This window comes from Helianthus annuus, chromosome 13 (genome assembly GCF_002127325.2).
Source record: "Helianthus annuus cultivar XRQ/B chromosome 13, HanXRQr2.0-SUNRISE, whole genome shotgun sequence".
Classification (NCBI taxonomy): domain Eukaryota; kingdom Viridiplantae; phylum Streptophyta; class Magnoliopsida; order Asterales; family Asteraceae; genus Helianthus; species Helianthus annuus.
The window spans coordinates 25,444,082-25,516,170 of NC_035445.2; the positions used below are offsets into that span (position 1 = coordinate 25,444,082).

General features: G+C 37.8%; 1 protein-coding gene and 1 non-coding gene across 2 annotated transcripts; one reads left to right on the plus strand and one right to left on the minus strand.

The window, feature by feature from the left end:
- Nucleotides 1-21,475: 21,475 nt before the first annotated feature.
- On the minus strand, nucleotides 21,476-31,963 carry LOC110897600 (DNA polymerase delta small subunit). Its single transcript, XM_022144365.2, has 15 exons — nucleotides 31,817-31,963; nucleotides 30,508-30,622; nucleotides 30,287-30,416; nucleotides 30,101-30,207; nucleotides 29,879-30,005; nucleotides 29,127-29,234; nucleotides 27,753-27,868; nucleotides 27,593-27,676; nucleotides 27,419-27,487; nucleotides 26,591-26,662; nucleotides 26,412-26,503; nucleotides 23,130-23,257; nucleotides 22,501-22,602; nucleotides 22,339-22,406; nucleotides 21,476-21,790 (listed from the first exon to the last, which is right to left on the minus strand). Exons 2-15 carry the CDS (start codon nucleotides 30,568-30,570, stop codon nucleotides 21,731-21,733), a joined length of 1,326 nt encoding a protein of 441 aa, XP_022000057.1. The 5' UTR covers nucleotides 30,571-30,622; nucleotides 31,817-31,963; the 3' UTR covers nucleotides 21,476-21,730.
- A 47-nt stretch (nucleotides 31,964-32,010) lies between these two features.
- TRNAA-UGC lies at nucleotides 32,011-32,083 on the plus strand. Its single transcript has one exon. It is a non-coding gene; the product is annotated as a tRNA-Ala (tRNA).
- The last annotated feature ends 40,006 nt before the right edge of the window (nucleotides 32,084-72,089 follow it).

Here is a 72,089-nt window from a genome sequence, read left to right on the forward strand (position 1 = left end):
GATCAGGAGATGTGTTTCAGGGAAGGAGGCGACCGATATTCTGCGCCATTGTCACGAGGGACCTACCGAAGGCCACCATGGAGCCAACTTTACCGCCAAGAAGGTGTTGGATTTCGGGTTTTATTGGCCGACTATATTTCGTGATGCGCAGAGTTCGGTTAGAGCGTGCGATGCCTGCCAGAGGGCGACAAATATATCGGCACGTGATGAAATGCCTCAGAACTGGATTCAGGTTTGTGAAGTCTTTGATATCTGGGGGATAGACTTCATGGGACCATTTCCCCCCTCACGAGGTAATAAGTACATCCTGGTCGCAGTTGACTATGTATCCAAGTGGGCGGAGGCACAGGCCTTACCCACCAATGATGCCAGGGTGGTCGTGAGAATTTTGAAAAGCTTATTTGCCCGGTTTGGCACTCCGAAAGCGCTTATCAGTGACAGAGGAACGCATTTTTGCAATACCCAGCTCGAGAGAGCTTTGTCCCGTTACGGTGTGCATCACCGTTTATCCACGCCCTATCATCCACAGACAAGCGGCCAGGTGGAAGTCACGAACCGGGGGCTAAAGAGAATCCTTGAGCGGTCAGTAGGTGCAAACCGCAAGGATTGGTCGGATAAGCTTGATGAAGCGTTGTGGGCCTTCCGTACGACTTACAAGACACCTATTGGGACTACTCCCTTTAGGCTTGTTTACGGAAAGGCATGCGATTTACCGGCTGAGTTGGAGCATAAAGCGATGTGGGCTCTAAAAACCGCAAATCTGGACCTAAAAGCCGGAGGTGAAGCCCGGTTTCTCCAGATTCATGAATTGGAAGAGTTGCGATAACACGCTTATGAAAGCTCCGTGTTGTACAAAGAGCGCACGAAGAGATTGCACGATAAACGCTTGAAGGACCATAAAGAATTCCAAGCGGGCGATCTTGTTCTTCTTTACAACTCGCGGTTGCGCTTATTTCCCGGGAAGCTTCATTCACGTTGGACAGGACCATACACAGTTAAAGAGGTATTTCCGTATGGGACTGTTGCAATAGAGAACGCGGACGGCGTTATTTTCAAGGTAAATGGGCATCGCTTGAAGTTGTACATTGTCGGGCTGATAGAGTCGGCGGTGGAGGTCATCGAGCTCCAAACCCCGCACACATCATAAGCATGGGGAGGAGAGAGTCTACGCTACTAACTCGCGGATCAAAAATGTAGCAAGAGCGTCAAAAGCGCTTTAGGGGTAAAATCGTCCTTTTTTGTGTTTTTCTAGTTTTAGCGTAATTTAGGAGTGTTTGGTAGTTTCCGTTAGTTTGTACAGTTTTTATACGTGCTGAGTGAAGGGTGCTGAAACTGGCGAAAAACGGCGAAAAAGGGTGCTGAAACTGTTTTCTGCAGAAAAATCTGATCTGCAGATATGGCACGGCCGTGCCACCTATCGCACGCCCGTGCGTTTGCGGGCTGGCCGGAATGGTGAGTCGCACCCCCGGTGTATCTCCGAGAACAGCGTGCAAGGTCAGCCAAATGTCGGCGATGCACGACAGTGCGGTACGTCGAACGACCGTGCGAATGGCTAAGGGCATTTTGGTCATTTGTCCAATATAAATACCCTCATCTGCAGCCCCCATTCACAATTCGCGAACCCTAACTGCTACCGACCGTTACAGAGCGTTTCTGCCTTAAATCGCACGGTTTCACCCATCTCTTCGCACGGTATGTTCCTTCTTGTAGATTTTCCGTTTCTTCGCTTAGGTTAGATTCATCCGATTCTTCAAGGATTCTCTAGGGTTCTTTTCATAAACAAATCGAAACCCTAGCCCTTGCTAGAATCATGTATATCGTGAACACCCGGTTGAGATTCCGACCCTTGTTGGCCCAAAACTTGTTGAAATTTGCAAAAATCAGGCTGTTATTAGATCAGGGGTTCAAAAAACTGCAGAATCGGAGTTGCACGGTCGTTCCTTGGTGGAACGGTCGTGCCTTGCCGGCTGTTCACTGATTCCGATATTGGCTCGGTATTGCACGGTGGTGCTGTTGGTCGCACGCCGTGCGGTTACGACATTTGCCGGCCACATCTGCTCGATCTCGGTGACGCACGACCGTGCGTCTCGACGCACGCCCGTGCCATTCGCCCAGATTAGTTTGACAGACCCTTCATAATTGTGTGTTCTGTTGTTTTCGAATGAAATTTTTCCTGTTCCATGATTTGTAACTATATTCCTCATGCAGATGGATCATCCCTTCCTTCAGTTTAACCCCAATGATGAACGGGAAGCCCTTTGTATCCCAAGACGGGACGCCTTATGGAGAAGGCGAGGGCAGTTTGGCGTCCCCAGGAGGTTGGATTGGGACGTTATGAGGGATCTCAATCAGTTTGATAGACTTGAAAACATGATCAGTATCCCACTTGCGCGCTTAGTAGCTATCGACCGACCCATCTATCTTGAGCTAACGATAGAGTTTTTCTCCACATATGCCTATGAAAAACCAATTGCTGCTAGAAGGCCAAAATTCCACTACAAGGAGCGGATAACTTTTAGGTTGGGCGGACGCTGGAACAGTTGGTCGGTAGGTCGATTGGGTAGGAGGCTGTGTATCTACACAACTGCAGACATGGATTCCGAGTTTTTCACTGAGCAGTTTAACTCTCCGTCTGAGGAAGCACGAGCTGCATTCTGGGCTGCAAATGCTATTGGTGACCCTTACGACCCGAGGATGTCTAAGGCTTCACGGTTGAAAGACCCTTTGGTTCGAGTGATGCATCATGTGTTTAGCCACACCATTTGCGGTCGCATGGACAGTTTAGGGAACTGTCCAACACCAGATTTGATTTTTCTGTACGCGCTGGTTGAGGGAGTACACATCAACCTAGCCGTAAGGATGGCTGAATACTTTGTGAAGTGCTCAGGTAGGACACCCAACAGTCAGATTCATGGCGGTCAATATGTGACCGAAATTGCTTACAACCTAGGGTTGATGACTGATGAGGTGCTTGAGGGTCTTACGATGGTGACTGAGGGCGTATCTGTTGACATCCGTTCATTGAAGGCGATGGGGGTAATTGTTGAGACTGATCATGGGGATAGGTTGAGGGGGCTCAACAACGAGGCCTGGGACCCGTTGCCCCCACTTCCAGCAGATGATGAGGATGAGGAAATGGAGGAATAGCATGTAGTTCAGCAGCATGAGCCACACACACCAGCCACAGACACCGCCACATGAGCCGCAGCACCATGATTACCACCATCATCAGGATTGGCCAGAGTTTTACCAGCAGTTCCAGCAGATGCGAGTTACGCAGAAGCAGCTTGGGACTTATATCGACCAGATTAGGACTAGCCAGGACTAGATCAGGGCTAGTCAGGATCAGCTCAGGGCCACTCAGGATCAGCTTAGGCATAGCCAGGAGAGCTTATACCAGGGGGTGAGTGCCGGATTTTCATACTTGTTCGGGGAGATGCATCATGCATATCCCGACTACTTTCAGCACCCTCCACAGTTCCCACCGTGGAACCCACCTGGTTATGGTGATGCGGGCCCATCCTTCACGAGAGACGATGATGGTGATGACGAGTAGGAGATGATGGTGATGTTCGTTGGTGGTTTTTATTACTATTTCAGTACTTGTTATTTCGGGTGTTCTTTTTGCTTAGTATTTCAAACACCCTCGGATTGTATTTTATTTTCAAAACACTTTACTTTCTGTTATGTATTTGTTTGGATTGGTAGTATTTATGTACATTATGGTTTTTATGTTATTCTGTTACTGTTCTGTTTTGGTATACATGTGACATACTTGCAGATCCAACATATCCTGGACCGGAGCATATGACAGACACAGCTTTGGAAGTCTCGTTTCATCAGATATCATCTTGAGGGGAGTAGTACTATCCTTTTTCTCTATATTTTGGTTTCGCATTGGGGACAATGCGAAGTTCAAGTGTGGGGAGGGGGTTAACTTTGTTAACTTTTTTTGTCCTCTAAAAAAAATTCAGAAAATTCATTCAAAAATATCTGTTTTCTGAATATATTTTAGTAAATAAACCGGTTGGTTGTGTTTTAGAAAGCTTCGGACTTGATAAAAACTCGACAAGTAAAATATTTTTGAAAAAGAAAACCGGAAAGCGTGACAAACAAAGAAAGACTTGCATGATAGTCTCACACTTTTACCCATTCCTTCCGTTACGTGAGCATATTTGAGCCTTGATATTGTTATATATTTGTTCATTTCGGATATAGGAGTGAGCCGGATGTTATGTGTAATTTAGAACTTGTCACTAGTATACTTGTTAAGACCATGAACTTGCGGATTTGTGTAAAAGTGATAGAGGCACCTAGATAACCCCTTTGTTGTAAACCTTGTTCTTTGTGTTGTGTTTCCCGTAAACCCTATGTTACCCTTTAGGATTAACCATGTCGAGCCTTCCCGTTTACCTTTGTCTACCCAATATTATCGCCCACTTAGCCATATTTAGCATTTTTATATTTTTAAACCATTTAGTGTTGAAACTCGGCTAAAATAATCGTTTAACTAGCACTTGTTATAGTTTGCTTTCTATTGTATAAACCCGTTATTTTATATGTTAAAAAAACACAGAAAATAAAAAACCCTAAAATAGGGTAAAGTTGACAAAAATCGAGCAATTTTGAATTCTTAAATGTTAAAATTTCGTTAATAAGCTCGATTGTGCAATAATCGCCTTTTTAAGGCATTTGTATGTATAGTTGTATTGTTTATCGCTAGTTAAACGCTAAAACCGAGTTTTAACCGTTTCGCCACTTTAAATATCCATTTCCATACCCTTCGCCCAAGCCTAACGTTACAACCCGTAAAGACCTCTTGATTTACACTTTTTCGCATGTTAGTTGGTGGAGACGAGATCTTATAACAAGCTTATGATATTACACATTTCATTGACGAGGCATTGAGTGTTTGCACGTACACATTTTATGTATGTTTCATAAATAAAACCGAGTGTGTGTGAACATTGTGAGTTGTATGAAGATTAACATGTTGAGTCAATTAAATGTGAAGTCACGGCTTTTTGGTTGTCGCTATATAATTGCATATGCTTGTTGGGTTTGAGTCTTTTGATGTTGTCTTTCGAAAAACCGGCTAACCGTTTATATTTGTTTTCAATAAAATAGTGTGTAAATTATCGTTCTTGTTTGATTCTATCTTTTATTGCATTTTAGTTTAGCTTGCTTGAGGACAAGCAAGGTTCAAGTGTGGGGAGATTTGATATTCGCTAATTTACACATATTTTAGTCCCCCATTTTATCCCCATTTTATGCATTTTCGGCCGTAAAACCGTCGTTCGGATACTTAATTATTTATACTTTTGTTTACAGGCCTAAAACAGCATACCAGACAAGATTGTAGTGAAAACGAGGACATTCCGGACAAAACGACAATGCTGCGGACATTCTGTTAGAAAACTGACCTGGGCGAGTGGAACGGTCGTGCCATCTGAGGAACGACCGTGCATCTCCGACAAATCAGGATCAGCCGGTGATGAACGACCAGTGCAACAAGGCGTTCAAGATAATCTCGGTGACGCACGGTCGTGCCATTCCTTGCACCCCGTGTGGATCCGATGATCAGCTATATCCCGGTGATGAACGACCAGTTCTGCAGTCCGTGCAACAAGATCCCGGAATGGCACGGTCGTGCCATATGAAGAACGGCCGTGCGAGACTGAAGACCAGTCAACTCTACTGATGTCATGAATAGTAACTCCAATAATGCATAAAGTGAACGGTCGTGCGATCGGTGCACGACCGTGCGACATCGAAAAAATATAAAAAGCGAACAGAAGCATTCTGTTCGTAACTCTGGAATTTTGGAGAGCTTCACAGGCGATTTTCAGGCTCCGGAAGCATCAGCTTTAGCCCAGATTCAAGCCACATTGCCCGGTTTAGCTCGGTTACTATCCAGATTCTCATTCTTATGCTTGTTTATGGTTTGGTTTCTCAAATCTTTCCATAATTTTGTTATGTTTCAAGCATTTAGATTGATCATTATGTATTAATGTAAGCCTTTGGGCAAAAACACAACAATCCCTTGCTTGATTATAACCATTAGTATGTTAATCTTTGTTTGTAATGACATTTGGAAGTATTTTCTATGATTATCTTTGATGATTAGTTTTCAACCTTGTTATTGATATTGATTTCTTGATTATAAGTAATTGTGTTGGATGATTGGTGCTTGGTTAGTTAAGATAGTTGAAAAATGAAGCTTAATTAATCATGTATTAGTAAACTTTTAATTCGGTTAACTAGTTTAACTTGGTTAAAATGTGGGCACCATGATACTAGAAATGGTTAGTGGTTTAATAAAATGTAATTATTGTTAATCAAGAAAGCTTGCCCTCACGGAAGGACCCTAACGGGTTAGATGGTGTTGTTATGAATTCTTGCCTTGATTTGTTAGCTTAGTTAGTAATTTCGGCCAAAATTGCTATCTTGGTGAATTTATGTGCAAGATTTGTAAAATGAACTCGGTTGTGATTTAATCTAGTTTATGCTTGTCTCGGTGGTTGCATTGTGTTTATCGGTGTTGCTTTCCTTGATTAAGTGAGGTTAGAAAATTCCTAACGGATGACTATCTTATTTTTAGGAGATTTTCATAGACATTTATCAATTGCACGTTAAAGAACAATTTTAGGTGGTTAAAGTGTGTTTATCGTTTTAACTTTTCAAATGATTGTCATGTTAGGATTCCCGAAAGGGATACTAATTGTCTCAAAATGGAAAATAGACCGAATGCTTCTAGTGCCAAAACAAACTTAGTTGACATGCTTTGGTTGTGTATTAAGCAAGGCTATTTATATATAATCTACTATGTTTTTATAAATATTTGTTTATGCTTACTTTAGTTTAATTAAAATCAAAACAACTTATGTTCTTACCGATAGTTTAGTGACAAAGGTTTAGCATTATTTCTCCGCCCATTTCCGTGGATCGATACTTGGTTCTTACCGATACTTTACTACATATATGACGGGGTACACTTGCCTCTTTCGTGTGTGTTTTGATGTAAAAGTAATAATCACTTTTATAAATTTAAAACCAAATCGTGTGTAATTTCATTGTAAAAATATGTGTAGTCGCGCACACGTCAGCTTCCCCATGTGAACCACTAGACCGTAACATATCGACTACTAACGAAAATAAGTTGTGCCCTACATCAGTGTCTATCATCACTGACAGTTTGCCATAGTCCATTAGTACACGCCCGTCCAACTGGCACGGTGTGAGGTTTGTTAAACCTAATAGTGCTATTAACTAATGACCCGCTCGCCATTGGCCTTGACGATTAAGTCGATATATAATGAGGGACTTAATGATAGAGTTTTGTCTAGTACGTTTTAAGGTTGTTGTCCTACCCAAGGAGGACGAACGTACGTATTCTACCCAAGGAGAATACGCAGGATTAATAATGGCATCCTACCCAAGGAGGATGGCCGTACATATCCTACCCAAGGAGGATATGTAGGTTTCGTTTTAAATTCTTTAACTCATTCCCAACCACCGGGAATCCCATACCTTGTAGAAAGTGTGAACTCACCTCGGTTTGCTCGGTTAGATTAATTACTCAAATAATCAGGAAATCAAGCACGTCCTAATAAGTACCGATAACAATCAGTTTCTCATGCATAACACGTATCCTACGTACGGTTTATCTACTCATTACTTCTATCACGTACGACACAATTCTAATGTCAAGGTACTTTGTTAAGTTGTATTATTTTACCCTAAAATAATATAACTATCTCACAAAATAAGCAAGTATCCACACAAGTGTTCTAATATAGGATATATATTCTAAATATATATTTACCCATTTTTATTTACAAAAAACCAACCTCCGACACTTTGTATTTTGTTACCAAAAATTATGGCGAAGCTTATATTCGAAACACAAGTTATAAAATATACTTGTAACGCTTGTTTAGAGAAATATTTTCTAAGTCTAGAGATTTTTAGAAAATTTCGCCAGAGTTTCCCCTAAAAACGGAGGTGTCCATGCTATTAAGTATATCATTTTCTTTTCAAAATCAATCAACAACAATCCTTGAACCATTTTTACATTACCAAGAGAAAAATATATGCGTTTCACACTAATCATGAACTTGATATTTTTTTGAAAACGCATAGTAACTTGGTAATGCTTTTAGGGGACTTAGTTACCTTTCGAAACGTATTTATTTCTTTAAAAATCATTCTCACAAAATGGTTTAATGTTTACAACTTGTAAATAATCTTTACAAAAATTTAAACTCTTGAACTCTTCTTGTAAATAAAACATTTTCATACGTGTCGTATCTCTAAAAATAGCGTAAGTGTTTGTAATCGTCATGGTTTTCCAAAAACCGCTTTTCTAACTTGGTTTCTTCCAAAAATCCTTTGTAAACTCTTGGATTTACCAATTCATCAACTTACTAGTTAATTTATATTTGGTGAAAAATCATTTTTATCAAGTTCATGTCTAACTAGGAGGTGGTTATTTTTCGTAACACATAACCACTTCCTATTCTTGTTAGATCATACTTCTATACATCATTTAACAAGATTCACATGGTGATCAATACCACATAGCCAAGAATCAATAATAAACCAACAACATGCTTACTACAACATTTTACTAGTAACTTTTCACTTTCATGTAAACTTTTATGTTCATGATTCTTGTTTTAACCCTTTTAGTGTTCTAGTTCTTTTAGTGTTCTAAATATAACCATCATACTACAATTTTTAGCTAAGAAACAAGATGAACAAGGGTGCACAAGGAACTTACTACTAGCACAAGGCTAGGGTAAAATCTAGTGAAGAAGATGATGAGAAAATGATGATGAACAAGCAAGAACAAAGCCCTTTTGAAGCTCCACAAGTTTGCACTTCCTTGAATCACCTTAGTTGCTTGAATGGAACTTGAATAATGGAGGATGATGGTGGTTTAGTGGTGGTGATGGGGGCGGTTGTGGGGAGCCGAGAAAGAGAGAGAAGAGAGTGAAGGTGAGGGTGTGAAATGATGAAGTATGGTTGTGATCTTGGAAGCCTTACTTATATAAGATTGTTCACATATTTTAGTCACCCTTACAAGTAAACTATAAAATAAAATAATGAGATGAAATCTTGGGCAAGATTGAGGTATGGTGATGATGGTCCTTGTGACCGAATCGGTTAAGGGGGGGTTGGTTGTAACATTTCCAACTAATGTGTAATGGTTAGTTAGTTTCCAAGTATTATGATGATATATGTTAGTTAGTTGCTTTTTAGTGGGTGTTATGGTGTTCGGGGATCACGACTAGTCAAAAATAATGAAACAATGTATTTGACAAATGTTCCGGGTAATGTCCGGTTGTTTGGTTAGATACCGTTCCGTTAAAGTGTTTAATTATTCCGTTTAGTGTCTTTTCGGTATCTTTTTGCAACACTTTTAATTCCTAATACTTAGGAAAACATTCAGGACCATTTAGTCAGTTTTCTGCACAAGACTAGTATGTTAACAAACACATGTAAGTATGACGCAGTAATCAGAAAATAGTTATGTAATTCAACACAGTCATCAAGCACTTTAATTAACATTAATACATCGTACGAATACATGTAATTATGAGGGTTGTCACATCCTCCCCCTGTTAAGAAAATTTCGTCCCAAAATTTATCACGTGGTTACTGAGGAAGCTAGTTAAGTTGTGTGGTTTCCTGGTTTTTCCTAGGGTGTCACATCATCCCCCCGTTGGTTCGGAATTTCATCCCGAAATTTTGCAGTAGCTTCAGTCTCAGTAATGGTTGCACTTTTCTTAAACAACTGGGGATACTTGAGTTTCATTTGGTCTTCTCGTTCCCAAGTATACTCTGGTCCACGACGGGAATCCCAACGAACTCGAACAAGAGGTATCCTGGTACGCTTGAGAACCTTAACATCTCGATCAGTAATCTCTACTGGTTCCTCGACCAATCGCAGCTGGTCGTCGATAGTGAGCTCCTTGAGAGGAACTATGAGGGTCTTATCTGACAGACACTTTTTCAGATTCGACACGTGGAATACGTTGTGAACTCCGCTGAGTTCTGCCGGTAGATTCAACTTGTAAGCGACCTTGCCCAAATTTCTCAATGATTTTGAATGGTCCGACGTAACGCGGTTTGAGTTTGCCTCGTTTGCCAAAACGGACTACACCTTTCCAAGGTGAGACTTTGAGTAGCACCCGGTCCCCAACCTGGAACTCGAGTGGCTTTCTTCGCTTATCAGCATAGCTTTTCTGACGGTCACGGGGTGCCGCCATTCGTTGCCGTATCTGAGCAATTCTCTCGGTTGTATCTACTACAAGTTCTAGGCCAGTGATTTGGCTGTCACCAACTTCTGCCCAACAGAGAGGTGATCGGCACTTCCGTCCATACAATGCCTCGAACGGAGCAGCCTGGATACTGGTGTGGTAACTGTTGTTATATGAAAACTCCACTAACAGGAGGTGTTTTTCCCAGCCATTGCCAAAGTCGAATACACATGCCCGAAGCATGTCTTCGAGGGTTTGGATGGTGCGTTCAGATTGTCCATCCGTCTGTGGATGATACGTTGTGCTCATGTCTAATCGAGAACCAAAGGACTTGTGCATAGCTTGCCATAGTTCAGATGTAAAACGTGAGTCACGATCAGAAATGATGGAGGTTGGCACTCCGTGCCTTGATACTACTTCCTTCAGGTATAAGTCTGCTAGAGTAGAAAACTTATCCGTTTCCTTGATGGCCAGAAATGTGCAGACTTGGTCAGTCGATCCACGATCACCCAAATGGTATCATTTCCACGTTGAGATCTAGGCAGGCCAGTAACGAAATCCATGGAAATTTGCTCCCATTTCCATTTAGGTATCTATGGTTGTTGAAGTAGGCCTGATGGTTTCTGATATTCAATCTTGACTCTCCCACAAGTCAAACATTTACTAACATAGGTTGCTATGTGGGCTTTCATACCAGGCCACCAATACGTAGTCTTGAGGTCGTGGTACATCTTATCCGAACGAGGATGTACTGAGTAACGAGACTTATGTGCTTCATCCATCACAAGCTCGCGTAAGTTTCCATAAAGTGGAACCCAGATGCGCCCTGTTACATAGTAAGGGCCGTCTTCCTTTTGTTCTAGCCGCTGCCTCGATCCTCGTAAGGACTCAGCCCTGATGTTCTCTGCTTTCAACGCTTCAACCTGAGCATTTCGTATCTGAGTAGGAAGACTAGATTGGATGGTAAGTTGTAACGCTCGCACACGTTTAGGTATAGTATCCTTTTGACTGAGGGCGTCGGCCACAACATTAGCTTTGCCCGGATGATACTTGATCGCACATTCGTAATCATTCAAAAGCTCGACCCATCGACGTTGTCACATGTTTAACTCCTTTAGCTTGAAGATATGCTCGAGACTCCTGTGATCGGTGTAAATGGTGCACTTGGTACCGTACAGGTAATGTCTCCATATCTTAAGTGTGAAAACAACTGCTCCCAATTCCAAGTCGTGCGTAGTGTAGTTCCTTTCGTGAACCTTAAGTTGGCGTGATGCGTAGGCAATGACCGTGTCACGTTGCATCAACACGTAACCAAGTCCTTGGATGGAAGCATCACAGTAAACCACAAAATCATTTGTGCCTTCAGGCAATGAGAGGATAGGCGCGCTACAAAGTCTATCTTTTAAGTGCTGAAATGCGGACTCCTGTGCGTCACCCCAACGATAGGTGACACCCTTCTGAGTCAGTGAAGTGAGAGGTTGCGCAATCCTTGAGAAATCCTTGATAAACCTTCTGTAATATCCTGCCAAACCCAAGAATTGGCGGATTTCTGTCGGTGTACGGGGTGCAGGACAGTTCTTGATCGAGTCAACCTTGGATGGATCAACATGAATCCCATCCTTGTTTACCACATGGCCTAGAAAGTGGACTTCGCGAAGCCAGAAGTCACATTTCGAAAACTTGGCATACAACTGCTCTTTTCGAAGAAGTTCCAGAACAAGCCTCAGGTGTTGCTCGTGTTCCTCCTGACTCTTAGAATAGATCAAGATGTCGTCGATGAAGACTATGACAAATTTATCCAGGTAAGGTTTGCACACTCGGTTCATGAGATCCATGAAGACCGCAGGTGCATTTGTCAGCCCGAAAGGCATGACCAAAAACTCATAGTGCCCATAACGAGTCCTAAATGCCGTTTTAGGGACATCCTCGTCTCGGACTCTCAATTGATGGTAGCCTGATCTTAAGTCAATCTTGGAATAGAAACTCGACCCTTGCAACTAGTCGAATAAGTCATCAATGTGTGGGAGAGGATAACGATTCTTCACGGTCACCTTGTTGAGTTCACGGTAGTCAATACACATTCTGAAGGTACCGTCTTTCTTCTTCACAAATAATACTGGAGCTCCCCAAGGCGAAGAGCTAGGACGTATGAAACCCTTTTCCAAGAGTTCTTGTAGTTGCGTGGACAGTTCTTCAAGTTCTGATGGAGCTAGACGACAAGGTGCTCGAGCTATGGGTGCTGCTCCAGGAGCTAGCTCGATTTGAAATTCAACTTGACGATGAGGCGGAAGACCAGGTAATTCCTCAGGAAACACCTCAGGAAAATCACGTACAATAGGTATGTCTTCTATCTTCCTTTCTTCCGAGGATGTATCAGAAACGAGGGCTAGAATAGCAGTGTGGCCCTTTCGCAAACACTTCTGGGCCTTAAGGAAAGAGATGATGCCCACAACAGCACCACTCTTGTCGCCACGAATTTCAAGGGGTTCTTCACCAGAATGAGGGATGCGGACAATCTTCTTGTTGCAAAGAATTTCCGCTTGCTGATGAGATAACCAATCCATCCCAATAACAACGTCGAAACTACCCAAAACGATAGGAATAAGATCGATAGAGAAGGTCTAACTAGCTAGGATGAGGTTACAGCCCTTAACTATGTGAGTGGCTTCAAGACTTTTACCGTTTGCTAGTTCTACTGTGTGTTTGGTGTTCAGAAGTGTTGGAGTGCGCTTAAGCATTTGGCTAACTTTTAAGGACACATAACTAGTATTGACACCCGAATCAAATAAAATAGTAACAAAGAAGTCGTCCAGAAGAAACTTACCCATCACAACGTTGGGATCGTTCCTTGCATCACCCTGACCAATCACGAAGGCACGACCTCGGGCTCCATTGCCATTATTGTTACCCCCGTTGTTGCCTCCATTGTTGTTCCCGTTTCCTTGGTTGTTGTTGTTCTGATTCTGGTTCAACTGAGGACAGTTCCTCTTAAAGTGGCCGCGCCACACTGAAAGCATCCTTTATTGCCCTGCTGTTGCTGCTGCTGGTGGTTCTGTGGAGCTTGTTGATGCTGTTGACGATTCTGATTCGTAGGACGTGGGCTCCTGCAATCCTTGGCTTCATGACCCAGCTTGTTACATCTCAGACAGTGACCCTTGTGGCACTGCCCGCTATGATGCTTGTTGCACCGGTTGCACTTGGGGTGGTTCCCTTGGTATCCACCCTGTCCTTGACTACCAGAAGATTGCTGACCAGGACTCTGGTGGTCATCAGTCTTTCGCTGCTGAGACTGAACTGAGGTAGAACCCTTGCCCGAAGTTCCATCCCACTTGCGCTTCTTATCACTGGGAGCATCAGAAATAGTAGCGCTAATACGCTTAGGCAGCTTGTTCTGCTCAACTGCCTGATCAGTGAGGCGATGAGCCAACCGAATGACTTGCTGAATGGTGCCAAGATTAGCTGAGGTCACGTGGCTTTGAATTTCTGGCACCAATCCCTTAAGGTACAGCTCGATACGCTTGATAGGAGGATCCGCCATAGTGGGGCACAAGATAGCTAATTCGTTCGATCTCTTTGTGTATGCCTCGATTTCAGACCCCGTCATCTTCAGATTGAAAAATTCCCCTTCTAGCTTGTGGATGTCGTCATGACTACAGTACTCTTCTTTGATCAGTTCTTTGAAGTCGTTCCATGGGGTGGCATTAGCAACCGCCAGCCCAAGCAGTTGAACCTGTGCTTTCCCACCAGGTTAACGCAGCACCTTCGAGTGTTCCAGGAGCAAATTTCACCCTACGATCTTCAGGGCATTAACACACCTCAAAAATAGACACAAGCTTCTCAAACCAGTGGAGAAGACCTACAGCTCCTTATGTGCCGCTGAAAGTACTAGGTCGGCAATCCATGAATGTTTTGAACGTGCACAGAGGAGGTTGAGCATGTTGACCTCCTGCTGGGACAGCCGCAAGTGCCTCAGCAACTCGTTCATTGATCAAAGCCGTCAACTGGGCTTGAGTGAGGTTGATACGTCCTCCCCGTCCGTTCATGATCTTCACAACATAGCAACGTAAGTGAGAAAGTGTCGCGAAAGTGCGTAGGTGTGGGACGACAGTAGAGAGTAAGCACACAAGGTTCAATTCGCAATTATCACGTTAATTAATGCACTCTGTGAACTATCTAACCGACAATATAACATCAATCATACCACCTATTGTGTCGAGTCTTGCACGTGGAGCGAAGCGTCATTGTGGATCGTTTGAACACTGTACAGGTTATAGTCTGGTTTTATCAAAAGCCTTTTCCCCTTTTTAAAACAAAGTTCACTATAACCAATGGCTCTGATACCAATCTGTCACACCCCCAAAATCCACCATGCGGAGTATCACCGCTTGGAGGCGTGACATGACCAGGATCGAGCCACCAATCATATTGAACAACGAAATTAAGCAAACAAAACCAACCACAATACGATTGGTGACCAAAAGAGAGTAACCGACTTTAAGTTAACGGCGGAAGCATAAAACGTAAGTCCAAAACATAAGTTCGTAGTTCATAAGTTTAATGACCAAAACATAAGTTCCATAAATTCATAAAGTTTATTTATTAAGCACGAGACATAATAGTCCACATCTCACAACGACTTCCTCCTCGTGCAAGCTCCATAAGCATCTAGCGACCTGTAAGGCATGTAACAATGAGTCAACAACAAAGTTGAGTGAGTTCACGGTTGGTTGATTAGTTTTCTGAAAAACGTGGTTTGACTTTCGTTGGCTTATTTTCCGTGGGGGTTACCCCATTGTTGAAAGTATGTTTAACCAGTTCCTTTTATTACCCAAACCATATCTTTAATCAGTGGGGGCTTCCCCATGTGAACCACTAGACCGTAACATATCGACTAGTAACGAAAATAAGTTGTGCCCTACATCAGTGTCTATCATCACTGACAGTTTGCCATAGTCCATTAGTACACGCCCGTCCGACTGGCACGGTGTGAGGTTTGTTAAACCTAATAGCGCTATTAACTAATGACCCGATCGCCATTGGCCTCGGCGATTAAGTCGATATATAATAAGGGACTTAGTTTTGTCTAGTACGTTTTAAGGTTGTTGTCCTACCCAAGGAGGACGAACGTACGTATTCTACCTAAGGAGAATACGTAGGATTAATAATGGCATCCTACCCAAAGAGGATGGCCGTACATATCCTACCCAAGGAGGATATGTAGGTTTCGTTTTAAATTCTTTAACCCATTCCCAACCACCGGGAATCCCATGCCTTGTAGAAAGTGTGAACTCACCTCGGTTTGCTCGGTTAGATTAATTACTCAAATAATCAGGAAATCAAGCACGTCCTAATAAGGTACAGATAACAATCAGTTTCTCATGCATAACACGTATCCTAGGTACGGTTTATCTACTCATTACTTCTATCACGTACGACACAATTCTAATGTCAAGGTACTTTGTTAAGTTGTATTATTTTACCCTAAAATAATATAACTAACTCACAAAATAAGCAAGTATCCACACAAGTGTTCTAATATAGGATATATATTCTATTATATATTTACCCATTTTTATTTACAAAAACCAACCTCCGACACTTTGTATTTTGTTACCAAAAACTATGGCGAAGTTTATATTCGAAACACAAGTTAAAAAATATACTTGTAACGCTTGTTTAAAAAAAATATTTTCTAAGTCTTGAGATTTTTAGAAAATTTCGCCAGAGTTTCCCCTAAAAACGGAGGTGTCCATGCTATTAAGCATATCATTTTCTTTTCAAAATCAATCAACAACAATCCTTGAACCATTTTTACATTACCAAGAGCAAAATATATGTGTTTCACACTAATCATGAACTTGATATTTTTCGAAAACGCGTAGTAACTTGGTAATGCTTTTAGTGGACTTAGTTACCTTTCGAAACGTATTTATTTCTTTAAAAATCATTATCACAAATCTAATATAGGATATATATTCTATTATATATTTACCCATTTTTATTTACAAAAACCAACCTCCGACACTTTGTATTTTGTTACCAAAAACTATGGCGAAGTTTATATTCGAAACACAAGTTAAAAAATATACTTGTAACGCTTGTTTAAAAAAATATTTTCTAAGTCTTGAGATTTTTAGAAAATTTCGTCAGAGTTTCCCCTAAAAACGGAGGTGTCCATGCTATTAAGCATATCATTTTCTTTTCAAAATCAATCAACAACAATCCTTGAACCATTTTTACATTACCAAGAGCAAAATATATGTGTTTCACACTAATCATGAACTTGATATTTTTCGAAAACGCGTAGTAACTTGGTAATGCTTTTAGTGGACTTAGTTACCTTTCGAAACGTATTTATTTCTTTAAAAATCATTATCACAGAATGGTTCAATGTTTACAACTTGTAAATAATTTTTACAAAAATTTAAACTCTTGAACTCTTCTTGTAAATAAAACATTTTCATACTTGTCGTATCTCTAAAAATAGCGTAAGTGTTTGTAATCGTCATGGTTTTCCAAAAACCGCTTTTCTAACTTGGTTTCTTACAAAAATCCTTTATAAACTTTTGGATTTACCAACTCATCAACTTACTAGTTAATTTATATTTGGTGAAAAATCATTTTTATCAAGTTCATGTCTAACTAGGAGGTGGTTATTTTTCGTAACACTAACCACTTCCTATTCTTGTTAGATCATACTTCTATATATCATTTAACAAGATTCACATGGTGATCAATACTACATAACCAAGAATCAATAATAAACCAACAACATGCTTACTACAACATTTTACTAGTAACTTTTCACTTTCATGTAAACTTTTATGTTCATGATTCTTGTTTTAACCCTTTTAGTGTTCTAGTTCTTTTAGTGTTCTAAATGTAACCATCATACTACAATTTTTAGCTAAGAAACAAGATGAACAAGGGTGCACAAGGAACTTACTACTAGCACAAGGCTAGGGTAAAATCTAGTGAAGAAGATGATGAGAAAATGATGATGAACAAGCAAGAACAAAACCCTTTTGAAGCTCCACAAGTTTGCACTTCCTTGAATCACCTTAGTTGCTTGAATGGAACTTGAATAATGGAGGATGATGGTGGTTTAGTGGTGGTGATGGGGGCGGTTGTGGGGAGCCGAGAAAGAGAGAGAAGAGAGTGAAGGTGAGGGTGTGAAATGATGAAGTATGGTTGTGATCTTGGAAGCCTTACTTATATAAGATTGTTCACATATTTTAGTCACCCTTACAAGTAAACTATAAAATAAAATAATGAGATGAAATCTTGGGCAAGATTGAGGTATGGTGATGATGGTCCTTGTGACCGAATCGGTTAAGGGGGGGTTGGTTGTAACATTTCCAACTAATGTGTAATGGTTAGTTAGTTTCCAAGTATTATGATGATATATGTTAGTTAGTTGCTTTTTAGTGGGTGTTATGGTGTTCGGGGATCACGACTAGTCAAAAATAATGAAACAATGTATTTGACAAATGTTCCGGGTAATGTCCGGTTGTTTGGTTAGATACCGTTCCGTTAAAGTGTTTAATTATTCCGTTTAGTGTCTTTTCGGTATCTTTTTGCAACACTTTTAATTCCTAATACTTAGGAAAACATTCAGGACCATTTAGTCAGTTTTCTACACAAGACTAGTATGTTAACAAACACATGTAAGTATGACGCAGTAATCAGAAAATAGTTATGTAATTCAACACAGTCATCAAGCACTTTAATTAACATTAATACATCGTACGAATACATGTAATTATGAGGGTTGTCACATCCTCCCCCTGTTAAAAAAATTTCGTTCCGAAATTTAGCACGCGGTTATTGAGGAAGCTAGTTAAGTTGCGTGGTTTTCTGGTTTTTCCTGGGGTGTCACATGTAACACCATATAATACCATATAACACTATATATCATTATATAACAAATATAACACTATAGGTTGTCTGATAGCATGTGTATGATAGATGTATAGTGTTATATTTGTTATATAATGTTTTATAGTGTTATATGGTATTATATGGTGTTACATATTGTTATACGGTGTTTATATGGTGTTATATAGTATTATATATAGTGTTATAATACACTTCTCACACTTTAGGCCCTTTTTTACGCTATCCTTACCCTATATATATATATATATATATAGTGGAGAGTTCAAATGAGAAGAAATTAAGAATTAAGAACAAAAAGAATAAAGGATACAAAGGTAATTTGAACAAATCATTTAATTTAATGAATCTATTATTTATTTTTTCTATTCAAATTAATGAACTCTAATCATTTAATGAGTCTATCTTATATAATAAGTTGTGCACCTTACATAATAAAAACAAACATGCACATGATCTTACATTTTCAACGTTTCCTACATCATTAAAACAATATTTTGGTGTAGGATTCAAAATGTGTAGCACTTAAAGACTTTTAAATAATTTTGCGACTCATAATAAAATATTTGTAGGACAGAAAATTTTTAAATAATTTTGTCACTTCTAATAAAATTTGTGTGGAAGCCAATACATTAATGATGGTGAAGGAGGAATTTATGGTTGCGTTAAGAAGACTTGAGTAACTCTTCAAAATATTTATTAATATTCTATATCAAAATGTCTATACTACCCTTAGTAATTAAAGCATTAATTAAAAGTGGACAAAAAGGATATCTTGATTCACAACCATTGATCAAAAAAATATATGGTCTAGATTAATTCATTTTTTCTTCTTTTAAGAAGATTCTTCTCAAATGAACCTCCCCCTATATATATATATATATAACCTTTCAAACGTAAATAAATAAATTCATCATAATTCCATCAATGAATTATTTTTAAAATAATTAATGTAATATTGTTTATAAATATTTAGTTGTTCCATATACCTTAAAATCGAACTCATATTTTTTTATTGTATCGGTTTTGATAATTATTATAAAACTTCATATGCGATAATAAAACTGATATCTATACTGATACCATGATGAACCGAACCAATATCGTCCAAACTTTAATTCAAATTCAAAGTGTTCATGAATAGTAAATATATTTTTTAAACAAAATTTTTAAACTTTTTAATTATATTTTATTTACCATGTGATTTGATTATTTTAGTAATTGCATTCTATGGTTATTTTTTCTTCAATTTCGCGATATAAATTTTTATTAATAACGTATATTGTGTCGTATCGTACCAGACCGAACCGAACCGAAACTGTTTTTTTTTTCAACATTGTGATATAAATTTCATTGAAGACGGCTATCGTGCCACACCGGTCGGTGATCGACCGAACAATATATGCATTAGTACCTTATTTATATATGTTGTTTTTGTTTTCGAAAAACAAACACCATGTCACTACCGTACCCTAACGAACAACATCGATACCGGTATCTGTATTCATTTTTATTGTTTCCCGTTTCGATAATTTTCATTTATACAACTCTATATGCGACCATAAACGAATATTAGTACGAGTACCTGATAATCTTAACTGATCGATACCATTTGAACAACATCGGTGTCAGTACCGATGTTCGTTTTTATCGTTTTCGGTTGATGTAAAACACGTATTGATTTTTATACCTAGTGCATGTATCGTGCCAGTAGTGTAACGAACCAAACCGACATTGACGAATGCCCGCGATAAAGTACCGCCGCAACGTGCGGGCATATAACCTAGTGAAAATAATTAAGTAGTTTTACGATAGCCGTAGTTAAGGGTTTTTTTTATTAGATTATAATTACTCGGATTGGCTAAACTAATTTGGAAATTCATAGTGAAGTCGGAGTTGTTTTTTGTTTGTTAGTTCACTTTCACCATTTTTTTGGTTCATTTTCAACGTTTGTAAGTTTATTAAGGTTGTTTTAATTTTTTTTTAAATGTTACAAATATTAAGAATGACCTTTTTTCTTTTCAACAAAGGCATCTAGTTTAATAACTTTTTTTCTTTATTTTTCTAACAACTTGATTCGTACTTTTGATTTCAATTTGACATATAAAAATTAGCAAAAAAAAGTAAAATAATGAACTAATAAGTGGAAATCAAATCTTAAATAAGAAGAAATCAAACAGAAATCTAAGCTTAGCTTAACAGTAAAATGAGATCAAGTCTCAGGTAAAACTCAACAGTAAACCAACATAACTTTAGCATAATCAATCAAGCATGCATAGGATCAATTTGTAAATTCGAATCAACTCATCGATTTTAGACGCATAAGCAACATACCATTTTTAGCAGTAAAATAGGATCAACTTGTCGATTTTATTTTCTATAATAGTAAAACAACATAAACTAGCATAACTTTATAGAGTTTAGAAGAAACCAAACATAACTTAAACATAAATTAAGCATACCAAAGAAAGAAAGAAATGAGTAAGAATAAGACAGTAATACCCTTGGCCTTTAACGATGAAGTGAGAGAATTCTAGGTGAAACTCTTGAATTGTGAATCAAGGTTTAGAACTCTTCAAATCTTGAACTACAAGATGAAAGTTAAACCATTGAATGGTGATACCCGGGTCAGAATTCAAAGTGTGAAAGATGGAAATCAGTCATGAGTTGTGAATTTGTGAGGTACGACAAATCAAGGTCCGGTTGTTTACTTATCGAGATTCAGACAGTCGATCTAATCAATATTCCATGACCATCCTCCTCATTTAGTTGTATACTTGGAAGCTTCTTCTTCGATCTTGAATATATAAAATATGATTTTGAAATTTAAATTTAAATTTAACCTTTGTTGCAACAGAATGGAGCCAAGCTAATGATGTTTTTTCTTTTCATACTACTGATTTGTCTTTTAGAGAAAAAATAAATAAAAAATCTGCCAGCCTTGGATTGTAAATTAAAAAAAAAAACGACAAAATTTATATAAAATGGCGTTGGTAGCATGATGGTGGTGCGTGGTAGCAATGGCGGCGAATGGTGATGACTTATAGCAGTTGATGGGTATAACTGCTAGGAGTACTTTGTTTAGTCATAATGGTTTGAAGTTCTAACATAACACAAAATTCACAGATTAGGATTTAAGCCTAAACAGATTCAGGCTGGTTTCAAACTGAACCAACAAAAATGTTTTAAGTAAACGGGTTGAGGTCAATAATTGAAGTTAAACCAACACATTTAGGAATCAAAAAGTCTATTATTAGCATTATACAGCTTTTGTTTCACCAAAGTGATTGGTTGTATAAAACAAACATAATATATTTCAAAGCAAATTCACATCATTAAGACAAAATGAAAGACTAAACAGTCAACAATTTCACACAGGATATCCGAAAATCCAACATAATTTGATCAAACATACTCATACAAGTGATTATACGGCAAACACAGTTACAGAACACTTAAACCAACAGCTAAACTTCTAACTTGTCACGTGCATTAGTAAACCAACGGCTAACCCTATATGTATGGCACATCATTAAAGCTCTAAACATGCAAAAACCTGATATTTGAAATTATGAGCTGATTTGAACCGCAAAATTGAGAGTGCTGCACTCGAGGTTTTTCAAGTTCACCTGAATGCCAAAATCATAGAAATTAAGATCTTGTAGATAATGCCTGATAAGCAAATGAGTACATTCGGATATGTTTTATCTCTATTTAGGTCAAACAGATAAAACAGACTAAAACGAATTAGTCTACCAGAGTGTACTCTTAATTATGCATAAAACTACATGATGTTATTAAAATAAGGAAATGAGTCCATCTAATTGTATTCAAGTTTCATAATTGTTGCATTTAGTCCATTCGATTTAAACTATTATAAAAATTTTCACAACAATGGTTAGAAAAAAAAAAGTGACTTTAAAGATTTTATCCCTTAAAATGTGGACTTTGTAATCATATTTAGACACCAACTGTTGATAAAACATTGAATAACTTTAAACAAAAAGTGTTCTTGGTCAACTTGGTCCGTACCGAATTACCCGATTAAAATATACCCAACCCGCCATTTTTGTCAAGTCTCTAGTTTACAAGCAAATAAAATTGTGTAATTTGTTTTCCATTTCCAACACTCCCTTGTACACTTTTTATACAAGGATCACAAAGTAGCAGGGCTTACCATAACAGCAATGCCCGTCTCGCTAAACTTCGGAACAGAAATGAGTCTCACCACCTGACCCTCTGATCCTGCACAAACATTTTACCAATATTTCAAAAGGTTATCATTAATACGAGTTTTTGAAAAAAATGAATAAGCAGCCCAGAATTTTATGACGAAAACCTTTTATTATTCGAGTCGCGTATTTATCCTGATTACCAACAAAGTAAACATGTGGACAGCTCTCAATGAAGAAAGGGTCCCTGTCAGTGAAGGGATAACATCCTATACACCAAAATTTCAATGTCACAAGACAGAATCTTTTAAAACTAAGAGTAACATGCCATTTTCGTCCCTGAGGTTTGGTTTGGTCTGTTTTGTGACTTTCGTCCAAGGGTTTGTTTTTCCGCTTCTGAATCCAAAAGGTTTGAAATCTTGCCATTTCATCCGGCTTGTTAACTCCATCCATTTTTCTCTGTTAAGTCAGGGGTATTTCCGTCTTTTTTGTCAACTTAAAGGGCAATTCGGTTTTTTTCACATTATGCTAAACGCCTGTACATAAAGTGATGAAAAAGACCAAATTGCCCTTTAAGTTAACAAAAAGAACGATAACACCCCTGACTTAACAGAGAAAAATGGATGGAGTTAACGAGCCGGATGAAAAGGCAAGATTTCAAACCTTTTGGATCCAAACGTGGAAAAACAAACCTTTGGATGAAAGTCGCAAAACTGACCAAACCTTAGGGACGAAAATGGCATTTTACACTAAAAAGTAATATAGAAAACACATAAATTTTTAAAAGACATGTTACCAAGTGTGTTTGGTGCAGTTGGGGCTAGGTGCCTCCACCTCAATGTCCTTTCCATGAATTCTAATGTATCTTTTGCTTCTGAATACTTATTAAGATCGTCAATATTTTGACCAGATGTTCCAAGAAATCTGAAACTCATTAGAATTATAAACAAGTATTAAGCACTGATAAAAATAAATATAGATGGAAACATGGGCGGGTTGTATAATGGGTCAAATGTCAAAAGACTCAAAACAAGTAATCTTGTACCCGTCAAAATAAACTAGCTTGACTTGAAACACTTGTTTGTTCAAAAAATAAGTTCAAATGATAAATAGCGTGTGAGTTAAATATATTTGCAAGAAGAATATAAAATACTAGTACAATAATAATCTAATTTTTTTGTTAAGGACAATTGCATATTTCCCCTTGAAAAGCTTCTTAATTGCATATTTACCCAACTTAAATTTTAAATTGCATATATCCCCTTTCTTGACTAATAAAATTGCAAATTTACCCATTCTGATTTATTTTATTAACAATTAATTATATCATGACTATTTTACCCTTATTTTTACTAAAACATTAAAAAATTGCATATTTATCCATTTTTTTTACTAATTTTTGTAGCTTTTCCATAATTTTTGTTGTTTTTTTATCTTTTTATGTTCGCTAATTAGTTTTTTTGTATATAATGACATGATTTATTTTTCTTCTTTCAGTTTGGGTGTTATTATTCAATGTTCCCATCTTAAATAAAGATATATTGCAAAACTGGTGTATAAATATTAATGAAAATGGGCAATTGTGTAATTTTATAACACCCATTTCAAAAATTGGTCTGATCATTTTCGGGTGTTTGAGTACGAGTATATATTAATATAGATCTAGAGGTCTATGTGATTTTGGGCTGATTTATAAATATATACATTAACATACATTTAATGATCAAAAACGAAAAACGCAAAACAAATAACTTGGTAAAAATGGCAAAAAAAAAAACTAACTAGCGAAACAAAAAATAAAAACAACAAATTATGAAAAAGCCACAAAAACTAGTAAAAATGGATAAATATGTAATTTTTTAAAGTTTTAGTAAAAATAAGGGTAAAATAGTCATTATATAATTTATTTTTATTAAAAATAAATCAATAATTTATTTTTAATAAAATAAATCAAAATGGGTAAATTTGCAATTTTATTAGTCAAGGAAGGGGATATATGCAATTTTAGTTTTAGAGTTAATTACACAAATGGGTCCTGTGGTTTATACATAATTTCGCCTTTGGGTACTAACTTTTTATTTTAACAGATTTAGGTTCTATGGTTTCAATTTTGTAACACCTTTGGGTACTAACACCAAAATTAGTTAATTAATGACTAAAATACCCTTGCATTTTTTTAAGTTTATCAATGTAACACATTTGGGTACTAACACCTAATTTTATTTAAGTTTAAATCAATTTTACAAAATCTATTTATTTTTTATTTTCATTATTTTATTATATCTCTTAATTAACATAAACTCTATTTATTTATTTATTTTTTTATATTTTTATTAAATTTCTTATTTAACATAAAATCTACTTGTTACACCATTATTTTTTTAAATAAAATCTACTAGCTATATAGTTTTATGTAAATTAAATTTTCGTTTTCAATTTTGGATTGAAATGATTGATCATAATAAATATCTTTCATGTAAAAAAATTTAAGCCTTTTTTTAACTCGTTTTTTTGTTCATTTACATTTTACTATTTTAGAAAGATATTTAATTTATATAAAACTATATAGCTAGGTATTTTAGATAAAACTATATAGCTAGGTATTTTAGATAAAACTAAAAAAAAATTAAACCTTTTTTTAACTCGTTTTTTTTTTGTAAAATAGATTTTTAATTTACATAAAACTATATAGCTAGTAGATTTTACTGGTGCAACTAGTAGATTTTATGTGAATTAAATATCTTTCTAAAATAGTAAAATGTAAATGAACAAAAAACGAGTTAAAAATGGCTTAATTTTTTTTACATGAAAGATATTTATTATTATTATTATTATTATTATTATTATTATTATTATTATTATTATTATTATTATTATTATTATCAATCATATATATCCAAAATTCAAAACGAGTAAGGTTTACATTATTTAAAACTAGTAAGAAATTTAATTTACATAAAACTATATAGCTACTAGATTTTATTTAAAAAATCTATTTAAAAAAAATACTGGTGTAACAAGTAGATTTTATGTTAAATAAGAAATTTAATAAAAATATAAAAATAAAAAAAATAAATAGACTTTATGTTAATTAAGAGATATAATAAAAAGATGAAAATAAAAAAAAATAGATTTTGTAAAATTGATTTAAACTTAAATAAAATTAGGTGTTAGTACCCAAATGTGTTGCATTGATAAACTTAAAAAAATGCAAGGGTATTTTAGTCATTAATTAACTAATTTTGGTGTTAGTACCCAAAGGTGTTACAAAATTGAAACCATAGAAACTAAATCTGTTAAAATAAAAAGTTAGTACCCAAAGCCGAAATTAGGTATAAACCACAGGACCCATTTGTGTAATTAACTCTTAGTTTTAAGTTGGGTAAATATGCAATTAAGAAGTTTTTCAAGGGGAAATATGTAATTGTTATTAAGTGATGTAGATCAAACACTTCAGAAGACATACAACCTGTTTCATTTTGGAACTATATTTTTTTTATTCGACCCATATAGATCAAACCTAACCCGGATTGACCCATTCATAAGTACACGAGTCAAAAGTACCATATGTAATGATGACATGATAAGTTAAAGTGATAAATCACTTGTGAGTTAAATATATTTGCAAGAAGAATATACAATACTACAATAATAATCCAACTTTTTACAACTTTTTACAACCCGTTTCTTTTTGGACTATATATATTTTTTTATTTGACCCATTATAGATCAAACATAAACCGGATTGACCAATTCATAAGTAAACGGGTCAAAAGTACCATATGTAGTGATGATGTTATAAGTTAAAATGATAAATAACTTGTGCATTTAATATATTTACAAGAAAAAAATATAATATACTACAATAATAATCTAACTTTTTTAATAAAGTGATGTAGATCAAACACTTCGAATACATACACCCCGTTTCTTTTTGGACTATATATATTTTCTTTTATTTGACCAATTATAGATCAAACATAACCCAGATGGACCCATTCATAAGTAAACAGGTCAAAAGTACCATCTCTAACAAAGACATGATTTTTAATTTTGTATTATGGATTTCATGTCTTACCTCACATTATCCACATCAAAGAGATGAGGATTAGTGCAGGACCTAAATGTGTTATAGGCTGATGATCCAGGAAAAAGGCATCTGTTCAAAGGCTGCAAAGAAAAACATGTAATAAATAAAATAAAATGCTGCACGAGGAATATTAGATATGCTTTATTTAAATGTTTAACTATAAGAACCTGTTGTGGCAGAGCAAAGTTTGCAGGGTCATTATATCCAGCCATAATATCTATAGGAATACCTGCAGCAATCTGCACAAAACTAAAGATGATTAAGATCTGGCTAACATTTATATATTGTTTTAAATTTTAAATAACTAGAATTTTTGACCCGTGCCACACGCTGCGTCGGCAAAGTTGCGTTTGTGACTTTGTTGCACAAGTTACGTTTGTGACATTAACATAGATTAAAAAAAAGATTATGTCTCGGACGTTGCCGTCTAAAGTCGTAAAAGTAATTTAGACAGTGGTGTAAAGTCATAAAAGGAATTTAAACAAAAAAGTATTACTAATGTGGTCAGGCATAGATAAACAAAAATGTATAATAATGCATCGCACGATGTGGCGTAAAGTTGTAAAAGTAATTTAAACAAAAGGAGGGATCAAATAATTCAAATTATTAAGTAGAAAAGGTTGGAGAGTCAAAGTTGTAAATTACCAAAAGTTAGAAGTGAAGAGGGTCGTTAAAGTAATTTAAACAAAAGGAGATGTCAAGTTATTAAGTAGAAAAGGTTGGAGGGTCAAAGTTGTCAAATACGAAAAGTTAGAAGTGAATGTGTAACTTACTTAAAGATGAGGGTTAATAGTTTTTCATGTCAAAAGTTTGAGGGTTAATAGTGAACGTTGTCAAAAGTTTGAAGGTTAATGAATGTTGTCAAAAGTTGAGGGTTGGTATGTGAATGCTGTCAAAAGTTGGTTAATATGTGAATGTGTCAAAAGTTGAGGGTTAAAAGAGAAAAGTCTACCGACCTTTCTCTTTAAGATATAGTAAAAAACTTGTGCAAGTACCTGAGTCAAAAAGATATCCAGCTCTTTGATTGGTTCAGATAATTTAGATTGGTCCTTGGAGGCCAGATTCTGCAACCAACAAAATATTCGTGTTGTCATCACTAATAGCGCGCCTTGTTATGAACTTCGAGTGACAGTATTTGTGAAGTTGATCACATCATCTAGCTTAATTACCTGGCCGTTAAGAAGCCCGTGTTGAATTTGGATGGAATTACCAGCAACAACGACTTGAACTATTTGTGCTGCAGAGTGTTGTTCCTGTTTAAATATAGAAAAAATGAGATATAATTACTTAAAACGTACGTAGATGGGGACAACGTGAAAAAGGTTGGACCTTTTTATCTCCTAGATGTCCAGTAATGTGATCAACAAGAAGCTGAAGCTGAAGCGGGTTAGAAGAGATGCTGCCAACATTTAATCCAGATACTAAGACAACGTATTTGTCTTCTCCTGTTAAATGAACATAAATCTTTAATGAGAAAAGAATCGTAGACTAATTAGTTATTACAAGCGACTGTCTTTCACAAAATGAGAAAAGGTGTTCCAGTTTATTTGATAAAAATTATGATATAACCGGTTGCACATATTAAAAGACAGTAACTAGGACATTTATCTTTCCAAACATTTCAGTTAAAATTAAAGTCGCTAAGAAAAAATATAAAAATGTTTTAGTATGATTCCATGGCCGTTTTAGGTAAGAGTCTTAAGACCGTTTTTAAGCAAATGAGACATTTATCTTTTCCAAACATTTCATTCAAAGTTTAAAGAACTATGAAAAAAGGGTAAATTACTTTTTGAGTCCATGTGTTTTAGTGGTTTTAACTAGTTGAGTCCAAAAGCAAAAAGTTTAACGATCTGAGTCCCTATAAGCATTTTCATTAACCATTTGAGTCCTTTTGGGTCCAAATTTTAACCTGTTGAGTCCAATTTTTTGGACTCAAATCGTTATAAAATGAACAAAATTGGACTCAAAATGTTATAAAATAAATGGCTAGGGACTCAGGGCATTAAACTTTTTGATTTTGGACTCAAGTGGTTAAAACCACTAAAACACAGGGACTCAAAAAGTAATTTACTCAAAAAAAAATTAAAAAAACACTGGTTAGTGCATAATGTATTTGCAGCCGTTTCGGCAGTGTTTAGATCTTTGTATAGGTCGTGTTTATGTTTTGTGTTAAGTTAGGACAGAGTTTGACTATAATGTAAGTCAAACGAATGAGTCATTCGTTTGACAAGGTCAGTCGTATGAGAAATTGAGAATCAGTCGAATAGGTCTTTCGTTTAATGTTGACCAGTAAGAGCCAGTCGTGTGAGGGTCCAGTCGATTGAGTCAATCGACTGGATATGCCTATAAATACATGTGTCCATACGACTGGATCATACTTCTGTTGTCCAATTTGAATAGATCAATCAGCAACGTTTATTTACACTCTGTGCACATTATCAAACACTCCGTACGTCGTATATGTACAAACGTCGAATCTAAAGTGATTAGCGTGTAAAACCGTAAGATCAAGATCCATTCAGGAAATTTCAACATTTTTGGTATCATGCCACGACGAATTTTAGAGAAAAACATCATGTTACTTTTAAAGTCAAATTTGCTTAGGAAACCATTAACGTTTTTGCCGATACGGGAATGACTGATTAACTCAATATATTTGCTAGGTAGCAATTAGTATTTCATACAGCTTTGTATGGATGATACCTGATTTATTTGGTAGATCCAGCTGTGGTGGTAAACCAGCTTCAAGAAGATCTTCAACAAAAAAATCACCTCCGCCAGTTTCCTTTCCATGTAAAGCAACAACATTGCCTTTAAACACCAACACAGAATATATCAGCATAAAAATATTTTTGGGATTATAGTTTCAAGAGTAAAATGCCATTTTCGCCCATGAGGTTTGGCCAATTTTGCAACTTTCGTCCAAAGGTTTGTTTTTCCGCATATGGATCCAAAAGGTTTGAAATCTTGCCATTTTCATTCGGCTCCTTACCTCCATCCATTTTACTCCGTTAAGGAAGAGTTATTTTTGTCTTTTTTGTAAACTTAAGGGTATTTTTGTCTTTTTTGAAATACTTGTACAGTTGTACATTATGCTAAATGCTTGTACATAAAGTGAAAAAGACCGAATTGCCCTTTAAGCTAATAAAAAAGACGGCACGGAGAAAAATAGATGGAGTTAACGAGCCTGATGAAAATGGCAAGATTTCAAGCCTTTGGATCCAGATGCGGAAAAACAAACCTTTGGACGAAATTCGCAAAAATGGCCAAACCTCATGGACGAAAACTCGAAAATGGCATTTTACTCTAGTTTTAATAACTTGAAGTTTAAACACAAATCATGTGCTTCTTCATTAGTAATACATTATAGCAAGGCCACTTCTAATTTAGGTGACACACAGAATGTAACATATACCCAAAATCTTAGAAAACTTAAAGTTTGACTTGATACAGACCTGTTACATATACAGAAGGTGATAGTACATTGCCTTTGAGGTTTACTCTTCCACTCTCATCTTCTAAAACCAAAGAATCATCTGGGTGCACAAAATTATCAGGGCTTACAAGTGGGGTTGCAGACCTCTGTATAAATAAAAGACAATAAATAACATGCGTTATAAGCTTATGAACATGATAAGTAACAACAGAAAAGCAGTGAGGTTTATCATAATCTACACCTCCTTTGAATACTCGCTAAGAATTGTAGGTTTGAGCTTCATATGCTTATAGAGTGTTCCAACAATAATGCACTCTTTCCCTTCCTCTAGCCCCAAAACAGTACAGACTACATAATAAAACATGTTTTAACGAGGCTGATATAGTGATATGAAAAACTGAAGATTGTAACAAAGAAAGCAATGCACCTGGCAAGTGAGGTTTCCAGTTGGGAAGGAGAGAGTAAATGAGAGTTCGGATCAAATGTAACCTTATATAGTAAATCTGGCTATACTGTTGACCCTTGTACATCTCTTTTTGAATCTCAAAAATCTCATCCTGTTAATAGATAAATATAGTACAAAGTGGAAATTAACCTAGATCACCAAGTGAAATTCATAAATTGATAATATAAGAAAGTAAAAGCTACCATGGATTTATATAGGGATTGTTTTCTTTGAAGCGCCCCGGTGTCAACATCCATGGCTGTCATATCTATTGCAGGTTAATTTTAACTACGAACAGGAAATTGCAGATGGTATAATCTGCAACATGATAGAAATAACAGATACCAAAAGGTGTTAGATTAACTTTTAACTACAACCATACCCAGTAAATCCCACAAATAGCAAAGCTACTTATAGGGTCTGAGGAGGGTGGGATGTAGACAGACCTTGCCTCTATCCCTAGGGATAGAGAGGCTGCTTCCAGAGAGACCCTCGGCTCCAAAACAAACAACATGCCAACACAACAAGTCAAACAATATAGAAATAGCATACAACATCATTTGGACATAATATAATGTAAATAGGAAGCCACCAATACCAAGAAAGTGATCAGAGTGACACAATATAATGTAAATCATGTATAATAGCATAAAACATCATTTGGACATAAACACCAGAGGGCAATCATGTATAATAGCATAAAACATCATTTGGACATAGCATACAACATCATTTAGATTAACTTTTAACTGAAAACAGAAAATTGCAGATGGTATAATCTGCAACATGATAGAAATCACAGAATTCAAAAGGTCTCAAGTTAATTTTTACTGCATACAGGAAATTGCAAGCAGTAAATCACTGAAGTTAAAGGGATTAGGCTAATTTTCAACTGCAAACAGAAAACTACAGGTGTTATAACCAGCAACATGACAAAAATCACATAATTCAAAAGGCATTAGGTTCAATCCAAAAGCTTCAATTTCAAATCTTCCTACAGTTTTATGCCATCACATACAATCAACAAACAAGCAAAATCTGAACTCGTTTGCACGCCAAAGTCTTCTAACTAACTAAACCTAGAAAAACACACATTCGCAAGCTCGTCTAAATCACCGTACGGTACAAATTAGTAACTCATAAAACAGTTATGTGCCATCACATACAATCAACAACCAAAATCTACACACCAATATCATCCTCTAACTAACTAAACCTAGAAGAAGACATCTGTAAACAGCGTCTAAAGTCTAAACTGAAACCATTATCCTGCAAATCGCCTTACAAAATAGTAATTCATCAAATAGTTAAAACTCTCCAATATCCTCTAACTAAACCTAGAAGAACGCATGTTCGTAACGACGGCGTTTGAATCAAAACCGTTACACTGAAAATCGCCTAACATATTGAATATAAACTCATTAAATCTAAGCATATTGAAAGCTAAACCGCGAATAACTTAGCGAATCGCTTCGACGAACATAAATTAGCAGCGGAGAAAAGGAGATTTACCTGTGAAGTAGTACCGCAACGCTGCAATAGAACGACGGTGCCGGCGAGCGGAGAGAAAAGTGTGAGGGTTTGGTTGACGAGAGAGAGGCGGGAATGGGGGGAAATGGGGGGAAGAACAGAAGATAAATGCTGAATAAAGTGTGTGCTGCAGATATCTATTTTATATAAAGGTCTTAGTGTACATTAACCTAATTGGGGATGTAGCTCACATGGTAGAGCGCTCGCTTTGCATGCGAGAGGTACGGGGTTCGATACCCCGCATCTCCATTTTATTTTACTTATTGGGTTTTTTTTCCACTATCTACTTAATTACTTATATATAAAAGGAGAAGTAATGCTGATATAAATGTGTCAATTAATATGCCATGTAAATTTTGCTGATGTAATAAATCACATTAAAAATCTAATATATATTGTATTAACCTTTTAATTAAATTAATATATATATATATATATATTGACTTTAGATTCAAAATTTAAAATTCAAAATTTGGCTCTATATTCAAAATTCAAACAATATCCTATTAACCCTTCTTTTTAATTTCTCTTTATCAACTCTCAACTTTTAGCTCTCTCTCTCAAAGCCCTAAACGCCGAATCGCCTCTTCCGGATCTCAATCAACCTGTGCGACAACCTTCAGTCCATCTTAAACCCTGTCTCCGGCGATTACAATCATCTCAATCAATATCTTTCAAAATTCAATCCATCACTTATGTCTCTCTCTCTCTCATCCAGATCTTTCAGCGATGAAGATGGACCGATAATCCTTGGTATCTACAATTCCGTATCTTCAAGGTGAGTTTTAGGGTTCGAATTATGTATTTCATATGATTTAGGGTTCGATGGATCGCCATTCTATATCCTTCTTAATCGTTGTTTTGCTTATCAGTTTCCGGTGTTGGTTTTGTTTGTCTGCCCTCAGTCAACGACGCAGTCACCGATTGATGAAGTGAGTGGTAAGTCACACTTGATGTACACTATTAAATATTGTGAACCACTCTACCTGTATACATCATTGTTCTTATTGGACAATCTAATTTATGTTTTAAGAGGATTGAATCGTAGCTTGTATATGTTTATGATGTTTTACTAATCAAGGTTCTGTTTTTAATAATTTTGTCATCATATCTTCATGTCTGCAACAGGGCATGATACGTGGTGGAACTTTTATCAATTCATGCATACCAAGTGTTTTATGAAATACTTTAATGAGAAAAATAAAATTTATCACTTTTAACGATTTGATCTGTTCTTCAATGATTGATCACCATTGATTAGAATTTAGGATTTGATTGGATGTTGAATTTCTGTTATCAAGTTTTAGTTATTACTATATTTCCGAGAATTTTCAATTTCTATACATATATATCAACAAATTTGCATCATAACTAAATGGGTGATTCATTACCGGACAATTGCATCAGAGGTTATACTTTTTTTTGGGTTCTAATTGTTAAAGAGGTGTTTGGATGTGCGATCTAGAATAATATTTAATAATCACATAGTAAAATGATAAATCTGATTATTTAATGAATCAATGGATAAAATGTTGAATAAGAGAATATTATAAGGAAAAAGGAGTTTTGTGTTAACTATGGGTATATAGTTAAGGTTATTGTAGCCGTAGGTATTCATTTTTGTTGCAATCAGTATGAAATGGATTATTCGAAGTTGATTACGTGACCCTAAAATAATAAGATTACCGTAAGCCAACTTTGTTTATCCACTAATCAGATAATCAGTTATACATCCTTTAAGTTACAAGGAACATAATTTGATTATTGACTACTGTTTCCATTACATATCTTATATTTACATCTTAGTGTAAAGATTTATGAGGAACATAATTTGATTATTGACTACTGTTCATATCTAAACTAAATGTAGGAACTGAAATAATTTGATTATTGACAATGTTTTTCACTTAATGTATTCACTTTATTTGTTTAAAAAAACACAGTTGCAGATTCATTACAACTGGACCATGATGCACGTGAAAATCTTGATTCCATCATTGTTCCATGTTGTGGAGAATTAAGGGAACTAAAGGGTGGACACTAACATAAGATCATTGAGATCACAGAAAATGCTGGAAAAACAATCTTAAATGACTACACGGTTAGTTTTCTCATTTTACCTCAATATGGTTTCATAAAATTACTTTCTTGCCCGTTATACGTCATATTCCAATCTCAGGGCTATAAAATTATTTTCGTGTTCACCTTTGTTTGTTATCAAAATATGTTATTAAATAAACGAACATATATTAAAAGATATAAACTTGAGTCTATAAGACTACCGTATTGAGTGCTACTGTCACTAATGGACCTTTCGACTTTAGCCCTAGAATATATACAACTACCAAACAATCTTGACATAATCCAAATTGAGAAAAAAGTTACCCGGGTTTGTTGAAACTGTTTGGCTTCGAAAATTGTTAAAGGAGAAAAATAAATAAAGATTAAACATTGTTAAATCTAAAAGTCGAAAATGTTAAATCAAACACAAACTACAATGTTAAATCAAACATAAATCAACAAATCTTCATGGATTATCTGTATACCTGAATTAGAGCAGTTAAGCCAGCAAAGATTTGGATGAAACACAGGAAAATGTTAATGGATTTGTATAATTAGGGCATTAAAAAGTAATATCTATAGAGAAAATGGTACCAAACAACAACCTGGAAAAAAAAATTCAGATGAAACATTCTCTAATTATCGAGAATGGAACAGTCTGTTTATCTTCAAACTCATAAAAAGAAGTAAAAATAAACTGTGATAAGAAAAATTAATATGATCATCCATATAAAGTATTAAAAAAGTAACAATTACATATAAAAAAGAAAACTAATCAGACACTTAAACTCTAATAGCAAGAATCAAGAAACTTTAACTTCAACTCCATGGAGCACTGAACTTCTCGATGTATGTCATTGATCTTTCTCATGAACTCCAGGTCTCTATCTCCACACTCTATATTACTCGCAATACACAGGTCACGAACGGAAGTAGTCGGCATCGCCCTTAGGTCTCTTGAAACCTGGTCTCTTGTCAGCAGACCAAGTTGTAGTCCATTAAAAAACCTCTTCAATTATTTTAGAGTAGACCTATCAGCCAAAACTTGTTATTCGATTTGTTTAATAAACCGTTGCTTGAAATCGTCAGAATATGACTCCATTTTAATATATTTATAAGAACTAAAGCAAACAATAACAGTTGATGTTCGTCTTTCAGTGAATGAATCTGGGTATGATGAAACAATATTTGAATTGGCAATGGTATTATATAGAATCTATAACAGCCCAAAGGTCAGATTTAAATGCAACCATTAAATAAAAATTTATATTTAAAAACCATGTACATTTAATGATTTAATGGGAAAACATGTATAAATTTATATTTAAAAACCATCTACATTTAATGATTTAATGGGAAAGCAAGTAAAATTAAATATCTAGAAAACCAAAGAACAAAATTTAAACTTTCAAAAAAGGTTATCATAATTAGTACATGTCTGTTCATTTACCCTATCAAACATTTTACACACTATAAAGGATCATGATTAGTTTACTTGAAAACATCAACACTTCATTTTTAAAAAACCCTTCACCCTAAAACAAACTGTCCAAAAAACACTAACACTCTTTCTAAATGGCAAGCAAAAGCTTCTACCACTGGTCTGAAACAGCTGATCTTAAAATTGAATTTTCAAGATGGTCACTCGAAGAACATAGAAAAGATGAAGAACTCAACAAAAACAGTTGCTATGGTGAGTGATAAATATTATAAGCAAACATGGAGTAGCATTGCACTGCTGGATGAAGTTGTCTGTTCTCCTCCATCATAGTTTAAAGAAAAAGCAGAAGAGTTTATCACGCATTTGCTAAAACAGGATCAGAAGACCTGTGATATGCTTGTTGATCTGCAAATTAAAACAAATAATGAAATTGCATGGAAGAAGGCGAGATAACGAGATATCCTATTAAGTGTTAATTGTAATGTATAATTTTTAATTTTTAATATTTTTCAAAAACAGAATTTTGTAATACTATTTAATATTGAATGAAGAAAATTCAAAGCTTCAAAATTAGAATTTTGCAATTTCAATTTTACCAGTTTCAATAATAACAAAACAATTTCCAAATACAAAAGAATCTAAACAGATATCACTGAAAACCACAAGAATCCAAACAGATATCACTTATGTATGTATGTGGTCAAGTATGTGTTTAAAAAATTATTATGAAAAATAATTTAATTATAATATATACAGTAATAATTATTAAATAATAATTAGATTGATGAGTTATACATTAACTGTCAATTTTTTTCTAAAACAATTACTCATATGTACATTATTTGTTTATTGGAGAGGTTCAATGTGGGTGTCGTGTCTCAATCACATTCAAAACACTAAATGTAGAGATCTGGTAACTAATTTTTATTCAATTATTCAATTTCTCCTGCATATTTTTAGGTTTCCACCTTTAGATCATCTATTATTTGGCTTGCTATAAAATTTGTAGTAGCAGAATTGTTTAATTGCTTGTCTAAAATTTATGATCATGATGAAAATTCTGGATTTCTTCAATCGCTTATGAGCACTGGCTCCTTGAGTTCTTGGTTCTTGATGTTTTTTTGTGTTTCTTGATTTCAGAGATAAAGATTGAAGACAGGTGTGTTATTACTCATGTTCAAGATAACATCCTTTGTGTCTTCAATCACAGTCCGACAAAGTATTGAATGCACACTTGTATTATACATACAATACAGAGACAAAACGTAATACCAAGGAAAATAGAAGGATAACCAACTTCGTAGACTTGACGGAACTTACAGACTCGATAACAAAAGACCGTAACATACAATACAGACGAAAAAACGTCATACCAAAGAAAGAAATTGTGGATGTTTACTGACTGGTGCACTTCGGAATGTAGCTGATAACCCCCTTTAGTGTAGCTCTTCGATTTTCCATGAAATTACAGAGCTCGCTAATTACATATCTGCCACTGGGGTTATATTCATTCAGTAGCAATTGATCGTTCTGATCAATTACTTCCTTATGTGCACCGCACCATCTTCTAGGAGGTTGTCAAGTGTTCTCGCCTTCGTAGTTGGTGTTTTGCGTATCTTTACATCCATAGCCATTCTGTATAATAAAAACATCCATAGTAAGAAACTCAGATTTCAACAAAACCCACAAGAATCAAACAAAACCTCTGTTTTGAAACCCGAGACAAAAACCCACAAGAATCAAACAATATTTTCACAAAAACATCACAAACAAACCTTCTGTTTTGATACTACTACGATAGCATAGAACAAAAACAAAACAAGCAAACATGTTATGCATAGTAGGCAATAAAAACTTTCCAAGAACAAACAATATTTTCATAAAAACTTCACAAACAAACCTTCTGTTTTGATACTATTATGATAGCATAGAACAAAAACAAAACAAGCAAACATTAAACAAAGTAGGTAATAGAAACCTTCGAAGAACAAACAATATTTTCACAAAAACTTCACAAACAAACCTTATGTTTTGATACTACTACGATAGCATAGAACAAAAACAAAACAAACAAACATTAAAAAAAGTAGTTTCAGAAACCCATTTTGACCAGAGTGACCCATTTAGCTAACAAAAAAATACCCAAATCAACCCATTTATTGACACTTTTTCTTGAATGTTAACCAATTAATAAGTTTATTCATTAATAAGTTTATTCACTGATAAAGATTTGGTTATCAAAAACTGAAACCAAAGCAGAACAAAGAACTGATTATCAAACAACTCTAATCATCCTCATATGTTTTGTACTGTCAGTACTCCAACAAACAAATTGGTGAACTATACATATGCAGATCAAAGAACTGATTATCAAAATTGTGTTCTATTCTATACATATGCAGAACAAAGAACTGATTATCAAAACTTTTATCATTATAGTTATTATATAATACTAACACAACTGTATCATCTAAACTACCATAGTGCAAACGACGACAAATAATTTCAAACCAGAATTTATAATAATTCGTAAAGACAAGTCGACTAAGATTTAATATGATCAATAAGATTGTGAAAGACCAAAACTGATATGAACATACATAACATGTGAAACACCCAAAATATTATAACTCGATCTGTGGAAGACTTAAATTATTTATCTAATCTTTTTCAATATCATGAATACCAACTGAAACTATACTAAACATTGAACAGTGATCTTTAATATCAAGAACACCAACTGAAACTTACAAAATCTTTATACCAACTGAAATTTACAAAATCATTATACAATATCAAGAACACCAACTGAAACTTACAAAATCTCTATACAAAAAGTGATAAACAGTGATTTTTAACATAGCCCTAATTTATCAAATATTACATACATATACTACAATCTAAATTTGTTAAACACTAAAAATCTAAATTCTATCAACAAAACATGTTTAATATCTATACCCAAACAATGTCACTGTAAAAAACAGTTATAATCTTCCGATTAAGTATCATAAATAGACAAAATCGACAGAATCTACATGTAAATAATCAACAACATTGACTCATACAACGTCAAAAGAAAGCCAAATGATAAGAAATTTTTCGATCAAAGCAACCAAACATACTAAAATAGTAAAACATGAAATTGAAGGTGAAGAGAATACTGTAGTGGATTCGGCGATGATTATCCGATATCGATTGATCTCCGTTTGTTTTCTGGAATCAACGATTCTTCCCTCTGAATCGATAGAACTGGTGTAAGGGTTGTGAAGATATTCAATCGTCGATGATTTTTACAAAACCCAATGCTACTGAACAAATATTTAGTTTTCAACATATGGGCTTGGGCTTGGACTGTGACAACCCGAAAACTAGAACTTTTCGTTGTGTCGTGATGTAACTTGTTTGTACATTATGTGACTAGTGACTGACTAAACTTAATGATAACGTGAATCTTTATGTGATATGTGCTTTGTTATGTGTGCATTGGTATGTATATATGTATGTGTTATATGTGAGCCGAAAACCCAACCCGAGAACAAGGAACCCGACTCGAGACCATGAGGTCTCGAGTGATTTGTGACCATGACTCGCAACCGGGCGGTTGCGAGTGGGCCTTTGGGCCGTAACCGGTTTGGGCCGAAACCCCAAGCCCAACCCGAAACATCCCTTGGTATATATACCCCACCTTTCCCCACTTTCCCTCATTTCATACACAACACACAAACACACTTCTCCTATTTTCTCTCAAACTAGAAAACCCCAAAACAACATTCCATCTCTTCCTATTTTCGGACCAAGCAAGGATCTCGGACAAGGACTCGGTCAAGACCACTAACTCGGACACTCCATCTTCTCGGTTCTTTTCCTTGTTTACGGCTTCTTCTTCTCAAACCGGTTAGTGTTCTATTTTGTGTGTAGAAATTATGTGTGATATATGAACTAGAAAATGTTTGGTTAGAAACAAGATGCATGATTCTTAGGTTGGTTTGTAAAGCTTGACAATATGTGGTAACATGTTTAAAAATGGTTAGAAAATGGTAGTCTAAGAGTATTCATGGCTAACCAATCTATGCTTCATTGTCCTTGCAAAATGATGTTGTTAAATATGAGATTTCGGCTACAAACATGTGTGTTTCTTGTTCTTACATGATGATCTTGCTAGAAATATGTGAGTTTTGGTTCAAAAATGTGTGATTATGTTGGCATGAAAACCCTAGAAAACTTTGAATATAGGATGAACTTGTTGAATATGGTTTGAAGGTTTTTAAAAATGGCAAAGTTTGATCTATTTTCATGGTTGGTCAGTTTAGGAAAAGTGTTAGTGGAACCTTATTGGCTGTTTCCTAATCTGGGTCTGATTGCATAGTACTTATTGGACTGATAGATCTGCATCATCACGTGTACGTGAAAGGGACAGCTTACGACTCGCAACCACACCGTTGCGACTCGCAACCAAGGCAAGACAACTCGAGACCACGTAGTTGCGACTCGCAACCATAGCATGACAACTCGAAACCTCACGATTGCGACTCGAGACTACGACGGTTGCGACTCGCAACCACAGCATGATGACTCGAGACCACACGGTTACGACTCGCAACCATAACGTGACAAGCCGAAACCACCTGGTTGCGACTCGAGACCAGCTGGTTGCGAGTGGGCTGTCCACTTTGGTTATTGGGCCATTATGTGTTATGGGCTATCTGTTGACTGGGTTATGTGTTACTGTTGACTGCTTAATTGATTAGGCCGGCCCAATAACCCCATGACTGTTTACTTGTATGCATGTTACGTGCCAGTATGTGTTTTACGTGAATACTTGTATCTGACCTATACCGGTAACCATGTTAGGACATGGTGACCAGCGTGTTTGACCGAGTAACCTAAACCTACCGAGCAACCCAAGGTGAGTTCACAACTTAAAAGCATGCGTCCCGGTGGTTTGGGACACGAGACTAACAACCCTATCCCCTGGTAAAAGGGGATACCATTTACATACTTTCCCTGGTTATTGGGAACAAAACTTACTTTTCCTTCCCTGGTATTGGGAAACCTTTTGGACAATCCTATCCCCTGGTAAAAGGGGATACCATCTACATACTTTCCCTGGTTATTGGGAACACAACTTACTTTTCCTTCCCGGGTATTGGGAAACCTTTTGGTTAATTACTGTTTATACGGATTGCAACTAACGGCACTAAACGAAACTCTATCACTCAAGTCCCTACTACAAATACCGATTAGTCGCCGGGTTAGGCGAGCGGGTTATTAGTTGATAGCGCTATTTAGGTGTTTACCAGCCTCACACCGTGCCCTGGTTTGGGACGGGCGTGAACTAATAGACTCAGAAATCCGTCAATGATGATAGAACATTGACATCGGGGCATCCTGCGGATACGCAACGGTTACCTAGTGTTCGGTATTGGAAAAACAGTTTAGTCGCTAACTTTTGGGGTAGCTCCCCAGGGCATGTATAAACGGGTAAATTAACCGGTAAAACAAGTTTTTGGTAATTAAAACTGGACAACTAGTGAACTCACTCAGCATTATTGTTGACCCCTTACTGCATGCTTTGCAGGTAACCAATGATTCAGGAGCTGCTGCTTGGGGATGTGTAGTGTTCGTCAAACCCGTGTGTTGGGATAACTGTTTTGAACAACGAACTGTCTTTAAAACTATTTTGGTTTATGCTTCCGCTGTTTTGTTAAACTAATTACCGAACCTAAACTCTGATATTGCTAATTACTACGGATATTAAATATTTCTTAAATGCTCAGTATAATTGGTGGCTGGATCCTGGTCAGTCACGCCCCCGAAGCGGGTGTTATCCGCAGGTGGAATTTGGGGGTGTGACAGATTGGTATCAGAGCCATTGGTTATAGTGAACTTGGTTTTAAAAAGGGGAAAATCTTTTTGGAGAAAACCAGACTATAACCCGTGACTCGTGACGACACTACACTCCAAGTACAAGGCTCAACACTTTTAACCTCATAGCTCGGACCAGTGTTTACTTGTTTGCTTACTTTATGTTTCCTGTTTCGCTATACGTACTAGTATGCCTAACTAGTGAACGCCCACATACGATATTGCATGTGATTGCACGTTAGCACACCAATATGAATTCCTGAACACTTTCTCGTATCATGTGATTGATAGGGTGGTAATTCCCTAAACCTCCGTGACTTACACTACTTAATACTCTTTGAAATCTACTCGAGTGTGGGGAACCATTTGACATGAGTTAAGAGGAGCTGAGATGAACATGCAAATCACAATATTATTGTGGGTGCACACATAATAATATAGTGGGGTGGATGTAAGTCCCAGTGAGGCTTAACAAGTGAAAAAGGGGTTCCGTTTCGTTATCTGTATGATGAGAAACACAACAGTCCATAGGAACCGTAGCAGTGATTGTCTCCTACTCGAACACGATCTTTTCACTTCTCACTGCACCCCTTTCGAACCTCGATGCTATCGAGTATTACCTGAACACCCATATGAACGCCTAGCGAACTGTGTAGAACATTAGGTGCTTGTATGAACATCCCTGGGATGGATGTTGAAACGACAATGATTGGACTATATCCTTCTCACCTTTCTTCGCTTGCTGGAACTTAACGTGTTGACGTCTTAAATCCCGAAGTGCGATCACTTCTGCAACACTATCTCAACATACCGTGTAGTACTCAGTCAAGAGGGTAGACGTAGTACCTTACTGGCTTCAGCATTTGAACGACCCTAGTCACCGACAACGAGCATCAGCGAATTGACTTCAATCGAACCCTTAACCCTAGTCAGCGGCTCATAGGAGCCAGCTCTTACGAATCAGTCGGGCCATAAGCGATGACAATTGACAATGGTACGGAAATGCGTAACGGCCAGCTCAATAAGTACATCTTGGGACGCGGCACGGAAACGTGACAAGATGGACTTGTCAGTGAAGGATCGTAGCGCACCATTTCAAGCAACGACATCAGAAACAACAGTCGCGACAACCTCAAGGTCAACAACCAGGGGAATGATAATAGTAATGGGAATCCTCGCAACCGTAACAACAACATTGGAAATGATGCTCGTGGAAGGGCATTTAGGATTGGCGCAGGCGACGCCAGGCATAGTAGCAACATGGTAGCTTGTATGGGTAGTTGTTTGCTTCATCTCTATTCTGCTTAACCCTGATACTTCCTGAAACCGAACCAGATGTGGAATCGACTGATGGCAAGTCAATAGAATCTCAAAAGTTCGTTAGGATGTAAACACGACCTTGTGGGACGAGTGTCCGATGTCGACCTTCCTTCTACCACACTCGATGGTTTCAACGCAGTAGTTAGTGTGAATTGGTTACCCAGGAATCGCGCGAATATACCCGGTGAGGAGAAAACTTTGTGTGGAGAATCGGCAATTGTTCTAAAGCATCAGAGTAGTTCAATAGTTAGCGCCATCTCAGCTGTGGAGGCCAGAAGTGTCTACAGAGAGATTACTCCGCTGTGTTAGCAACCGCTACGGATGTTAAGGCTAAGGAAAAGTGGATCGAGGATCCACCAGTTGTTCGTTGTTTCTCTCGGCGTGCTATCCGAGGAACATTCAGTTTTTCTTCTGAAAATTTGTTAGGCGGAATCTCAGTTTGATCTCACGTCTGAGGCAGCCCTGATTACTTGTACCTTTACCATTTTGCGCCAGGAAGGTCGCAAGATCTATCAAAGCAACTATAGGAACCGTTGGACAGGAGTTTTGTAGGGTCTAGTTCTTCGCTTTGGGGGAGCCCCACTTATCCTAGGGAAGATGGGCCTTTTCGTGTGTATACTGACTATTAAGAACTCATCAAGGTGACAGCCCATAACCGTTTGTCTCGATCCCGTATTGGCAACCTGTTGACCAGTTACATGGGTCATGCTCCTATGTGAAGATTGAGTAGCGAACGAACTAACATCAGATGGAAGTCCAAATGGAGGATGTTCCTAAAACGGCATAGCGAACGCAATAAGGCCATTTCCAGGAAACACCGGATGAATCATTCCATGACCTTTTGGGGTGAACAACCCACCAGCTGCTTTATGGATCACACTGCAACTGTGTTTATCTAGTACGTTTTGAATCACTTCTAGGAGAAAGGGGCACCATGAACAACACTTGTATTCCATTGTAGAGCTTCTAGGGGAGGAGCGTCTACGTGCGAAGTCTACCTAAGTATGACTCCAGGATTCGGGAAGTACACATTTTCTTTTTATCAAACAACGAAGTGGGAATACACATGGGTCTCGCTAAGATCCATTTTGTTAGGAACTGATCAACATCAAAGATCCCTTCGAGGATACAAGAGTTTCTTGGTCCCACTAGATACTATCGCAGCTTAATCACAAGATTTTCGAAGGTCGCACAGCTTAAGTCTCGTTGGCACATCAGGGTGTTGCGTTCGTGAAAGACCAAGACAGGAGGACGTCTTTTCAGCTTTCGAATCCCAAATTTGTAATGCACTGAGCATCATCTTCACCCTAGGGTACGGGTGATCTAGCGGTATACCATGATGCTTCGAATCAGGGTCCCAGTACACACGGATGCAACGCGAGAGGGTTATTGCTTACGCCTCTCGACAACTTAGGACGCACGAAAGGAACTACACAACGCATGATTTGGAACTGGGAGCAGTGATCTTCGCACGTAAGTTATGACGGCATTACCTATACGGAACCAAGTACGCCATCTACACCGACCACGGAAGTTTAGAACACATATTCAAGCAGAAGGAACTAAATATGCGACAGCGACGATGGGTCGGACTGCTGAATGATTACGAGTGCCAGGTATCACCCGGGCAAGGCCAATGTAGTGGCAGACGACCTCAGTCGGAAGGACACTACGCCTAAGCGCGTAAGAGCTTTACAACTCACGATCCATTCTAGTCTACCTTCGCAAATACGAGCTGCTCAGATAGAAGCACTGAAACCAGAGAACGTTAGAGCTGAAGCCCTACGCGGGTCAAGGCAACACTTAGAACAGAAGGAAGGCGGTGCTTATTATGTAACAGGACGCATTTGGGTCCCACTCTATGGCGACTTACGAGAACTTGCGATGAATGAAGCGCACAAATCTCGCTACTCAGTACACCCTGGTTCGGACAAGATGTACCACGATATTAAGACTACGTATTGGTGGCCTAGCATGAAGGCCCACATAGCAACTTACGTCAGCAAGTGTTTGACTTGTGCGCGAGTCAAGACGGAATATCAGAAACCCTCAGGCCTACTCCAACAACCAGAGATACCACAATGGAAATGGGAGTAAATTTCCATGGATTTCGTTACTGGCCTACCTAGATCACAGCGCGGAAACGACACTATCTGGGTGATCGTGGATCGACTCACGAAATCCGCACACTTCTTGGCAATCGAAGACAACAGATGAATTCTCCACTCTGGCGAAGATATACCTCAAGGAAGTGGTTTCGAGGCACGGGGTGCCCACCTCTATCATCTCTGATCGAGATGCACGTTTTACTTCGGAACTGTGACAAGCAATGCACAAGTCTTTTGGCTCACGTTTAGTTATGAGCACAACATATCACCCACAGACGGACAGGCAATCCGAACGCGCTATTCAAACATTAGAAGACATGCTTCGCGCTTGTGTAAACGACTTTGGCAACAGCCGGGAAAGGCATCTGCCACTCGTGGAATTCTCGTATAATAACAGCTACCACACCAGCATTAAAGCTGCTCCGTTTGAGGCATTGTACGGACGTAAATGCCGGTCACCTCTTTGTTGGGCAGAGGTGGGGGATAGTCAAATCACTGGTCCAGAACATGTGGTAGACACTACTGAGCGGATTGCTCAAATACGACAACGCATGGCGGCCGCTCGTGACCGTCAGAAGGCCTACGCCGATAAGGGCAGGAAACCACTTGAGCTCCAGGTTGGGGAGCGGGTATCACTCAAAGTTTCACCCTGGAAGGGTGTGGTTCGTTTTGGTAAACGAGGCAAACTCAACCCACGGTACGTTGGACCTTTCGAAACCCTTGAGAAAATAGGCAAGGTGGCCTACAGACTGAACTTACCAGCAGAACTCGGTGCAGTTCACCACGTTTTCCATGTGTCGAATCTGAAGAAGTGTCTGTCAGATGAGACGCACGTAATTCCTCTGAAGGAACTCACGATCGACGAACAGTTGAAATTCGTCGAAGAACCTGTCGAAATCACGGACCGGGATGTTAAGGTCCTCAAGAGCACTAGAATACCTCTTGTTCGAGTCCGTTGTAACTCACGTCGCGGCCCAGAGTTCACCTGGGAGCGCGAAGATCGGATGAAACAAAAATATCCCCAACTGTTTGAGAACAGTACAAACGCTACTGAGGCTGAAGCTACGGAATTTCGGGACGAAATTCCAGATCAACGGGGGGTGGATGTGACACCCCAGGATAACCGGGAAAACCTTACAACTTGACTAGCTTCCTCAGTGAGTGCCATCAAATTTCGGGACGAAATTTCTTTCAACTTGGGGATGATGTGACAACCCGAAAACTAGAACTTTTCGTTGTGTCGTGATGTAACTTGTTTGTACATTATGTGACTAGTGACTGACTAAACTTAATGATAACGTGAATCTTTATGTGATATGTGCTTTGTTATGTGTGCATTGGTATGTATATATGTATGTGTTATATGTGAGCCGAAAACCCAACCCGAGAACAAGGAACCCGACTCGAGACCATGAGGTCTCGAGTGATTTGTGACCATGACTCGCAACCGGGCGGTTGCGAGTGGGCCTTTGGGCCGTAACCGGTTTGGGCCGAAACCCCAAGCCCAACCCGAAACATCCCTTGGTATATATACCCCACCTTTCCCCACTTTCCCTCATTTCATACACAACACACAAACACACTTCTCCTATTTTCTCTCAAACTAGAAAACCCCAAAACAACATTCCATCTCTTCCTATTTTCGGACCAAGCAAGGATCTCGGACAAGGACTCGGTCAAGACCACTAACTCGGACACTCCATCTTCTCGGTTCTTTTCCTTGTTTACGGCTTCTTCTTCTCAAACCGGTTAGTGTTCTATTTTGTGTGTAGAAATTATGTGTGATATATGAACTAGAAAATGTTTGGTTAGAAACAAGATGCATGATTCTTAGGTTGGTTTGTAAAGCTTGACAATATGTGGTAACATGTTTAAAAATGGTTAGAAAATGGTAGTCTAAGAGTATTCATGGCTAACCAATCTATGCTTCATTGTCCTTGCAAAATGATGTTGTTAAATATGAGATTTCGGCTACAAACATGTGTGTTTCTTGTTCTTACATGATGATCTTGCTAGAAATATGTGAGTTTTGGTTCAAAAATGTGTGATTATGTTGGCATGAAAACCCTAGAAAACTTTGAATATAGGATGAACTTGTTGAATATGGTTTGAAGGTTTTTAAAAATGGCAAAGTTTGATCTATTTTCATGGTTGGTCAGTTTAGGAAAAGTGTTAGTGGAACCTTATTGGCTGTTTCCTAATCTGGGTCTGATTGCATAGTACTTATTGGACTGATAGATCTGCATCATCACGTGTACGTGAAAGGGACAGCTTACGACTCGCAACCACACCGTTGCGACTCGCAACCAAGGCAAGACAACTCGAGACCACGTAGTTGCGACTCGCAACCATAGCATGACAACTCGAAACCTCACGATTGCGACTCGAGACTACGACGGTTGCGACTCGCAACCACAGCATGATGACTCGAGACCACACGGTTACGACTCGCAACCATAACGTGACAAGCCGAAACCACCTGGTTGCGACTCGAGACCAGCTGGTTGCGAGTGGGCTGTCCACTTTGGTTATTGGGCCATTATGTGTTATGGGCTATCTGTTGACTGGGTTATGTGTTACTGTTGACTGCTTAATTGATTAGGCCGGCCCAATAACCCCATGACTGTTTACTTGTATGCATGTTACGTGCCAGTATGTGTTTTACGTGAATACTTGTATCTGACCTATACCGGTAACCATGTTAGGACATGGTGACCAGCGTGTTTGACCGAGTAACCTAAACCTACCGAGCAACCCAAGGTGAGTTCACAACTTAAAAGCATGCGTCCCGGTGGTTTGGGACACGAGACTAACAACCCTATCCCCTGGTAAAAGGGGATACCATTTACATACTTTCCCTGGTTATTGGGAACAAAACTTACTTTTCCTTCCCTGGTATTGGGAAACCTTTTGGACAATCCTATCCCCTGGTAAAAGGGGATACCATCTACATACTTTCCCTGGTTATTGGGAACACAACTTACTTTTCCTTCCCGGGTATTGGGAAACCTTTTGGTTAATTACTGTTTATACGGATTGCAACTAACGGCACTAAACGAAACTCTATCACTCAAGTCCCTACTACAAATACCGATTAGTCGCCGGGTTAGGCGAGCGGGTTATTAGTTGATAGCGCTATTTAGGTGTTTACCAGCCTCACACCGTGCCCTGGTTTGGGACGGGCGTGAACTAATAGACTCAGAAATCCGTCAATGATGATAGAACATTGACATCGGGGCATCCTGCGGATACGCAACGGTTACCTAGTGTTCGGTATTGGAAAAACAGTTTAGTCGCTAACTTTTGGGGTAGCTCCCCAGGGCATGTATAAACGGGTAAATTAACCGGTAAAACAAGTTTTTGGTAATTAAAACTGGACAACTAGTGAACTCACTCAGCATTATTGTTGACCCCTTACTGCATGCTTTGCAGGTAACCAATGATTCAGGAGCTGCTGCTTGGGGATGTGTAGTGTTCGTCAAACCCGTGTGTTGGGATAACTGTTTTGAACAACGAACTGTCTTTAAAACTATTTTGGTTTATGCTTCCGCTGTTTTGTTAAACTAATTACCGAACCTAAACTCTGATATTGCTAATTACTACGGATATTAAATATTTCTTAAATGCTCAGTATAATTGGTGGCTGGATCCTGGTCAGTCACGCCCCCGAAGCGGGTGTTATCCGCAGGTGGAATTTGGGGGTGTGACATGGACCAGATTTAATAAACAGGTTTTGGACTTGGACCACATTTAGTAAACAAGGTTTGGGCTTGGACTAAATTTATAAACAAAGAATATTTGTGTTAGTAAACATGTTTTGTGGGTTTGTTATGTTTCTCTTGTGTCTAAACTTAATTAGTCGACAAGTTGGGAATGACAGAATCCGTAGGGGTTTTTTCGTACTTCAGTTAGGTTTACATATAAACGTTATTAATGTATTCTTAAGTATAATGCGAACGTGAATTCATTAAATAATTTCACATCAAATTTTACATATAAACGTAGGCTTACATTCAATGTTTACGATCTACCCGCGCCCGTCGGGCGGGTGTCCACCTAGTATAATAAAAGAAACCACTTTAGGGACACTTGTCATCATATTAGGCCATCTCTTATAGATAATTATTATTTTATTTATTTTACTTATTGGGTTTTTTTCCTTATTTTATACTATATAATAAAAGAAACCACTTTAGGGACATTTGTCATCATATTAGGCCATCTCTTATAGATAATTATTATTTTAGTTTAATTTCTTCTAATTAATTATAGATAACCCTTTATATTGTATATAGGAATGGGACAATTATTTGGTAGTTTTTGTAACACCACGATCTTTTATAGTTTAGAATATACGGTATTAAAAATAATACATAATATAAATTTGATTAAAAGACATGGGTTATTTAATAAATAAAATAACTGTGGATTTTTTAGTTAACGGAATTTTTATTTAAATATGCATCTATATCTATGTGCTATATAATAAAAGAAACCACTTTAGAGACACTTGTCATCATATTAGGCCATCTCTTATAGATACTTATTATTTTAGTTTAATTTCTTCTAATTAATTATAGATTACTCTCATACTAAATATTATTTAATTTAATATCTTATATTATAGATAACCCTCCTACTAAATATTATTAGTTTAATATTTTATTGATAATTATTATTTAGTTTAATCTCCTTCTCATTTATAATATTATTTATTTGAATTAATTATATTTGAACGTTTCGTTTAGTTTGGTATCAAATAGATTTTACGAAACTTAAAATAAAATTAACTAATATTATTTATCATTCATACATTTACGGAGTTATAAATAAAGGGTTAAATTTATTGAGACTTCGTTAACAAATTTTGTATAGATTATTTAATATATAAAATTATATTTATTCAACCCGTACAATAAATGAGGTTTTTAAAATAAATATTATTTAATTTAATATCTTATATTATAGATAACCCTCCTACTAAATATTATTAGTTTAATATCTTATCGATAATTATTATTTAGCTTAATCTCCTTCTCATTTATAATATTATTTATTTGAATTAATTATATTTGAACATTTTGTTTAGTTTGGTATCAAATAGATTTTATGAAACTTAAATAAAATTAATTAATATTATTTATCATTTATACATTTACGGAGTTTTAAATAAAGGGTTAAATTTATTGAGACTTCGTTAATAAATTTTGTATAGATTATTTAATATATAAAATTATATTTATTCAACCCGTACAATAAATGAGGTTTTTAAAAATATATTATTTTATTATTTAGTATGTAAAATTTATTTATTCAACCCCGTGTATTTGATTTGATTTCCTACTCGTACCAAATTTTGCTAGATTTTTATACATGAAACTAGAATATATACTTTTAAAGGAAAAAAGTGAGTTGAATCCTCTAAAAAGGCTAGTGTGATGAATAAAACTGATGATACTTTGCTTGTTAAAAAAATAGTGATTTAATTATTATTCAAAGTATTATTTTTGCATCTCCTAATCAATCTTTGTATGATGAATTCTCTAATAACATGCACCGAAATGAGTATTTCTTAGGACTATGAATCTATACTATATTATAATGCATAAGAGAGAGAGCTATTTTAAAATACTTAAAAAATAAAAAAAATCCTCTTTATTTATAAAAACACCTCTAAAATAAGAATAAATTGGTATTTTAAACACTAGTTATATTTTAGTCACTCGTATTATTACACTTAAATCCCCTTATTTTAACAAAATTATGGATAATTAGTTACACTCTTCCCCATCCCAATAAACTTATAATTCTTTTACGTATTCTTGTCATATCTTATAAACTATAATGTTTTAAAAAAATCCAAATGTACCATGATAACCTACTCATTTTTGTCAACGTTTCGATAGTTGTCTTTGTCAGTATTGTTGTGCGGATTAAAATGTACAAGTAGATGATGCATTAGTGTACAAGTGATTAAAGCAATGTGTCCTACCACATTTCAAATGCTTAAGACTCTCTACGTTGTTGTCACTATTATCAATTTAATAATATTCCAACCATTTTTACTCTGATTTTCGTTTGATTAAGATTGTTCACCAATTTGTTCGGCGCGACTAGATAAAATTTCGAAACCTTGCACATACGGGTTTGATATGAGTTTGGTTCGTATTATGTATGTTTGTGTATTTACTTGGTTGGGTGCACACACTTACATGAGTTAGCAGGTAGTAAATTGACATCAAACAAACTCACTTGTTTTATCTAATTAGTTATATTAAAATAATGGTTTATAAGTTTTCTCCATCTAATAATGTTTTATACCTAATGAACTGGTATGTGGCCATAATGAAAAAGAGAAACCTTTAGTAGGCTAAAACACACTTGTTTGAATTAGATGATGTCCCCTAAATAATGGAATAGCCTTTTTGTCGGTTTTATCAGCTTATTTGCAATGCGATTTTTTTAGTCGAAGATCCACATGTGTAAAAAGCAAACAAGTAAACAAAAAAAAAAACTTACCTAAGCTAATAGTTAATAGTTTGGTCTTTTTTAACCAGTAGTTACGCTTCAGTTTTGGTTATGCCTCACTCTAAAACCAAATGGAACCGAATCAAATAACACCGAGCTTTTTCAAATGTTTATTATTAGATATATAGTTCAAATTCATTATTTTAGGCCAAGAGTTTTATGCCAGAGTTTATTAAAAAGACGATTAACAAAACTTTAGTACTAAAGTTCTTAGCCCAATTATTTTGGAATATTTTTACAGACGCAATCATTTCAAACCTAAATGAACAAACTCATAACTGAACCGAACCCACACGTAAAAATCAAAACCGGACAACAGTCTAAAACTTAAAAATTGGATTTTCGATTTTAGTTCGGTATAAGCCCAAAGCTGACACGGATCGACCCATGCAAATCCCTGCAAGTATTAAGTTTCATATTCAAGTTTCCTCATTAATATGGTACAAAAAAATTGTTTTGGATGAAACTCGCAAACATACCCAAACCTGAGGAACGATTTTAGCAAGTTACTTTTTCTATCAATATATATTTGGAAATATATATCATGATTGTTCAATATTTTTAAAGAATTTGTAAAGATAGACTACTTTTAAAAAATCTATGATATTTTAATTATTTTTTTGCTAATTGAGAATCAATTTTAACTAATTTGGAATGATAGATTATTATTCTAGCCATATGCTATATGGTTTAATTGTTTATCATTATTCTAATAACACTGGTGTGTTTTATCTTACTTAATGTTACTTAAGTATGTAGTCATCATTTCTTATATAAACTTTTTATTTTCTCATTTTCCGAATCAAATTGAAGTTCTTTGTTGTTGAAGGATCTTTTCGGAGGTAACTATAATTTTCCACCTGCATAGCATATTTGTCACAACCTAATCAGTGGCGGACCCAGGAATTTTTCTATGGGGGTGCGGAACATTTTTAAAAATTTTAGGCCCCTAGGTATATAAGTAAAAAAATCGGTTCGTACCGGGTCGGGTCGGGTCAGGTCGGGTCGGGTCATATAAAACAAACGAACATCAAACTAAATTTATATAATAATAAAAAACGTCGACGCCCTGCGGGTTTTCATTTTTTGAAATCTATTCATAACATCATCTAAAGCTAATTTCTTAAGCAATTCTTTCTCTATTTAATTTTCAACTATTGAAGCCCTAGAAATCATAACGTAAGTTGTAATCACCCTAAAAATATATAAGCAACATAATCACCCTAAAAATCATCTAAACAACCATAAACAACGTCAAAACACACAAAATTTCAAACCTATTTAACAACTTTATTACCCTTTTTTCTCCTATAATATCAACCAAAATCATCAAAATAACAAAGAAACTTACCCGTGTTCGGATTCTGGTTAGATTTGGTGTCGAACGACGGTGGTATGGTGGCTGATTACGGTGGTCGCCGGCTGCTGGACTGTTGTCGCTGTGTGATGTTATTCCTTGGCAGTGCAGGGACGAAAGAGAGAGAGAGCGGAAGAGAATTTCTAAAGCTTTTGGGTTTTAATTATTTTATTATAGTTTGAAATATTGTTAGGTTTGGTTAATGGGCTAAGACTTAGTGGGCTAGCTAGTTATGAATTATAAGTTGGTAAATGTATGAGTATTTGGGTTTAGTTAGTTAGGTATTAAAAGTTATATAATTTAGGTAGTATTTTTTTTAAATAAGAGTTTACTAAAAAAAATTAAAATATAAATTGATAACACTTTTTACCTAAGGGGTGCGGACGAAAAATTTCAAGGGGTGTGGTCGAAAAATTCCAAGGGGTGCGGTAAAAAAATTCAAGGGGTGCGGACGAAAAATTCCAAGGGGTGCGGACGGGATTTTCGATGGAACTTAACACTAAATATTTTTTTCCCCGGGGGTGCGCCCGCCCACCCTGGGCTGACCTTGGGTCCGCCCCTGAACCTAATGCTGTTATAATTAAATATTCTATTTAATACAGTAATAATTGTGAAAATCATTAAAAAACCGGGATTATGTGTCATGTTTTTAACTGCTTTATATAAATACTAGTGTTAATACCCGCGAATTTCGCGGTGTTGAAATGATATGTTTCTTACTTTTAAAAAAGAGATTACGATCATAAAGAAACTATACAGGTGAACTTATTATGGAAATCTAAGGTTGAATATTAAAATAAAACGAAGCATCGAACTATATATGTAACAAAACCGAAAAGATAAATAAATGAAAGAAATACGTTTTTTCTGGTTTGACATATAAATTGAAAGCCTATTACTCTAATACTTCTACTCCATGGAGTTTAGTAACCAATAAACTCGAATTCGTTTTAGACCAATTGAAAAAACAATCATCCCCTTACGAAATATGTTCGGCTTCAATTATATCATGTCATCCAACAACACCGTACCTATCGTAAACAAAATATATGAACAAAAAAATTATTAGTAACATACATAAAAATACATTGAAAACAAAAGTATTCAATAACATCAAAAATGGATTCATAAACCTTGTTTGACCATTAATATTATGTGTACGAATATTCTTAACCAATACGGACGTACTTTTACGTATCTGCGACATTTTGTAGACTGCAAAGTATATCTTCTTGTGAAATAATCTATCACATAACAAAAGTATGAAGAGATGTTAAGTAGAACACTTTAGCTTTGTTTATTCGACAGTCATTATTAGTTCATGTAACACCCCCAAAATTTTACCTGCGGAAACTCCGCGAGGCGTGTCACGCATCAGAGTTCGAGCCACCAATCACATTGAACCAATGATAAATGTTAAAATAAGTCATGACACTATTTTACCAAAATAAGTTGCCAACATAATATTAATTCTCAGAAGTTGTGTAGCGGAAGCATGTAATAAGTTGTTTAGCAATTGTTTCGTAATAACGCTTAAAACCAATGTATTAAATGTATTTTAATCCAAGAGCCTCGATCCATGACCACTCTAGCACTCCCAGATAGCAAGCTTCCCAATTCCAAGATACCTAACGACCTGCGAGCATGTAACACGTGTATCAGACAAAGCTGGCGAGTTCACAGTTTTAGAAAATGTTTATTACCCGTTGTGTGTAAAACCGTTCAATAACCAATGCAAGTAATATTGTTAATATCTCAATTCCGAACAATGACGGCTCCTGAAATACACGACTGCCCTTCCCACGTACTCCTATCTAGTACTGGGCCAGACTGGGTCATTAGTTCACCTCCGTCCTCTACAGGCACGGGGTGAGGGTGCCAAACCTAAGTAGCGCTACTAACTAATACCCGATGAGGGACTTACAAAAGATGATAGGTGAGAATATTAACCAATATACTCGTTTTTACCCAAAGACTTATCCCCCCCATGGGATACCCCCTGACTGTCCCCAACCACTGGGACACATGCTCGAATGTAGTGAACTCACCTTGGTTTGCTCGGTAGAATTAATTACTTGTTTCACAACAGAGATTTACCAAGCCCTATGATAGTTACACATAACAATCAGTTTGCATACTAGCACAACACGTATCATTTCACATTCAGTCATCAGCTAGTGTACACGAATACAAGTGTTAACATTCATCACTAAGCATGGCATACCAATTAATCATGCACAAATTCCATCATTCAAAGTATGTTTATAACCCCCCAATATCTTTCGGTTCACAGTTATCTTTCGATCACAGGTATCTTTCGATCAACAGTTATCCTTCGGTTCATAATAGTCATGTTTCGACACAATAGTTATCTTTCGATCGCACTGTTATCTTTCGGCCGAACTGTTATCTTTCGGGCCAGCTGTTATCTTTCGGGCCAGCTGTTATCTTTCGGCCGAACTGTTATGTTTTGATCCAATTGTTATCTTTCGACAAAGTGCTACCTTTCGATCAAACAGTTATGTTGTTTCTCTAATTTAAGCAGAATTTGTTACAATCCCCATTAATTCGATTACAATCAACTTAGTCAGTTTTCTATTTTTATGAATATCAATCAACACTACCAGTTTCCCAACCCATCAATTATCGATCAAACAAGAGTTTTTATCATGAAATTCATATGAACCCTAATATAACAAACACAAGCAATAATCATCACAATGAGCAACCAATCGGATTTCCAGGCTATCATACTAAAACAACCAAATCATTTATACGAGACCCCATAGCAGCCGGTTAATACTTGTTCGATCCTAATCCTGGATCATCCAGTCTAATCCGTAGGAATATCGAATATACATGTGAGCCGATTACAACTTACATGCGATCCAATTTGTCTAAGCATCATCACATAACAACAGATTGACAATCATACACCCAATCCGATCGTATTACATAACGCGTAAACAATTGGAACAATAACATCAATCAATCATCATATCACAGAAATTATAACATCGTGACAACTAATTCAAAAGTATTAAACTAACCGGAGTGTGCGTGTGTAGTGGATCAAGATACGAGGCCCTGGTTGAAAGAGTTGTTGCCGTCAAACAAGGGAGGTTTCTAGGGTTTGCAGTATGATTGAATGTTTTGTGCTGTGAATCTACGTAACATCTTATAAAATGGATGGGGTTTGGGCCGGTAATAAGTTGGGCCGAAAGTTAAGGCTTTCAATCGAAAGACTGGGTCTTAGTTCGAAGGATCTTCGAAAGATAGAGTTTGGATCGAAGGGTGTTTCTTAGCTCGAAAGATCCTTGGTGTTTCTTAGCTGGAAAGATCCTCGAAGGATCTTATTACCTCTGGTCGAAGGATCACCTAATGTCTTAGGGTCGAAGGATTAGTATCAAGTGTTTAACGCGTTAATAACAAGTTTGCAACGTAATCCCACTAGCAACCATAACCTTTTTAAGATGCCGACAACATGTAGATACAAACAAAAGAGTCGTGGAATAGGATAATACTAACCTCGGGAATTCGGGTTGTCACATCATCCCCAACTTGAAGGAAATTTCGTCCCGAAATTTGGCAAGTAGGTACGAGAGAGTGAAGTGACGATTCAAGATTGTTGCGGATTTTCCTCAGGTGTTACATCATCCCCAACTTGAAGAGGAATTTCGTCCCGAAATTCACCAGTGATAGTCATGGTTGGTTCAACCTCTTGAACCATAGAAGGTTTTAAAGTTTCAACAGATCCTTATATTTCTATGCAGACTCCAGTCCCCGTATTGAGGTTTAACAACCCACACAATTGTCATACAACTTGTGCTAGCGAACCTTGACTCCTTAGTCCGTGTTTTCGATAGGTTCCCTGATAAATACAACTGTTCTGATGACTTCAGATTCCGACAAGGATATCATAAGGGTTTCATCAGACAACACGGTTTTACATCCATGACACCGTTTCATCCTAGCAATTCGAATGTTCCCACGCGTCGAAAACTAAGATTACCATGTTTACTATAGCGTACCGCACCCTCCTAGGGTGATACCTTCGATCATGACACGTTCGTCCACAACGAACTCCCAGAGTTTCTTAAGCTTATCAGTTTTCCTAGCAGTTACGCGTTGCCAACAAACAATTTCCGATCTAAACAATCTTCAAGAGTTTTGAGCTCAAATCCTGGACCTGTGATTAGGTTACCACCCACCTTAATTCAACAAGGAGATTAGCGTTACTGTCCAAGCGATGCCTCAACCAAGGCTATATGCATACTAATACGGTAACAGCTACTGTAGACTCACCCAAAGATAAGCGTCCTTCCAGTTCTACTACAGTTAACCATACACATGCTCACAGCATGTCCTCGTGTGCAAGGATGGTTCGTTTACTCTGATCGTTTGCCCCACGGTGATACGAAACGTCCATGCCTAGACGTAAGCCGAGGATATCGTGTATTGCCTGTCATAAATTAGGTATAGCTCCAATATCAGAAGTAATAGAAGTTGGCACCTCGTGCCTGAGACCGCCTCTCTCAGAAGAACATCCACAGCTTGTGAAGACCCGCTAGTTTTCTTGATTGCAAGAGAGTGTGTTGGTTTCGTGAGACAATTGACGATCACCAGGTGATATCGGTTCCGTTCTGAGTTTTAAGTAAACCAATGACAAATTCATGGTGTTTGTTCTCGTTTCCAATGGGTGTTTCTGGTTACTGCCCAAACAAGTAGGTTTCCGGTGTTCCACCTTGACTTTCGCACATGTCCAACATCGTTCATATGTAGTGTTATGGGGCCTTCTTGCCCGGTTATCCATACGAGACTTAAAATCTTAATATCTCCTATCAAGTCCAAACTGCTGGAACATCGGAGTCGGTGTACTTCGCTCAGTATGAGTTCCATACGGTTGCTGTATAATGGAGTCCACATTTGTTCCATGAGATAGCGAATAGCGTCCGCCTTGCTAATAGTTGCTCCTCCATGCCTTGCATGAACCCATCTTGTGAATTCTCTTCCAACAGGTCTTCACTTCGAACAAGGTGAGTCTGGTCAGGTGTGTCAGAGTGGATAGCGAACTGCAAGGTCGTGCACGTTCAGGTCTCACGGTCGTAATCATCCAAAAGTTCCATCCAGCGTTCTCATCAACTGATAAAGCTTCTTTCGTGGTCAGGGTACACGGGAGGCCCTTGTGATCGGTCTAAGTAACGCGTTCGGTACCGCCCAAGTAATGCCTCCAAGTGAATCCAAAGGCCACGATTTCTACCACCGGTTGTGTGTCGTGCTGTTCTTCTTCGTAACTCCATTACGTAAGTCGTCACTTTCTTGTGTTGCGTCGGCGTGTAACTGGGACTCCGATTCAAACATGATGATATACCACTGTATTACCCACACCCTCGGGTGAAACGATGCTCAGCGTCTTGCAGAGTTAAGATTCGAAAGTTGGAAAGGCGTCCTCCTGTTCTGCCTTTCGCAATCACACCACTCGGCTGTACTAGAGAGGTCCAAGTTTTGTGACTACTGGAATCCTTGCGATTAATCTGCGGTAATATCGAGCGGAACCAGGTAATCACTGTAGCCTTGGGGAATTCTTCAGTGTCGATCAGTTTCCAACCGAAACGAGTCTTAGCGAGATCCATGTGCATCCCTGCTTCGTTGATTATATGACCCACCAAAGACACCTCTCGAATCCAGAAGTTACATTTATCGAGACTTCATATGGTATGGCTCCTCCCTTAGGGCTCTTCTAATAACATGCAAGAATGTTGGTGATATTCTTTTCTCTTGGGAAAGATTCGAAACGTCATCGAATAACATGGTTGGTTCACATGATACGTAAAGCTGCGGGTGCGATGACCACCCCAAAGATCATGGAATACAAAGTCGCATAGCTAAATTGCGTCGGATATGTCGCTTTAATAATCTTTTCCCCCTGGACTTTCATCTGATAAAGCTCGTTCCTTGCAACTAGTCGACGGGTCGTCAATACACAGTTATAGAAAACAGTTCCTTGACTGTCGTCTTGATGAGTTCCCATTAATCAGTACACACACCAAAAAGGGTTCATCCTCCCGGATATATCTGGGGCTTTCCAAAGCGAAAGCTAGGTCTGACAACCTTCTTGCCGAACAGTGCTCATAGTGGCTTACACTGCTCTTGCACCCCTTCTGATGCAAGACGGTAAGAGTACGAGTATTCGGAGCTTCCTCTGATCGTGAGATCAACGAGTTTCTGACTAATACTTGTGGTGATATGTCTAAAAGTTCTTCGAGTTGTACATTGAGATTAGTCACGACAATTGATAGATCCTCGTTCTTATCGCCCTTTGTCTGATTATTAGAGTTAGTTGCTACTACAGTGAGGTCATCCTTTCATAGACGCTTTTCTGGGCTGTCATTACCGACATGATGCAAATCTTCTCACCACTCTGGTACTTCAATGCATAAGGTGACACTAAATTTCTTCTCACAGGGTGCGTCTGAGTGATTTGTCTAGTTAATGAACCATTACTGACTACTGTATCATAACCACCAAGGATAGTAGAAGTGAGGCCGGTGTCGAATGCCTGCCTCCCGTAAGGTCAAGTTTGTGTCCCAACTAACATTTGCGGTCGCAGTTGACTTGCCATCAGCCGGTTCCATAACATGTTTGGTTTTGCGAATCATCAGGGTTAAACAAAATTAGGGCGAAGCGATTTGCTACCCATCCGAACCACCATGTTGTTATTGTCCTATCGTTGCCCACATCAATACTAACTTCCTTTCCGTGAGCACCACTGCCGGTGCAATTGTTACAGTCACGCGGATTCCTCCCGTATTGTCATCGCTCTCTTGGTTGTGGTCGTTTTGAATTACCAACGTCCAATGCATGCCGATGGCACCTTCATTTCCCTTACAGTAGGCTACTATTACAAGTACCTGGGTGTCACGAATACTGTTGCTCTAATGTTGGTGCTTGAAGCCGAACGCCACGTTCTTTCACCACAATGTCCCTCTCTTCACACTTCGTGCCGAGTTCCAAGGTACTACTCGTTGTGTTGGAATTTACACATCCCACACTAAGATCTGTTGTCATTGCTAAAGTCCAGATTGGTTTGTAACAGTTGACCCCCACGAGTCGCCGTCCAGTGTTAAAAACTTAGATTGAAGTCAGTTCGCTGGTGTTCGTTGCTGGTAATCGGGGTCGTCCAAATACTGAAGTCGGTAGGAAACTACACTCATCCTTTTGTCTATCATTTCAGCAAGTGATTCGAATTATTCCCAGTGTGTTTCAAGAGTATTGCAAATGTGATCGCACTTCGAGGTTTAGAGCGTTAATGGGTTGGGTCCAAACAAATGAAGATAAGTGAGGAAGGTAATAACCATTCATTCGACGCTACCACATCCAACTCAGGGACGTTCGTACAAGCACCTAGCATTCTACACAGTTTGCTAGGCGTTCTGATGAGTGTTCAGGCAATGTTTGTTAACATCGAGGTTCGTAAATGTTTGATGAGAAGTGAAAAGTTCGTGTTTCAAAAAGTTTGTGTTCATATAAGAGTCACTCACTGCTATGCCTCCTATAGGCTGTTGTGTGTCACATTAGTCAAATAATAGAAGTGAAAAGTCGTATACACATTATAAGTGAATAGCCTCGCTGGGACTCGCATTATGGAAGTGAAAAGCCGTGTACACAATATGGGGGGTAAGGATGCTTGGTACATTCCGTACCAGCTTGATAGGCTGCTAAAGCCTCAGCCACGCGGGTGTTGATTAGGTCGGTCAACTCAGCCTGAGTCATGGTGATGTTGCCACATCCGTGTCCTCGTCCATTCATGTTTCTATAGTTGGGAATAAACCGATTTAGAGGTTGAAACGAGATGAGAGTCAAGTATCATACTGATATTTACGTACTACCAAGTTCACACATAGTAGGGCAGAACCCTCCTCACGCTCGATAAGTCTCACTGGGACTTGCATGCACCCCGCGTTATTATTAAGTGTGCACCCATAATAATAAGGCAATTTGCATGCTTATCTCAGTGCTTCTTAGCTCGCGCTCAAAGTTTCCCCCGTTCAAACAACACAACAGATGATATCACAGGTCTATGGCTTGCATGAGTCGATGTGTGGGGTCACGCTATCGAGTCACTATGGTGCTAACTGTTTCAGTTCATATACATTGTGAGTGTGTGACTGTTAAACAAGTAATGTATAAGGTGAGAGAGAAACGAACCTTGCAATCTGGAGCTGAGTGTCATGATCGACTTTCGAAGTTGTTCGGTTATAGTCTGGTTTTATAAAACGTTTTAAAACCTAGTTCACTATAACCAGTGGCTCTGATACCAACTGTAACACCCCCAAAATTTCACCTGCGGAAACTCCGCGAGGCGTGTCACGCATCAGAGTTCGAGCCACCAATCACATTGAACCAATGATAAATGTTAAAATAAGTCATGACACTATTTTACCAAAATAAGTTGCCAACATAATATTAATTCTCAGAAGTTGTGTAGCGGAAGCATGTAATAAGTTGTTTAGCAATTGTTTCGTAATAACGCTTAAAACCAATGTATTAAATGTATTTTAATCCAAGAGCCTCGATCCATGACCACTCTAGCACTCCCAGATAGCAAGCTTCCCAATTCCAAGATACCTAACGACCTGCGAGCATGTAACACGTGTATCAGACAAAGCTGGCGAGTTCACAGTTTTAGAAAATGTTTATTACCCGTTGTGTGTAAAACCGTTCAATAACCAATGCAAGTAATATTGTTAATATCTCAATTCCGAACAATGACGGCTCCTGAAATACACGACTGCCCTTCCCACGTACTCCTATCTAGTACTGGGCCAGACTGGGTCATTAGTTCACCTCCGTCCTCTACAGGCACGGGGTGAGGGTGCCAAACCTAAGTAGCGCTACTAACTAATACCCGATGAGGGACTTACAAAAGATGATAGGTGAGAATATTAACCAATATACTCGTTTTTACCCAAAGACTTATCCCCCCCATGGGATACCCCCTGACTGTCCCCAACCACTGGGACACATGCTCGAATGTAGTGAACTCACCTTGGTTTGCTCGGTAGAATTAATTACTTGTTTCACAACAGAGATTTACCAAGCCCTATGATAGTTACACATAACAATCAGTTTGCATACTAGCACAACACGTATCATTTCACATTCAGTCATCAGCTAGTGTACACGAATACAAGTGTTAACATTCATCACTAAGCATGGCATACCAATTAATCATGCACAAATTCCATCATTCAAAGTATGTTCATAACCCCCCAATATCTTTCGGTTCACAGTTATCTTTCGATCACAGGTATCTTTCGATCAACAGTTATCCTTCGGTTCATAATAGTCATGTTTCGACACAATAGTTATCTTTCGATCGCACTGTTATCTTTCGGCCGAACTGTTATCTTTCGGGCCAGCTGTTATCTTTCGGGCCAGCTGTTATCTTTCGGCCGAACTGTTATGTTTTGATCCAATTGTTATCTTTCGACAAAGTGTTACCTTTCGATCAAACAGTTATGTTGTTTCTCTAATTTAAGCAGAATTTGTTACAATCCCCATTAATTCGATTACAATCAACTTAGTCAGTTTTCTATTTTTATGAATATCAATCAACACTACCAGTTTCCCAACCCATCAATTATCGATCAAACAAGAGTTTTTATCATGAAATTCATATGAACCCTAATATAACAAACACAAGCAATAATCATCACAATGAGCAACCAATCGGATTTCCAGGCTATCATACTAAAACAACCAAATCATTTATACGAGACCCCATAGCAGCCGGTTAATACTTGTTCGATCCTAATCCTGGATCATCCAGTCTAATCCGTAGGAATATCGAATATACATGTGAGCCGATTACAACTTACATGCGATCCAATGTGTCTAAGCATCATCACATAACAACAGATTGACAATCATACACCCAATCCGATCGTATTACATAACGCGTAAACAATTGGAACAATAACATCAATCAATCATCATATCACAGAAATTATAACATCGTGACAACTAATTCAAAAGTATTAAACTAACCGGAGTGTGCGTGTGTAGTGGATCAAGATACGAGGCCCTGGTTGAAAGAGTTGTTGCCGTCAAACAAGGGAGGTTTCTAGGGTTTGCAGTATGATTGAATGTTTTGTGCTGTGAATCTACGTAACATCTTATAAAACGGATGGGGTTTGGGCCGGTAATAAGTTGGGCCGAAAGTTAAGGCTTTCAATCGAAAGACTGGGTCTTAGTTCGAAGGATCTTCGAAAGATAGAGTTTGGATCGAAGGGTGTTTCTTAGCTCGAAAGATCCTTGGTGTTTCTTAGCTCGAAAGATCCTCGAAGGATCTTATTACCTCTGGTCGAAGGATCACCTAATGTCTTAGGGTCGAAGGATTAGTATCAAGTGTTTAACGCGTTAATAACAAGTTTGCAACGTAATCCCACTAGCAACCATAACCTTTTTAAGATGCCGACAACATGTAGATACAAACAAAAGAGTCGTGGAATAGGATAATACTAACCTCGGGAATTCGGGTTGTCACAGTTCACCAAGTAATAAACAACAAAATGGTATTATCGTTAAAAAAACGCTAAAAATGACAACATTTAAAAGTAAGACATATAAATAACAACTATAGTAAACACGCGTTTCATAGTAACTAATATACAAAAAATGTATTTTGATTTAAGAACACGTACCTTATGAGATCTGAAAGCGGTGTGTATAATATTAAACTTTATGATACTCAATGGGACCTTTTATAACTTGATAATGAGATTCAGGGAGTATGACACTTCAGGTGTCATATTTAAGCATATATATGTCGTTATATAACTTGACAATGAGACACATCGCTCAAAATGTGACATTTTAGCAAGAATTAAAGAGGCTGTAACAACATCAGATTCAAGTTTCTTGGTAGAAATCCACAAAAATACGTAGAAGCTAGCGACGGCTAGATGAACGGCTGCAAAATACATCAAACAAACGATTACCGATAAAACTTAACAAAACAAAGAGAAAAATGGATTAATAGACAAATTCATACCTTGGAGACGAAGATGATAATCAGATTCGAAGAAGATGGCCATTAATTATTTTTAGTTTTGGGCCCGGAGAAAATAAGAAAGCTATTATGGACAGTGATATTAGTAAGCCGAATTGTAATGTTAGTTATACAACTCTTGCCATCCCAGTTTGTTGTCAGAAATTCCTATAAAATAACATTTTCATGAGTTAGGCATCAGAGAACAAAGAAACAAAACCCAGTTTTTAACTATTTTTATGAGATTACCCGTTCAACCCATTGGTGAGAAATAGAAAACTCAAATTAACCACTTGGGTCAAGACTTCCACCTCTATGCATTTATAGTGGGCTAATGATATTCCACTTGAAGACTTGAAAATAAAGTGGTTCTGTTTATCAAGTGAAAAAAGAAAGAGGTTATCTTCAATTCAATTTTAAACAAAGAACCATCAATTTAGGTTGGAACAATGATGTAAAAATATTAAAATAATATATATCACAAAATCAGAGAGAGGGGGGGAGGGAGGTTGTGTCACACCCTCAAATTACCACATAGGGTGTGTCCCTGTTAGGCGTGTGACCACTAGAAATGAGCCACCAATTACATTGAATCCATACGTTTAAAAATAGAGTTTCATCATTTGATAGTAATAAAACCCAAACATAAGTAATTCAAAAACCATCAAGTTCAGCGGAAGCATTATTGTATCATAAAGTAATACTAATCAACATGATAAATAAGTGTTTAACAAATGAGCCCAACAGTGTGACCATGACCACTCCCGTCCTCCAGCCAGCAAGCTCCTGTTTCCATCCCCTAATGACCTGCGAGCATGTAACAAGTGTATCAGACAAAGCTGGCGAGTTCACAGTTTTAGAAAACGTTTGTTACCAGTTGTATGTAAAACAGTTCACTGACAAATGCAAGTAATATTGTTAATATCTCAATTCCGAACAAGACGGCTCCTGAAGTACATGACTGCCCTTTCCCACATACTCCTATCCAGTACTGGGCCCGACTGGGTCGTTAGTTCACATCTGTCCTTCCTAGGAGCGGTGTGAGGGTGCCAAACCTAAGTAGCGCTACCAACTAATACCCGTTACCCTCCAGGTAACAGCATAAGGGACTTACAAGAATGATAGGTGAGAATATTAACCAATATACCCGTTTTTACCCAAAAGACTTATCCCTCCACGGGATACCCACTGACTGTCCCCAACCACTGGGACGCATGCTCGAATGTAGTGAACTCACCTTTGCTTTGCTCGGTAAGTTTAAGACACGAACTCCAATTTAGTCAATTAGTCCCTATTGTAATTACCAATACCAATCAGTTTCACATGCACATAAATCATGTATTCTTTGCACAAAATCCGCAAGTAATTCATCAAGTATGGCACATATCATTACCCAAGTTACAACTAGTGTTCGAGCCATAGGTATACCCACGTCACAAGCTCGTATTCCCCGATGGCTCATATCAAACGGTCCGGTTTATACTCAAATAAACATGAAAGTACAAGTAATACACAACAAGCATTTGGGCTACAAGTATCTACATATCACATTCTCCTGACTCACGTACTCAGCTAGATAGTTCCTGAATTTTATTCGTATACGTGTGTAACTGGCCGCTTTTAGTGGTCACGTAAAAATCCCAACTACCCGGGCCCATTAGACTAATGCAACTAGTGCCGCCCATCAATGACCAGACCATGAAAGTTATTGTATAGCACATAATAGATGTTCACCTCTCATATAATTCACCTTATACGCACAAGTTTTTACAACTCCCTTAACAGTTTATATGTCACACACCAAACTTATTTAATATATAAAGGTCATCATATATGTGTTTAATTGTATGGCAACTACTTTGTGAATTCTTTAATTGTCATATGCTTTAGTGGTCCAATAGAATAAAATGGTGTGTTGTCACAACAATCACTTAGTTCAAGTATAATCAATTCTTGTCATAGGTATCACATGCAATTGTTAGGCTCAATAGGACATCATTCGGTTTGGTAGTTTCAATAACATTCAAGTTGATAAAGTTTTGTTGGTCCAATCAACTAAAGTGGCGGCCCACTATATTGTTCCAATCAACTAAAGTGGCGGCCCACTATATTGTTTTGTGATAATTTGTGTCTAATGAATTGGAAAAGGGTTGTCAGCCCATGTGCATGAATTTTGACAAACTTATGGAGACCCAAGGTTGTTCACGTGAAACATTAAGCACATTCAAGGAGTGTCAGGAATCATAATCCTCATTCATATATTCCCAATACAACCTACACCCAAATCAAAGCATACTGATCACACCCTTAACCAAATTGATCGGCCCACACCTAGTCATCGTGATTAGCATCATCCAAGTTTACGTGACATTCCACTTATATAGCCGATCATAATTATCAGATTATGTTACCCACTTAACCTTCTAATAATCTACCATCTAACTATAACATGGTTATCATATATCCCATATAGACTCCTCATGTCAATCAGCGCACATATAAACAAGATTAAATGAACAAGATTCAATACAATTTACAACCATCCCTATGATCATATTTCTAATCTACACACACACCCCATATTCATGAATCATATAACAATAGCACATCAGTATATATATCCACATCAATACACATCAATACACCAACTAAAGTAAATCGAATGATAAGGAGAATATACTAACCAAAGGATTTAATCGCACAAGATGCTAGATGTAATCGCATAAGATGCTTTCTCGAGAGGGGGAGGGGGTAGCTACTGCCGTGCGTATGTTTGGGAAGTAGGGTTTTGTATTTTGAGTCTTTGTGGCAAACAGTAACACGTTACGTATACATATCTAACAATAGCTTGGGCGGTTTATCTTTGTTCAAGGTAATGGGCTTAAGCCCAAGTAAATGGCTGCCAATTCTAACGATCAAGGGGGCTCGGATTGGGTGTGCATGATAAATGTGGTAACCGGCCCAATGTAATATATATTCACAACTAAATTTCTAACAATCCTAATTCCTAATCAAAGGAGTTCGATCAATGCAGAGAAAGTATACTGACCATTCTCAATATAACGTGCGTGTATAAGCTCGGATCAGGTAAGCTGGACCCATCTGGCCTTCGTGTTGGCTCAAGGAGACTGGGCCGAGGGTTATTTAATTAACAAGAAGAGAAGTGTGCGACTAGGAATAGAGTGTGTGACCCGAACCTTTATGCGACTACATTACACTACCAACCACATTCACATTTAAGATTTCACATATCACGTACACACAACTCATAAATATTAAATGTCAATTTATACGCTAACTTGTCATTTAAAGTTCGTATATGTTACAACAGGGTGCGGTGAAAGGCTCTAAAGCATGGGTTATCACATCATCCCCAACTTGAAAGAAATTTCGTCCCAAAATTTGATAAGTAAGCACCAAGGAGTAAAGTGAGAAATCAAGATTGCCGCGGATTTTGCTCAGGTGCCACATCATCCCCAACTTGAAAGAGAATTTCGTCCCGAAATTCGCCAATGATAACAGACGTTGACACAATCGTTTAGATAACTGCGGATCCTAGAGTTTACTCCGACCATTGCGTTCCTACGTGAACTCCGGTCTACGTCTTCAGTTCCAACGAACTCTCACAATCGGGACACGACTATGTTAATCGACCCTTGACTTCCCGGTCCATGTGTTCGATAATTTCTCCAGTGAAGGTATCGCACGTGTTTCATCAGGCGTCAGTTAAGCTTGCCACGCTTCCCAAGCATCCTACAACCTCCCAGGGTGAGACTTTCAACACGATACGATCGCCTACAACGATCTTCCAGTGTTTCCCAAGTTTATCAGCTTTCCTGACGGTCACGTTTTACCGTCAATCGACTCCCGATCCAAACAATCTTCCCAAGAGTTTCAAGTACAAATCCTAGACCTGTGATTAGGTTGTCACCCACCTTAGTCAACAAGAAGATCGGCATTGTCGTCCAAACACTGTTTCGAACAGAGTTGCCTGAATACCAAAATGGTAACTGCTGCAGTAGAACTCAACCCAAGGTAGGTGTCCTTCCAGTGCTACTAGAGCCAATCATACCCATGCTCTCAGCATGTCTTCGAGTGTCTGGATGGTTCGTTTACTCTGTCCGTTTGTCCAACGGTGATAAGTAATGCTCATGTCTAGACGCGAGTCAAAGGTGTTGTGTATTGCCTGCTATGAATTAGGTATAGCTCAAAATCAAAGGTAACAGAAGTTGGCACCTCGTGCCCAAAACGACGCCTCTTTCAGAGGGATATTCACAAGCTGCGAAGACTCGTCAGTTTCCTTGATTGCAATAAAGTGTGCTTGTAACGTGAGACAATCAACGATTTCCCATGTGATATTGTTTCCGTTTCGAGTTGTAAGTAAACTAGTGACAGAATCCATGGCAGTTTGTTCTCATTTTCACATGGGTGTTTCTGGTTGCTGATACTTCACCTTGACTTTCCCGCATGTCAAACTTCGTTCCCATGCGTGGGCCTTCAGGCCCGGTCACCCGCATATGGTCTCCAGGTTTCAATACATCCCATCAAAACTCCGATGAATAGGATATCGAGGCCCGCGTGTTGCTGTATAGTGAGGTACATATCCGTTCCATGAAGTAGCAAATATCGTTCGACCTACCAAAGGTTGCTTCCCCATGCTCCACATGGGTCAATCTTGAGAACTCTCTTCCTCCAGTTCTTAAATTTGAACAAGGCGAGTCTGATCAGGTATGTTAGAGTGGATAGCGAGCTGCAAAGCTCGTGCCTATCCAGGTTTCACGGTCGTATTCATTCAAAAGTTCCATCCAGCGATGCCATTAACTGATTAGCTCTCCCAAAACAAAGGTACACGGGAGGCCCTTGTGATCGGTCTAAGTAGTGTATTCGGTACCGTCCAATAATGCCTCCAGCTTAAATCTAAGACCATGGCTTCTACCGCCGGTGGCAATTCTTCTTGTAAATCCACTACGTAAGCCATCACCTTCTCGTTTTGCATCAGCGTGTAACTGGGACTCTGACTTGAACCATCATGGTATACCACTAGATCACCCGTACCCTCGGGTAAAGACGATGCTTAGTGTATTGCAGAGTTGGGATTTGAAAGCTGAAAAGAAGTCCTCCTGTTTTGTCTTCCCCGAACACAACACCCTGCTGTGCTAAAGAAATTCAAGCTGCGCGATCTTCGAAAATCCAGTGATGAATCTGCGATAGTATTCAGCGAAACCAAGAAATTGCTGCATCCTCGAAGGAATCTTTGGTGTCGATCAGTTTCTAACCAAATGGATCCTAGCAAGATCCACGTGCATTCCCACTTCGTTGGTTACATGATCAAAATGCATCTCTCGTAAATCTAGATGTTACATTTAACAAGACTTCACACGCAATGGCTCCTCCCTCAGGAGCTCTAAAATATGATATAGATGTTGTCCATGATGTTCCTTTCTCCTGGAAATGATTCGACATGTCATCAATAAGCATAGTTGATTCATGTGATCAATAAAGCTGCTGGTGTGATGATTAGTCCATAGGTCATGGAATACAACGTTGCATAGGCCACACTGCGTTTGATATGTCGTTGTAGGAACATTCTACTCTTGGTCTTCCGTCGATACATGGTCGAGGCAAACAGTTCTTGATTGTCACCCTGCTGGGTTCTGGATAATCAGTACACATACGAAAAGGTTTTATCTCCCCGAATATAGCCGGGGCTCCCCAAACCGAACAAAAACTATGTCCAATAAAACTCCTGTCCGGCAGTTCCTGTAGATAGTCCTTGCAACCCTCCTGGTGCAAGACAGCATATAGCACGAATAACCAGGGCTGCCCCTGTCGTGAGATCAAACTGAGATTCTGCCTAACAGTGGTGGAAGTAAGTCTGAAAGCTCCCCGGGTAGCACACTGAGAGGAATCACGAACAATTGGTGGATCCTCGATCCTCCTTTCCTTAGCCTCAATATCAGTAACGGTTGCTAACGTAGCGGGGTGATCCCCCCCGTAGACACTTCTGGGCCTTCATAGTTGAAATGGTGCTAACCTTTGCACCACTCTGTTGCTTTAGAACAAATAACGATTCTCCACACAAAATTTTCTCCTCACAAGGTATGTCTGCGCGATTTTCTGAATAACCAATCCACACTAACTACTGCATTGTAACCATCAAGGGTAGTAGAAGGAAGGCCGATGTTGAACACTTGTCCCACAAGGTCGAGTTTGCATCCCAACAAACCTATGAGGTTTCGATTGTCTTGCCCTTAGTCAATTCCACAACATGTTCGGCTTCAAGAAGCGTCAGGGTTAAACAGAACAGAGACGAAGTGATTTGCTACCCATACTAGCTACCATGTTGCTGCCATGCCTGGCGTCGCCTACGCCAATCCTAAATGTCCTTCCACGAGCATCATTTCCAGTGTTGTTACGGTTGCGGGGATTCCCTTGGTTGTTGACGTCTTAACTTAGCAACAGTCAATCCCTGTCAATGTCACCTTCGTTTCCATGCTGTAGACTACGATTACGAGTACCTTGATGTTGCCGCGACTGTTGCCTCCAATGCCGTTGCTTGAAACGATGCCCTACGATCTTTCACCATCAAAGTCCATCTTTTCACATTCTGTGCCACGCGCCCCTCACTGTGCTGGTTGCCACATATTCCATACTATAATCTGTTGTCATCGCTTATGTCCCGATTGATTCGTAAGAGTTGACTCCCACGAGTCACTGACTAGGGTTAAGAATTCAATTGAAGTCAGTTTGCTGGTGTTCGTTTCCGGTAATCAGGGTTGTCCAATTACTGAGGTTGGTAAAATACTACGCTCACCCTTTTTGTCCATCGATCTAGCAAGTCGATTGAGTAATACGCTGTATGCTGCGAGAGTGTTGCAGAAGTGATCACACTTCGGAGTCTAAGACGTCAATACATTGAGTTCCAGCGAATGAAGAGGAGTGAGAAAGGTATAAACCAATCATTGATGTTGCAACATCCATTCCAGAGACATTCATACAAGCACCTAACGTTCTACCCAGTTCGCGGGGCGTTCAGATGAGTGTTCAGGTAATATATTCGATAGCATCGAGATTCGAAAGAATTCATAGAGGAGTGAAAAGGTCACATTCAAGTAGAAGACAATCACTACTATGACTCCTATAGACTTGTTACGTTTCACATTGATCAAATAACAAAGCAGAACCCCTTTTTCACTCGTTAAGCCTCACTAGGACTCACATGCACCCTACACTATTATTATGTGTGCACCCACAATAATATTGTGATTTGCATGCTCATCTCAGTTCTTCCCAACTCATGTCAAATGGTTCCTCAAACTCAGATGTAAACCAAAGAATATCACAAAACAGGGGTCACGAATCTCAAGGATAACACTACACTATCAATCACTTAACACTTGCAAGTAATACAAGAATTCATATTGTTGTGCTAAACGTGCAATCACATGCAATATCGTATGTAAGTGTTCACTAGTTATGCTGTGCAATGAGTAAACGAGAGACGAACCTTGCTATCTGGAGCTGAGTGTCATGGTCGTATTCTTGTTTTCAAAACTGTTCGGTTATAGTCTGGTTTTATAAAAATCGTTTTAAAACCAGGTTCACTATAACCAGTGGCTCTGATTCCAAACTGTCACACCCTTAAATTACCACATAGGGTGTGTCCCTGTTAGGCGTGTGACCACTAGTAATGAGCCACCAATTACATTGAATCCATACGTTTAAAAATAGAGTTTCATCATTTGATAGTAATAAAACCCAAACATAAGTAATTCAAAAACCATCAAGTTCAGCGGAAGCATTATTGTATCATAAAGTAATACTAATCAACATGATAAATAAGTGTTTAACAAATGAGCCCAACAGTGTGACCATGACCACTCCCATCCTCCAGCCAGCAAGCTCCTGTTTCCATCCCCTAATGACCTGCGAGCATGTAACAAGTGTATCAGACAAAGCTGGCGAGTTCACAGTTTTAGAAAATGTTTGTTACCAGTTGTATGTAAAACAGTTCACTGACAAATGCAAGTAATATTGTTAATATCTCAATTCCAAACAAGACGGCTCCTGAAGTACATGACTGCCCTTTCCCACGTACTCCTATCCAGTACTGGGCCCGAATGGGTCCTTAGTTCACATCCGTCCTTCCTAGGAGCGGTGTGAGGGTGCCAAACCTAAGTAGCGCTACCAACTAATACCCGTTACCCTCCAGGTAACAACATAAGGGACTTACAAGAATGATAGGTGAGAATATTAACCAATATACCCGTTTTTACCCAAAAGACTTATCCCTCCACGGGATACCCACTGACTGTCCCCAACCACTGGGACGCATGCTCGAATGTAGTGAACTCACCTTTGCTTTGCTCGGTAAGTTTAAGACACGAACTCCAATTTAGTCAATTAGTCCCTATTGTAATTACCAATACCAATCAGTTTCACATGCACATAAATCATGTATTCTTTGCACAAAATCCGCAAGTAATTCATCAAGTATGGCACATATCATTACCCAAGTT

Coding starts and splice junctions, on each gene's coding strand:
- LOC110897600 (XM_022144365.2), bottom strand. CDS start 30,570: ATGACAGCCATGGATGTTGACACCGGGGCGCTTCAAAGAAAACAATCC. Junction 26,504..26,590: donor ACTTTGCTCTGCCACAACAG/GTTCTTATAGTT, acceptor TTTTCTTTGCAG/CCTTTGAACAGATGCCTTTT. Junction 22,603..23,129: donor AACTGCACCAAACACACTTG/GTAACATGTCTT, acceptor TTTGGTGTATAG/GATGTTATCCCTTCACTGAC.